This window comes from Lampetra fluviatilis, chromosome 45 (assembly GCF_964198595.1).
Source record: "Lampetra fluviatilis chromosome 45, kcLamFluv1.1, whole genome shotgun sequence".
Taxonomy (NCBI): Eukaryota; Metazoa; Chordata; class Hyperoartia; order Petromyzontiformes; family Petromyzontidae; genus Lampetra; species Lampetra fluviatilis.
This window is the reverse complement of record NC_136319.1, coordinates 1,802,383-1,874,471: the sequence shown is the minus strand read 5'-3', so window position 1 is coordinate 1,874,471 and position 72,089 is coordinate 1,802,383. Positions and strand designations below refer to the sequence as shown.

Sequence of the window (72,089 nt, the reverse complement as noted above, 5' to 3'; positions counted from 1 at the left end):
TTTTTTTAATTGTTCTTAATTAAAAAAAATAGACACAACAATCCGGCCGTTTGAAAATTATCAGGGGTCGATTTGGCCACTGGCGAATTTTCAAACCAAGTAAATGCCCCTTTTCTTGTGTTATGAATCTATAAGCCGCCCTCACTCTCGGCGGTTATTTCTTACGACGCGCGCATATGTATCACAATCGTAACATTTGAAATAAGCAAAAGAAATAAACTTTAACATCGATATCACCAGTTACATGGTTCTCATCCCTCATAACTCCGACGGATATTAATTTTTTTTGTTTTTGCTAAATCCTGGGAAACGCTAGGTAGCTGTTTCGAACGCATTTTTGCGTTAATTCCCTCCTGTTACATCCTTGCAATCTTTTTACCAAGTTCTGAGTGTCTGGTTTACCACTTATCACTTTGATCATTCGATCACGGTTTTCCGGTTCGTTTTTGTAATTCCCCCTCTCACTCTCTCGCGTCGTGGGAGTGTGTGGTGTAAAATTGTGCTGCACATAATCAGAATTCGCGCACACAACCAACTTATGTACTCCGTCATCACTGGCATTCGCTCTCTCTGCGATTACATGCACATTTGCCGAGTCAGTGTGTCGATTTAATTATGTCCCTCGTAATGTTGCCCTCTTTGTTTTTACGAGTGTGTTGGATTCCAACACCATTCCCGATACGTCATGGACATTCGTCTCCATTTTAGCACTCCGATCCACATAAATTTTGGTTTCCCTTGGATATTTTCCATTCAAAGGCTCATGCCTGCGCTCCTCAGGGCGTGTCCCTGCTGTCGGTTTTTGTACTGTCCGATCACGCTTCAATGCAACCCTGTCCTTGTATTCGATCCGCGCGTCATTTACGGGAGTACTGTCCACGTTTTTGCCCGCCCTGTCACTTGCAGCCTGCCTGTATTCCTCATTGAGCTTCGGGTTTAATACCTCGGCGGGTGGGGCGCGTGTTGGCCGCTCGCTCGCGCTCACTGTGGGTTGTTTATCATGTCTTTGGACCGCATTCTGTGTTATTCCTCTATTCCCTCCTGGTATAGCCGGTGGAGGAATTGGTCGGAATTGGATCGATTGTGTTTGACCTCCCATCCTGCGATTCCTCTGAATGTTCGCATCCATACCTCCGCGGTCTGTGTAACACCTTCCCGCTAGGTGGTTATCTCGCCATCTCTTTGCGTAATTTAAACCTGGCGTGTGTCGTGGGATGGGGTGTTGATATGGTTTTGGTCTGAACCTCTCCTGCATGTTCGGCTTTATGCCGCTCTCATTCTCGTGCCAACCTCTCTCTGGGTTATTTTGCCATGTGTGCGTGCGTGTTTGCTCCGTCCTGCATTGTGGGACTGCTCGGTGATTTTTATTCCTCTCTGAGAGGCTGGGTTCCTTATCCCTCTCCATGTGTTCTGGATCCGAATTATGATTCTTAGCTCTGTCTAACCATGCCATGTACGCCTTGCTCTCTATGCGGCGTAAGGATGCGGTTTCTGGATTCACAACCATTCTCACCCTTTCGGTAATCTCTGGGCTCAAGGATTCAAAAAACATAATTTTGAACATTTTATCTCCTTCGTGGTATTGATTCACATCGCCTGCGTAATACGCTCTTTTAAATTGTACGAGGTAGTCACGTGGATCTTGGTCCATGCCCTGGGTCATCGATTTTACAGCATAAAACCCCTCAGTGAGTGTCGAATATTCTCCAAACTTCCGAATCACTGCCAGGCTCAGTTGTTTAAAATCATTTCTAACCTTGTGTGGTAGTGACTTTACCCATGGGATAGAATCTTTATTTAAGCTACGTTTCAACAACCTCGCTTTTTCATCCCGTCTCATCAACCCTCTAATCATTGCCTCCTCTTCCACTGTCGCGATATGTGTGTGGATATCCATAGTCTTATTGTGGGGGTCAAAATCGGGAATTCTGACTAGAGCCTTGTCCATCAATTTAAGGGTTTTACTGTTGAATAAGTATTCCGAAAGTTGATCGCCATCAGCGTCATCATCAAACAAGTTATCATCAGGCAATCTGTCACTTTTATCTGTTCTGTGTGGGGCGTGATTAAGCGGTGTGCATTTTCTGTCTGCGCGCCCAATGCCGTGTCGCTCGTGTTGCCATTTCCCTTCAGTTTTTGCCTCTGCCCTTAATGGAGCACGTCCTGTCGACTTTACTTTAACATTTTGCTTCCCTCTATCTGTGAAGTTGTCAATCTCACATGTTTTTGTTTGCATATGTATCTCTCCATCCCTTCTCTCGAATGAGTGTGATTTAATGTTACTTCCACATTTATTCTGTGGATCCACGTCTGTGAGTTCCGCTGGTGTCGCGAGCCCTGATTTCTCCTCCCTTACGATGGTGTGAGGACATTTTTCCTCGTTTATTAGAGACGATTTCTCTCCTGTTTCCTTTCCGAATTTTCCTTCATTCCACCATCCCTGTCTGTATGCCTGTGTGAAAAGGAATGAGTCCTGTCCTGCCTTTCCTGTAGTTTTTGCATCGTGTTCGCCTTTGTTACATTTTATCCAGTCAATTAGTTTCCCCCGAGGTGTGTTCGTGTTATCGATACAGCTCCCTTCCCATATGTCTCTCTGACTGTACTGCTTTGTAACAGATTGGTCGGTACGTTTTAATACGAGTTCCCCGTACCCCGTCACCCATTCAAAAATTATTCTTAATCCTATCATCTCAAGTGGCAGGAGTTACTTTGACATTCCTTTTCAGAGTACTTATAAACAATTGTATCACAGGATGCGTCAGTTCAACTCGAGCAAATAATCTCAGCCCAGCTGTCTTTGTTATACTCTGCTACTCTGGTATTTCCCTTCAGAGCGCGTGTATACCTCCGTTTATAATCACAAAGCAACGTTAGTTCACAACTCTTTGATTAACACAACAGTGATTCGTTCCTGAATTCATGCACAAACTGTCTGCGAGAAATCCCGGACGAGCCCCCATTATGTTGTATATGTTGGGTATGAAAATTTTGATATGTTGTATGCGTGCGTGGGTGAAATTATTATGTTGTATATGTGGGTTATGAATATTCAGTGAAAATAATAATAATCAAATGAAATTTGGCCAAATGTGTAATTATCCGGAAATATGTTAATTTATGTAATTATGCACATTTAATTATGCCAATTCGAGAGGTAATCGTAGTAATTATGCGAGTGGGTGTAATTATGATAATGCAAGTCGTTATGATAACCAGACCCCGCCTCGGTGACGAGGGTGGGTTATCGATCGGAATAAGGCAATTAATCGTATGCAGTTATGCAGGTGTGGTGTAAGTATGCAAGATTAACTTAGATTAACTCGGCATCGTTGTCTAGGTTCGTCTCATTCTCGCTTATATTTTTAGGTCCCCGGTTCACCCCGTTATCGCTTTAACATTTATTGAGTATGTGTTAGTGTGTTTATTAAGGTCACCAAGTTCAGATCTCAACGCAGAAGCAGATCTTATGCATAGACTTCAGGAAAGAATCACACAACCACTTCTGTATTAATCAATTTATTACTAATTCAACCTCAACTATGATATAGTATGCGAACTCTCAATCCCGGAACGTCAACACGGCATCAATACAGTATAATCAATGATTGTCTGATTTCACTTGACAACGGCACATGGATCCCGCATAACGCGATGGTTGTTAGTAAGAGAGAGAGTCGTTAAAACATGCAAATACTATGCTGTTGTATGTGTCGGAGTTATGAAATTTTGATGAAAATAATAAAAATTAATAATTTTCCAAAAAATGCGCAAATCGCATTAATTATGTTAATGTGTGTATTAACATGCATAAATTATGATAATGCGTGTAATGATATGCATAAATTATGATGGTGTGAGTAATTGTATGCATAAATTATGATAATCGCGGAGATAATCGTAGTAATTTATGCGGATGCTTGCGATGATGTTAATGTGAGCAGTTGTGGTAATTAGGCTCAGCTTCGTTTATCCAGAGTTATGTCAATCAGGATAACACGATGATCAATGATTAAACGTTTACCGATTATCCTAGTGTGTGTTATGATATTTAGGTCTCCATTTTCATATCTCATCACAGGATACAGTTATCAAGAATAAGATGGTTTTGCATGGACTTGGAAAGAAGCACTCGAACAGTTGGTGTTAAGCAATTTTATTCTAACAAGCATGTGACATTCTATCATGCAGGTCAAACATGCGTCAATAATTCATGAATAACCCAACACTTATGCATTTGCGATATCATGCATTCGATTAATATGAATAACTAAAATTCTTATGCAATTACGAGATTAAGCATTGACTAAAATGAATGAATAAACACTTATGCATTTACTAAATTGAATAACTCAAAACTCTTATGCATTTTCGATATTGTGCATTCGACTAATATGGATAACTAAAATTCTTATGCAATTACGAGATTAAGCATTGACTAAAATGAATGAATAAACACTTAAGCATTTACTAAATTGAATAACTCAAAACTCTTATGCATTTTCGATATTGTGCATTCGACTAATATGGATAACTAAAATTCTTATGCAATTACGAGATTAAGCATTGACTAAAATGAATGAATAAACCTTATGCATTTACTAAATTGAATAACTCAAAACTCTTATGCATTTTCGATATTGTGCATTCGACTAATATTGATAACTAAAATTCTTATGCAATTACGAGATTAAGCATTGACTAAAATGAATGAATAAACACTTATGCATTTACTAAATTGAATAACTCAAAACTCTTATGCATTTTCGATATTGTGCATTCGACTAATATGGATAACTAATATTCTTATGCAATTACGAGATTAAGCATTGACTAAAATGAATGAATAAACACTTATGCATTTACTAAATTGAATAACTCAAAACTCTTATGCATTTTCGATATTGTGCATTTAACGAACTGAATGACCAAAATTTATTATGCAATCGTAACCTCTACCTCTCCACCAGGCATCTCATTAGTTCGTTTTTGTATCGATCACAATCGGCGACTGGCCGAGTTTGAAAACAAACATGACACACTTCATTTGCGGTAATAAACAGCACTTATTGTATCCCAGAGGCGAAGGTCTATGTGAGGGCGGGTGTGGGGAGAGCGAGTCTGATTTTTTTTAATTAATTCTTCGGCGAGATTCTCTGACAAAGGGGAACTGGTTTGACAAGATTTTCTCTCTCTGTGCACGGTCGATTTGTAATGAGAATTTCGGGAGGTTGAGTTTGCCTCGACGAGTCTATGGATCGCCTATGTGATGAGCGGAACAAGGGAAAGGCACGGAAACCAACCTCACTCTTATAACCGACGGACTCTTAATCACTCGATGGGCCACGATTCCTCAAGGCCAGCTGATGGTTCATGTAGTTGATAATCAGTCTTCCAATAATTGTGTAGGGTTGATACGACAGTAAGGGTGAACTAGATAGGATAGTCTCACAGGTGAGTGGGGCGTCGATGCGTGCGTGTGTGTGGGTCTATTGGTGGGGGAAGTTGTGGGTACGAACGACTTTCGGAGGAGGGTCCTCTTTGTCGCGGCTGCGGTGATCGGCGGCTGCAGACTCCTTCCTCGGTAGAGCCCGTACGAAGATTGGCGGCGCGGTCGGGCGAGCACCTCGGCGTGGTGGCGGCAAGAGAGCTGGCTCGTTCACTCGTGTGCGGCAGGCGAGCACCTCAGCGATGCACGTCAAGGTGGTTGAGTCTCGTGTGCTCGTTTGCGGCAGGCGATGCACCTCGGCACCACGCGAACCTCGTCCTTCTGGATGACGAGAGCTTCTTCGCTGGCGGTGACGAGAAGAGATGGCTGTCGCCCTGGAGATCTCTGGTGGCCTTAGCCCGGAGACGAGATGAGATGTAGGCCGGAGCTCGTGAGGAACTGTGATGGGGCTCGGAGCCCTGGCGATCTGTGGTGGGGCCAGAGGCCCTGACGATCTCTGTTGAATGTATTTTTTGCTTATATCGAGAATATCCACTCAGTTTCCCGAGTTGTTCAAAGTCTGTCATAAAACCTTCTTGTGGGTGGGGCCATCTGCATCCGTGTGTGTGTGTGTCCGTCCGTGTGTTTATTAGCTTTGAAGACACAGTAGTGTGTCGTTCTGGAAGGGGGGGGGCTCGTGACGGCGCCAACGAAGTTATACATTAGTCAGACCGATGATTCGCGTCGAGTTATATATATATATATAAAAGAGATATTCGAATCCATGTTTTTGTTACTGAATAATATTTGTCGCGACAACCTACGCGTTAAGCGAGCTTAATTATTTCCGCCCTCGCTCGGGGATCATATCTTTTGTCTCACACAGCTTAAGTTGTTTTGGTTTGGAGGTTGAAATGCGACTTATTCCATTATGCCCCAGTTATGCCGAAACCGTGTTCCCGATGTTTCATCGTGACCCGATCTCTCATGGAGATGTTATTCCTTGCGTGTGCAATTTTTGCTATCCGTGTTGTGGGAAGACAAAGACGGTTGTTTCCACGGTGGAAGCACCTGGCACATGCGCTTATTTATTTATTTCCCAGAGCGTGTTAATTTCTTTTGAGCCCTAGCCCGGGAGTTTTATTGGTGTCATTTCCCGGCTTTGTGCCTGCGTGTGGAGATCCTCTCGGAAAGACAAAGACGGTCGTGTTGCTGCTGTTGTTTTCAGGGGGTTGTTGTGTTTGGTTAATTTTGAGAGCCTTATTCACCGTTAGCTCCTAGGATATTCACTTTAATTCCGTACTTATTATTTGACTTCTTGTGATTATTTAATCTGCTATCCCGGCTAAGAATTTTGTTTTGGAGCGAAATATATGCCATAATTGTTCTTCGATGCTTCGGCCCGGCCGTGTAGAAATTCTATAAAGGTAAATAATGTCAGTATTTAATTAACAATGATGGGTCGCGATTCTGGTGCAGACTGTAGTCTGATTTTCAATTGTAGTGAGGATGGATACTGTTTGCTTACTTCATGGCTAAGTTGTACTAGTTTGTCTAACATGGTTCAAAACCCGTTTGTGTTTTTTTGTTAATGTTGTTCCTTTGTTAAGAATATAATTATATTTTTCGTGGCCTGGTTTTGTACTTATAAAAGGGTTTTTTTTCTTTACGAACGGATGTTTCTTCCAGAACCCCCCGGCTACCATTCCCCCCTCCCTTGTTCCTCTTGTGTGAAATTCGGGGAGTTTTTATGATCTTGATTACCCTTCTTTCATGCCCTCTTTCCTTTGAAATGAGGTGTGCGCACATCTGTGTTAGTGTGTGGGGGGCCTCTGTGGGAGTGTGAGGGCGTGTCCGTTCTCACGTTGCCCCGTGTATATTAAAAAACGATATTATCTATGTTGGCAGAATAATTCTTAAAAAAAATTAATTTTTAAAATTAAAAAGGGGGGCATATATCCAACAGTCCGCCCTTTTGAAAATTATCAGGGGTCGATTTGGCCACTGGCGAATTTTCAAACAAAGTAATGCCCCCTTTTTATGTCATGCATCCCATCAGCCGCCCTTACTCTCGGCGGTTATTTCTTACAACGCGCGTGCACGTATTACAATCTTAATCTGGTTACATCTGAATTAGCAAAGGAAATAACAACCGTTAACATCGATATTGCGTTACATTGGTTCTCGTACATCATAATTCCGACGAATATTCATTTTTGTTTTTGCTTAACATGGTTACATTTGAATTAAGCAAGGAAAATAACAACACGTTAAATCATCGATATCATCAGTTACATGGTTCTCATACATCATAACTTCGACGAACTTCATCTTTGTTTTTGTTAAATCCTGGGAAACGCTAGGTAGCGGTTTCGAACGCATTTATGCGTTACCTTCCTCATGTTGCCTGGTTTACCACTTATCACTTTGATAATTCGATCACGGTTTTCGGGTTCGTTTTTGTAATTTCCTCTCTCACTCTCTCGCGTCGTGGGAGTGTGTGGTGAAAAATTGTGCTGTACATAATCAGAATTCGCGCACACAACCCACTTTGACACTTGGTTCGTGGCATTCGCTCTCTCTGCGATTACATGCACATTTGCCGAGTTTGTGTGTCGATTTAATTCTGTCCCTCGTAATGTTGCCCTCTTTGTTTTTACGAGTGTGTTAGATTTTAACACCATTCCCGATATGTCATGAACATTCGTCTCCATTTTAGCACTCCGATCCACATACATTTTGGTTTCCCTTGGATATTTTCCATTCAAAGGCTCACGCCTGCGCTCCTCAGGGCGTGTCTCTGTGTTCTCTCTTTGTACTGTCCGATCACGCTTCAATGCAACCCTGTCCTTGTATTCGATCCGCGCGTCATTTACGGGAGCACTGTCCGCGTTTTTGCCCGCCCTGTGACTTGCAGCCTGCCTGTATTTCTCATTGAGCTCCGGGTTTAATACCTCGGCGGGTGGGGCACGTGTTGGCCGCTCGCTCGCGCTCACTGTGGGTTGTTTATCATGTATTTGGACCGCATTCTGTGTTATTCCTCTATTCCCTCCTGGTATAGCCGGTGGAGGAATTGGTCGGAATTGGATCGATTGTGTTTGACCTCCCATCCTACGATTCTTCTGCATGTTCGCATCCATACCTCCGCGGTTTGTGTAACACCTTCCCGCTAGGTGGTTATCTTGCCATCTCTGTGCGTAATTTGAACCTTGCGTGTGTCGTGGGATGGGGTGTTGATATGGTTCTGTTCTGAACCTCTCCCTCCTACGATTCTCGTACATTTTTGGCCCAGTGTTTTTCCCATTTGGGTGCCAAATTTTTTTTGGATTGTTACTTCGCCATCTCTGTGGGTAATTTTGACCTTGTGTGTGTCGTGGCCTGGGGTGTTGGTATGGTTCTGTTCTGAACCTCCCCCTCCTGCGATTCCTCTGAATGTTCGGCTTTGTGCCGCTCTCATTCTCGTGCCAACCTCTCTCTGGTTTATTTTGCCACAGGTACGTGTGTGTTTGCTCTTCTAGGCATTGTGGGACTGTTCGGTGATTTTTATTCCTCTCTGAGAGGCTGGGTTCCTTATCCCTCTCCCTGTGTTCTGGATCCGAATTCTGATTCTTAGCTCTGTCTAACCATGCCATGTACGCCTTGCTCTCTATGCGGCGTAAGGATGCGGTTTCTGGATTCAAAACCATTCTCACCCTTTCTGTAATCTCTGGGCTCAAGGATTCAAAAAACATAATTTTGAACATTTTATCTCCTTCGTGGTATTGATTCACATCACCTGCGTAATACGCTCTTTTAAATTGTACGAGGTAGTCACGTGGATCTTGGTCCATGCCCTGGGTCATCGATTTTACAGCATAAAACCCCTCAGTGAGTGTCGAATATTCTCCAAACTTCCGAATCACTGCCAGGCTCAGTTGTTTAAAATCATTTCTAACCTTGTGTGGTAGTGACTTTACCCATGTGATAGAATCTTTATGTAAGGTCCGTTTCAACAAACTCGCTTTTTCATCCCGTCTCATCAGCCCTCTAATCATTGCCTCCTCTTCCACTGTCGCGATATGTGTATGTATATCCATGGACTTATTGTGGGGGTCAAAATCGGGAATTCTGACTAGAGCCTTGTCCATCAATTTAAGGGTTTTACTGTTGAATAAGTATTCCGAAAGTTGATCGCCGTCAGCGTCATCATCAAACAAGTTATCATCAGGCAATCTGTCACTTTTATCTGTTCTGTGTGGGGCGTGATTAAGCGGTGTGCATTTTCTGTGTGCGCGCCCAGTGCCGTGTCGCTCGTGTTGCCATTTCCCTTCAGTTTTTGCCTCTGCCCTTAGTGGAGCACGTCCTGTCGACTTTACTTTAACATTTTGCTTCCCTTTATCTGTGAAGTTGTCAATCTCACATGTTTTTGTTTGCATATGTATCTCTCCATCCCTTCTCTCGAATTGTGAGGGTTTCTGTTTGTCAAGGATTTTTTGTTCGATATCCATAATTTTTTTGCGATTAGTCCCTGGACTCTGTCCACGTACCCAAGAGTGTGATTTAATGTTACTTCCATATTTATTCTGTAGATCCACGTCTGTGAGTTTCGCTGGTGTCGCGAGCCCTGATTTCTCCTCCCTTACGATGGTGTGGGGACATTTTTCCTCGTTTATTAGAGACGATTTCTCTCCCGTTTCCTTTCCAAATTTTTCTTTATTCCACCATCCCTGTCTGTATGCCTGTGTGAGAAGACATGAGTCCTGTCCTGCCTTCTCTGCAGTTTTTGCATCGTGTTCGCCTTCGTTACATTTTATCCAGTCAATTAGTTTCCCCCGAGGTGTGTTCGTGTTATCGATACAGCTCCCTTCCCATATGTCTCTCTGACTGTACTGCTTTGTAACAGATTGGTCGGTACGTTTTAATACGAGTTCCCCGTACCCCGTAACCCATTAAAAAATTATTCTTAATCCTATCATCTCAAGTGGCAGGAGTTACTTTGACCTTTCCTTTCAGAGTGCCTATAAAACAATTATCTCACAGAGTGTAGTCAGTTTGACTCGAGCTATTGTTATTTTCCGATTCAGAGTGCGTACCTCTAACACCATTTATCACTGGATGCAATCGGTTTGATACGATATTATCTTAATTCCACTGTCTCTGTTTCAACCTGCTATTCTGGGTTTTAACCTTAGAGGGCGTTTTTTTTTGTTTTACGCCCGTTTACAATCACAATGCAATGTTTGGTCACGATATTCTGGTTAACACGAAGTGATTCCTTCCTTCATCCATGCAAAACACTGTCTGTTCAAATCCCGGACGACGCCACCCATTATGTTGTATGTGTCGGAGTTATGAAATTTTGATGAAAATAATAAAAATTAATTTTCCAAAAAATGCGCAAATCGCATTAATTATGTTAATGTGTGTATTAACATGCATAAATTATGATAATGCGTGTAATGATATGCATAAATTATGATGGTGTGAGTAATTGTATGCATAAATTATGATAATCGCGGAGATAATCGTAGTAATTTATGCGGATGCTTGCGATGATGTTAATGTGAGCAGTTGTGGTAATTAGGCTCAGCTTCGTTTATCCAGAGTTATGTCAATCAGGATAACACGATGATCAATGATTAAACGTTTACCGATTATCCTAGTGTGTGTTATGATATTTAGGTCTCCATTTTCATATCTCATCACAGGATACAGTTATCAAGAATAAGATGGTTTTGCATGGACTTGGAAAGAAGCACTCGAACAGTTGGTGTTAAGCAATTTTATTCTAACAAGCATGTGACATTCTATCATGCAGGTCAAACATGCGTCAATAATTCATGAATAACCAAACACTTATGCATTTGCGATATCATGCATTCGATTAATATGAATAACTAAAATTCTTATGCAATTACGAGATTAAGCATTGACTAAAATGAATGAATAAACACTTATGCATTTACTAAATTGAATAACTCAAAACTCTTATGCATTTTCGATATTGTGCATTCGACTAATATGGATAACTAAAATTCTTATGCAATTACGAGATTAAGCATTGACTAAAATGAATGAATAAACACTTAAGCATTTACTAAATTGAATAACTCAAAACTCTTATGCATTTTCGATATTGTGCATTCGACTAATATGGATAACTAAAATTCTTATGCAATTACGAGATTAAGCATTGACTAAAATGAATGAATAAACCTTATGCATTTACTAAATTGAATAACTCAAAACTCTTATGCATTTTCGATATTGTGCATTCGACTAATATTGATAACTAAAATTCTTATGCAATTACGAGATTAAGCATTGACTAAAATGAATGAATAAACACTTATGCATTTACTAAATTGAATAACTCAAAACTCTTATGCATTTTCGATATTGTGCATTCGACTAATATGGATAACTAAAATTCTTATGCAATTACGAGATTAAGCATTGACTAAAATGAATGAATAAACACTTAAGCATTTACTAAATTGAATAACTCAAAACTCTTATGCATTTTCGATATTGTGCATTCGACTAATATGGATAACTAAAATTCTTATGCAATTACGAGATTAAGCATTGACTAAAATGAATGAATAAACCTTATGCATTTACTAAATTGAATAACTCAAAACTCTTATGCATTTTCGATATTGTGCATTCGACTAATATTGATAACTAAAATTCTTATGCAATTACGAGATTAAGCATTGACTAAAATGAATGAATAAACACTTATGCATTTACTAAATTGAATAACTCAAAACTCTTATGCATTTTCGATATTGTGCATTCGACTAATATGGATAACTAATATTCTTATGCAATTACGAGATTAAGCATTGACTAAAATGAATGAATAAACACTTATGCATTTACTAAATTGAATAACTCAAAACTCTTATGCATTTTCGATATTGTGCATTTAACGAACTGAATGACCAAAATTTATTATGCAATCGTAACCTCTACCTCTCCACCAGGCATCTCATTAGTTCGTTTTTGTATCGATCACAATCGGCGACTGGCCGAGTTTGAAAACAAACATGACACACTTCATTTGCGGTAATAAACAGCACTTATTGTATCCCAGAGGCGAAGGTCTATGTGAGGGCGGGTGTGGGGAGAGCGAGTCTGATTTTTTTTAATTAATTCTTCGGCGAGATTCTCTGACAAAGGGGAACTGGTTTGACAAGATTTTCTCTCTCTGTGCACGGTCGATTTGTAATGAGAATTTCGGGAGGTTGAGTTTGCCTCGACGAGTCTATGGATCGCCTATGTGATGAGCGGAACAAGGGAAAGGCACGGAAACCAACCTCACTCTTATAACCGACGGACTCTTAATCACTCGATGGGCCACGATTCCTCAAGGCCAGCTGATGGTTCATGTAGTTGATAATCAGTCTTCCAATAATTGTGTAGGGTTGATACGACAGTAAGGGTGAACTAGATAGGATAGTCTCACAGGTGAGTGGGGCGTCGATGCGTGCGTGTGTGTGGGTCTATTGGTGGGGGAAGTTGTGGGTACGAACGACTTTCGGAGGAGGGTCCTCTTTGTCGCGGCTGCGGTGATCGGCGGCTGCAGACTCCTTCCTTGGTAGAGCCCGTACGAAGATTGGCGGCGCGGTCGGGCGAGCACCTCGGCGTGGTGGCGGCAAGAGAGCTGGCTCGTTCACTCGTGTGCGGCAGGCGAGCACCTCAGCGATGCACGTCAAGGTGGTTGAGTCTCGTGTGCTCGTTTGCGGCAGGCGATGCACCTCGGCACCACGCGAACCTCGTCCTTCTGGATGACGAGAGCTTCTTCGCTGGCGGTGACGAGAAGAGATGGCTGTCGCCCTGGAGATCTCTGGTGGCCTTAGCCCGGAGACGAGATGAGATGTAGGCCGGAGCTCGTGAGGAACTGTGATGGGGCTCGGAGCCCTGGCGATCTGTGGTGGGGCCAGAGGCCCTGACGATCTCTGTTGAATGTATTTTTTGCTTATATCGAGAATATCCACTCAGTTTCCCGAGTTGTTCAAAGTCTGTCATAAAACCTTCTTGTGGGTGGGGCCATCTGCATCCGTGTGTGTGTGTGTGTGTGTCCGTCCGTGTGTTTATTAGCTTTGAAGACACAGTGGTGTGTCGTTCTGGAAGGGGGGGGGCTCGTGACGGCGCCAACGAAGTTATACATTAGTCAGACCGATGATTCGCGTCGAGTTATATATATATAAGAGATATTCGAATCCATGTTTTTGTTACTGAATAATATTTGTCGCGACAACCTACGCGTTAAGCGAGCTTAATTATTTCCGCCCTCGCTCGGGGATCATATCTTTTGTCTCACACAGCTTAAGTTGTTTTGGTTTGGAAGTTGAAATGCGACTTATTCCATTATGCCCCAGTTATGCCGAAACCGTGTTCCCGATGTTTCATCGTGACCCGATCTCTCATGGAGATGTTATTCCTTGCGTGTGCAATTTTTGCTATCCGTGTTGTGGGAAGACAAAGACGGTTGTTTCCACGGTGGAAGCACCTGGCACATGCGCTTATTTATTTATTTCCCAGAGCGTGTTAATTTCCTTTGAGCCCTAGCCCGGGAGTTTTATTGGTGTCATTTCCCGGCTTTGTGCCTGCGTGTGGAGATCCTCTCGGAAAGACAAAGACGGTCGTGTTGCGGCTGTTGTTTTCAGGGGGTTGTTGTGTTTGGTTAATTTTGAGAGCCTTATTCACCGTTAGCTCCTAGGATATTCACTTTAATTCCGTACTTATTATTTGACTTCTTGTGATTATTTAATCTGCTATCCCGGCTAAGAATTTTGTTTTGGAGCGAAATATATGCCATAATTGTTCTTCGATGCTTCGGCCCGGCCGTGTAGAAATTCTATAAAGGTAAATAATGTCAGTATTTAATTAACAATGATGGGTCGCGATTCTGGTGCAGACTGTAGTCTGATTTTCAATTGTAGTGAGGATGGATACTGTTTGCTTACTTCATGGCTAAGTTGTACTAGTTTGTCTAACATGGTTCAAAACCCGTTTGTGTGTTTTTGTTAATGTTGTTCCTTTGTTAAGAATATAATTATATTTTTCGTGGCCTGGTTTTGTACTTATAAAAGGGTTTTTTTTCTTTACGAACGGATGTTTCTTCCAGAACCCCCCGGCTACCATTCCCCCCTCCCTTGTTCCTCTTGTGTGAAATTCGGGGAGTTTTTATGATCTTGATTACCCTTCTTTCATGCCCTCTTTCCTTTGAAATGAGGTGTGCGCACATCTGTGTTAGTGTGTGGGGGCCTCTGTGGGAGTGTGAGGGCGTGTCCGTTCTCACGTTGCCCCGTGTATATTAAAAAACGATATTATCTATGTTGGCAGAATAATTCTTAAAAAAAATTAATTTTTAAAATTAAAAAGGGGGGCATATATCCAACAATGCTAAGAAAAACCTTAACGTTAATGAATGATTACTCAATATTATTCACGCAGTACCGTACTCCTTATTGATAGGATGCGAGTACGTGCGGCGATTATGACTGAAAGATACTTGAAAGATTATACGGCGATAAAAAAAAACAATCAAAAACAGTTATTATTCTTAAAGGCACCAATCTCAACAGATACATCGGCAGGTTATCTGACAACAGAATGGCTCGGAGTAAGGGCCTGCGACGGTGCTCCTTTTCCGAAGATCGTTATCTTATCAAGTTTACCAATTGGGGACCAGATCACCTGATAAGGATCTGGTGGGCCACCACTCCCCACGTGAGCGTGGCTCGGCGGAAGGAGGTGCCAAGAATCAATTCGTATTGATGGATCTGTTGGGAATTTATGCGATTAAGAGTACAGCCCACTAAATATTAAAGATAAAATTACGAATACTCTTATAAACGACGGATGGCCATCACTCGGTCTCGAGTGTTTTCTTCACAGCCACGGATGGCTTATGGGTTCGAGTGTGTTTGAGTGGTAAGAGTGGTCTTGAATAGTCAATGTTCGGAGTCGGTTCTTTATGTCAAACAGACGCCTGGTGGTCGTGTGGTGAGGGGGCGGTGCGCGTCATACGTATTAGTCGCTCCTCTGTCACCGTGGTGAATTGGTTGGATGCCTGTTGATACGCTGTCGTAGTTCGGAACCCGGTCGGTAGGTGGCGCCCACAGCTCGCTCGCAGCGCGCAGTGCTGGGTCGTCGCCTCGTCGCCAAACCGCGACCTTCAGCTGCAGAGAGACCTCCGACTCGGCAGAGGTTGACCCACGCAGGCCGAGTTGAGCTGTCAAGCGGGTCTTGCCCGCCTGCAGAGGAGATGGGGAGCCGCTTGAGTCGAGCCCCGAGAGCCGGCTGAACTCGGCTGAGTCCCAGAAGCTGAAGAGTCGAGCCGACCCGTTGGTCGCAGCTCGCTCCTGAGTCGACCCACTCGGTCGAGCTGAAGATGAGTCGAGCCGACCCGCTGGTCGCAGCTCGCTCCTGAGTCGACCCGCTGGTCGAACTCCTGAGCCGACCCACTGGTCGAACTCGGCTGATGAGTTGACACTCCTGGTCGAACTGGTTTCCAATGCTCAGGGTCCTTTCTTTTATGCCGAAAAATCCCTTTGGGTCCTGCCCACAAGGCGGGGTTTCTTTCGATTTTTACTGTGTCAGGATCTGTCCGTAGGTAGGTGTGTCCATGTGTGTGTCCGTACGTCCGTGTCCTTGTGTGCATCACCCACGGTATATTCCGTTGTCATACTCCCTCCATAAAATCCATGAGCAAACAATCAGATGTTACAAATTGCCTCGAAATCGTCTCTCTGTCTGGGTGCAATATTATCTCTTGTCTGGCCTTCTTCATGAACCAAAACACAGACGTTACAAATCGTCTCACAGGCGCCTCTGTCCGTGTTGCACGACCTGGAGGTAGGGGCACACTCCCTCCGACCCTCACAGACGCACACAGACATGGTTAAAAAGTTTTAAATTAACATTTGTCCCTTACCATTTCCCAGTTATGATTCTGTATGTAACCTAAGGTGTGTCGTTTCCCATCGTGGTGCTTGACCCAAGTGGAGGTGCCTCCCCGAGCACATACACACTCCCATCCCGCGCTGCGGGGATACAAAGACGGCCGGGATCTCCCTTTCTCTCCGACCCTGGGTTTAACATCGCTCTTTTATTATGTATTTTATTTCGACCTGGTGGTGATTTATCCCGCTATCCTGGCTTTTCATAAGTTTTACTTTGTCTTTTCATGCATAGGCTTATTATTATTAATTTATTTCCGATATCTTAGGTTAAGGGGTAAGTTTCTTGATCCTAGGAATTCGTATTCCTTGGTGTCTGCATGGTTATATAAGCGGAATATAGTTGACGGTGAATAGCGTTAACATTGATGTTATGTACGATATTATGTATCGTGATGTCTTTAACTTAACTTGTTGGTCAGGGCTTTACTGACATGAAGTTGCATTTCATAGCCTCGCAGTCTTTGCCTCACTCTGTCTCTGCTCGCCGTTGTTGTTGCTGTCCAGCTGACGCCGTTAACTCAAGGCCTCATTAATTTCCGTCACTCCTTGTAGGTGAGGGCGGTTGAACCTTGGAGTCAGTTCTGGTTTTTGTCTGCTTGCTTCTTCTGATGTCCCCTGACCCCGGGAGTTATTATTTCTACTTTTATGGCCTGTCGAAGCCCGACTCGCTGTTGCTGGGCTGGTGGGTCGCTGGGTTGGTGTGTTCCCGGCTTTTTTGCTTACGTTTGCAGTTCGCCGTGCTCTTAATTTCCTTCCCTCTTCAACCTTATATCGACTATTCGCTCCTGTCTGGGTGCGATTCAATTTTGACTTAGGAAGGTTCTGATTGTCATATGCTTCGGGTCGAGTTGTTTATTAAAGTATGGAAATAACATTTCATATTGACTTAATGATGGTGATGGTTCAGTAGGCGTAACTTGTGGCCTGGTTTAATTGGAGTGGGTGTGAATATCGATAACTTTAGCCTATCCTGTTGTTAAATTCCGACTTTAACGTTACTTTAATAGCAATACAGAATAATTGAGCTTTTCGTCTTAACTAGGCGAACGCGAACTTCTGGTGACCCCTGCAGCCTTGCTATTCAGCTGAGTCTGCATCCTTGAGATATACAACGCTCTTATTCGTCTCACTGTGGCCATCCAACCTTCTGCTCTGGGAGTGTTATTCTTAATTTCAGGTCAAAGGCCCCCTCACGTTCAGACGCGCAGGGTTGTTAATCAGCTCCCCCCCCTGTGTACACAACCTTGAGCTGACCCACTTCGTTTGACCACTCACCCTGGATTTATCTTTCCTTGAGGCAAGGTTGCAAATTCTGTCATCCCAGCCCTCCTCCAGTTCATCACTTAACAACACCTGGTGTTTTGCAGTTTGCTGCGCTTTGGGGTGTTTTCATTCATTATATATCAAGTAAAAAGATAATATATAAAAATATCAAGTTTGGAAGAAGGCTTAGGATACAACACAGTGATTTGCTGGAAAGGTAATTGGGCATTAGCTGGCGTCGCTCTGGCGGCAAAAACAAGGCCACGTGACACGGGGGGCCAGGGGGCGAGCGATAAGCGGGGGGTAGAGATAATTAGGGAGATTAATTGGTGTGGAGATATAAGCCAGAGCGCAACGGAGAGAAGGGGGTCCTGTACGAGTTGGTGTCGTGGATGGAGCTGCAGCAACGGTGCCCAGGGAGTCACAGAGCAAGGGATAGTAGAGTAAAGCGTGGAGAGACAGTGTTAGTAGAGTAAAGCGAAGAGAGACAGTGTCAGTAGAGTAAAGCGTGGAGAGACAGTGGTAGCGAGAACGCAGTGAGCAGACAGGGTAGCCATGCATCGGAAGGATGCAGAGTAGGAGAAACCGTAGAGATGACAAGCGTAGCGATAGTGAGGTAGAGAGGCGCGGAGCGGAGCGAGGCCGCGCCGAGACGCGGAGCGGTGGCGCGGCGAAGGTGGACACTAAGAGGAAAATAAAGAGAGAGAAAGACAACCCTTGTACGAGTCCTACATATGTGTGTGTGAGAGTGAGTGTGTGATTCTGAGAGTGTGAGAGTGAGTGTATGTGTGTGTGAGTCTGAGAGTGTGAGAGTGTGTGTGTGTGTGTGAGTCTGAGAGTGTGAGTCTGAGAGTGTGAGAGTTAGTGTATGTGTGTGTGTGAGTCTGAGAGTGTGAGATGTGAGTGTCTGTGTGAGTCTGAGAGTGTGAGAGTGTGTGTGTGAGTCTGAGAGTGTGAGAGTGTGTGTGTGAGTCTGAGAGTGTGAGCGTGAGTGTGTGAGTCTGAGAGTGGGAGAGTGAGTGTGAGTCTTAGTCTGAGAGTGTGATAGTGAGTGTATGTGTGTGTGAGTCTGAGAGTGTGAGATGTGAGTGTGTGTGTGAGTCTGAGAGTGAGAGGTGAGTGTATGTGTGAGTCTGTGAGTGTGAGAGTGTGTGTGAGTGAGAGTGCGAGCGTGAGTGTGTGTGTGTGTCTGAGAGAGTGAGAGTGAGTGTGTGTGTGTGAGTCTCAGAGTGTGAGAGTGAGCGTGTGTGTGTGAGTCTGAGAGTGTGTGTGTGTGAGTCTGAGAGTGTGAGATGTGAGTGTGTGCGTTAGTCTGAGAGTGTGAGATATGAGTGTGTGTGTGAGTCTGAGAGTGAGTGTGTGTGTGAGTCTGAGAGTGTGAGCGTGAGTGTGTGTGTATGTCTGAGAGTGTAAGAGTGTATGTGTGTGTGAGTCTGAGAGTGTGTGTGTGTGAGTCTGAGAGTGTGAGAGTGAGTGTATGTGTGTGCGAGTCTGAGAGTGTGAGTGTGTGTGTGAGAGTGAGTGTGTGTGTGTGAGTTTGAGAGTGAGTGTGTGTGTGTGTGTGAGTCTGAGAGTGTGTGTGAGTCTGAGAGTGAGTGCATGTGTGTGTGAGTCTGATAGTGTGAGAGTGAGTGTGTGTGTGAGTCTGAGAGTGAGTGTGTGTGTGAGTCTGAGAGTGAGTGTGTGTGTGTGTGTCTGAGAGTGTGAGTGTATGTGTGTGTGAGTCTGAGAGTGTGTGATGTGAGTGTGTGTGTGTGAGTCTGAGAGTGAGTGTGTGTGTGTCTGAGAGTGAGAGTGTGAGAGTGTGTGTGTGAGTCTCAGAGTGTGAGAGTGAGTGTATGTGTGCGTGAGTCTTAGTTACCTAGAGTGTTATACAGGTAGGAACAACAGGTTCCACACTGCCCACCAGGGATTATGTGTCTGTCTGTCTGTCGTGCATATCCGGAAATCCGCCCACCCATGCACCTCCCCACCGAAAACCAAGCTACGCCGGGATTGGTTGACGATGTCGGGGAGGGTGGGGGGAAGGGTCAACATGCCCACTCATCCAACTGCCCCCCCCCCCCGAACGCCGCGCTGTCCAACCAAGTTCCTACCTATTGCCTCCGAAACGTCGTGATTTTAATTTTATTTTTATTTTATATTTATTTATTTTAATTTAAATTTTTTACCTACGTGATTTTACCGAAAAAACCTAAGAATATGAATCCTTGCAGTCACGAAAGCTTCAAATCTAGAATCAAGTTCCTACCTGCCCACTCCGAAGGAACGTGTTTTAGCCACTCAGCCACTCACTCATGTACTCACTCACCTACTCACTCACCTCCCTACTCACTCACCTCCCCATTTGCCAACTTACCTACCCACCTACCCACCCACTCACTCGCTCACCCACTGATATACTATATACTCCACTATACACTCCATTATAAAGTACACTATACACTCCACCATAGAGTAAACTATACACTACACAAAACACCCACTATACACCCCAATATACAGTACACTATACACTCCACTATACAATACACTATTCATTCCATTATACAATACATTATACACCCCACTATACACTTCACACTATATACTCCACTATACAGTACAATAAACACTCCACTGGACACTATGCCAGTGGTTCACAAATTAGACACGCGCACGTAAATACAACTAATTTGTCTCATCAAACCCTCTGTACTCATTGACATGATTTTTTTTACGATTGAGAACCAAACGGGTGCAGGACGCAGTAACTTCTCGCCGTTGAGATTTGTTTCCATGCAGCGCGTTGGAACGCGAAGCCGAACCGGTCTGAGGGGTTCTCATTTGGCGGTGCGTGACAAAACCACTGTCAGTGAAAAAATCAGAATAAGTTTTACCGTTTCTGGTAGTAATAAAACAGGGGTTGTGCTAAGATGTTAAAAAACCAAATGGAAACCTTTTTCAAGGAATCACGCTCGCATTAACCACACACGGTTCTTGTGGTGAACATGCAAACAAACATGCTCTGATAATATGATGCATTGTCTTTGATAGTGATTGTTACACGCCAGAAACGGATTTTTTCAAGACCGTGCCTTAACGCCAACAGGCGAACAGCACAAAGACGACGCACTGTGAGTGAATAAACCTTCACCTTCTGAAATTCTGAGGTTACTGGACTGCCGTGTGATATGCATATCACTTTTGATAATTACCGCACAAATTATTATTACATTTGTAATAAAAGACATGACCACGATGTCTGGCTCAGTGTCCTTTATTTGGTTCGTACTGTATTTCCCACACGGCTGTCTCTTATTTGTTCAGTCCCCACAGTGCTGGCTCCGATGTCGCTACAGTCACCATCAGCAGCCCCGCTGCTGTTCCTTGTCGCTCTCGTAGCACCACAGCAGCTCCGCCGCTGTTATTCTCACACAGCCCCCCTGGCTGTTCTTGCTGCAGCTCTTCTCTCTCTCTCCTACTCCGCAGCTCTGACAGCCTCGTGCTGTCTCTCTCTCCGTTGCCCCTGCAACTCCTGGCAGCCACACCGCTGCCTCTAACACACAGCCTTACTGGCTTTACTATCTGCAGCTTCACACCACCCAGTAGCTCCCTACTGTTCCCGGGGTTGGCTCCCGATCCAACGGTGCCCCCCTCCTCTTGTTCGCCCACGTGGCCTCCTCCTTTTCCATTCACAACCCGACTGACTTCTCCTTCCGGTTTACCCCCTTAAGGGCCCGAACCTTCCACCCACGTCACATGACTCCGCCCCCCCGTGACGTCACATCCGGAAGGTCGCTTACGCCCGCATTACACCACCCTCCCCCGTAGAGAAAATCCCAGCCGACCTCGGCTGAACAATACCAAACCGTAATGCGGCGAACCGACCTTCCCCCTTAAAGGACACTAAGCATGCAATATAACAACAAGAACAACAACACAAGTAACATTAACGAACATACGAAAGCATGCGATAAATACAGCGGTAAGAACAAGAACAATAACACAACATACAATCAACGAAACGTAAGCGATTTGGAACGAGTGCGGGTCGCCGGCCCGTCCCGGACGGTTGGCGGCCCACTTGCAGAACGGGGACGCGATGGAACTCGAGGAATGACAGGGGGTAATTCCCCTGCTGCGGTTGGAAGTCCACCGACGTCCCGTGTCCCTGACGAATTAGTCTTGGCCGTGTCCCGCGAATGTGCCTGCAGCGGGGTCGGAAGGGCTGCAGGGCTCGAAGGTCCCGCAGACCTGGCAGGCGCCCTCCGAGCAGGGCCCCTCGTCCCCCGCGGTGTCACGGTCGGCCTGTCTGGAACAGGTACGACAGGCGCTCTAGCAAGATCAATGGACGCAGGCGGGGGAGAGTCAGAGTCAGCAGCAACAGACCCCGGCAAGGCAACATTGGGAGATGACGCATCATGTAGGGAAGCAACATATGGTTTCAACCGCGACGTATGAACAAACCAGCGACGAGATCCAATCTGAACGCGTGCCGACTGTGGGTTGGGAACCTCAATGAGGCGTACGGGACCATGCCAAGGCTTGTGCAATTTAGGAGAGGTTCCCGGCCGTACCTGCGGACAATGAAGCCAGGCTAGGTCCCCAACCTTCCAGGGGCATTCTCCCTCGGACCGCCGAGCATACCGCTCGTTTCGGGCCTGGGCTTTGGCCGTAACCACGCGGGCATTCTCCCGCGCCTCCGTGACCCGTCGGACCGTATCCTTAATGTATTCAGGGAGTGGTTTACGAGGTCCCTTCAATCCAGTTCCCATTTGCACATCCACCGGCGGCACGTTTTCCCGACCATACATAAGGAAAACGGCGAATACCCTGTAGCAGCATGAGGCGTCATCCTGTACGCCGAAAGCACTCCGGGGATGTGCAGATCCCAATCTGATTGTCGTTCACTCACAGTATGGCAAAGCATGGCGGACAACGTCCTGTTCAGCCGTTCAACCATACCATCCGTCTGCGGATGGTATGGGGATGTCCGTACTTTCTTAGTCCCAAGGCCCGCGCACACTTCCGCCAATAATTTAGAAGAGAAATTTCGGCCCTGGTCCGTGAGGAGTCTCTCAGGCGCCCCCTTGTCCATAATGTACCCAAACAAAAAGGCGTCGGTAATGGCCGCGGCCGATTGATCGGGCAACGGCCAGGCCATCGGCCAATGGGAGAGGTACTCAACCCCTACCAGCAAATATTTATTACCCCTTGCCGATGGTGGGAAGGGTCCCAATATGTCCAGTGCCACCAATTCATTGACGCGAGACACCTGAATCGACTGGATTGGCGGCACGTAAGGGCGTTTAGGCGGCTTACGTCGGGCGCACTCAGGGCACGCGCGCACATGCCCTACGACATCTGTCGCCATGCCGTGCCAAAAATAATGACGTTGCAACGTCAACAAGGTCTTCTGCACCCCTAAATGTAAGAGTGTATCACAATGGAGAGTTCTAATCAACTCGAATCGCAAGGACGTTGGTACCACCAGACGCCAGGGTTCCTGGAACCCCTCCCGCCACATAAGTAACCCATCTCGGAGAGCGGTTTGCGGCCCCACAGCGTACTCGGACTCCCATTGTCCCTCGTAGACTGCTTCCGCAAGGATAACAACGACTCATCCATCATCTGTTCCCGAATCCAGACAGACCGCGGCAGATTCAAAACCCCGTCAGTCGGTCCCGGTTCCATCGGAGTATCCGACTTCTCGACGGCCAACGTAAGCGGCTGAGGGGGGTTTAGAATCGGCGAACACCTATGCGTCCCCGAAGCACATTTACAAGGGGCGCGCTGCGGTAATCTGGAAAGTGCGTCAGCGTTCGCATGGCGCACTCCCTTCCGATGTTGAATTTGGAATGAAAATTCCTGTAGCGTGTCCAACCAACGTGCCAACTGTCCGGATGGCTGGTCCATTTTAAGTGCATATTGCAAGGCCGCATGATCCGTACGCACAATAAAAGAGCGACCGTAGAGATACGGTCGAAATTGCCGTAGGAAAAAAACAACCGCCAAAAGTTCTCTGCGAGTGACACAGTAGCGGGTTTCCGCAGGAGACAAGACTCGGCTACCATACGCCACGACGCGCTCTACACCCCCTTTAGACTGTGATAATACCGCCCCAATACCTGTGTCACTCGCGTCCGTATCAAGAATGAACGGGTGATCAAAATCGGCATAGTCCAATGTTGGGGCCGTAGCCAATAGATCACGCAGACTCTGAAAGGCCGCCTCTTCCGGCTGTCCCCAAACAAACTTCCGTCCTTTACCCGTAAGCAGATGCAAGGGCCTCGCAATCGTCGCAAAACCCGGCACAAATCTTCGGTAATACGAGGCAAATCCCAAAAACCGCCAAACATCCCCCACGGTGGCCGGAGTCGGCCAATCCCGGACGCACGCCGTCTTTTCCGGATCCGTGGACACCCCCTCAGCACTCACAATGTGCCCCAAATAACGGACGGACCGTTGCAGTAGGTGGCATTTCTTTGGTTTGAATTTTAAATTGGCAGAGCGCATCCTCGTGAACACTGTCTCCAGCCGCGTTAAATGTTCCTCAAATGTGCGGCTGAAGACAATGATATCGTCCAAATATATAAGACACGTCTCCCACTGCAACCCCGTCAAAACGAGCTCCATCAATCTTTGAAATGTAGCAGGGGCCGCATTCAATCCCATCGGAAGGCAGTTGAATTGAAATAACCCCTGCGGCGTACGGAATGCGGTTTTCTCCCGTGAGGACTCGTCAAGGGGAAGCTGCCAAAATCCCGAAGAGAGGTCCAGTGTGGAAAAGAACTTAGCCCCCGACAATGCGTCAAGGGAGTCGTCCATACGCGGCAGGGGGTACGCATCTGCCACCGATATCTTATTCAATTTTCGGAAATCAACACAAAATCGCAATTTGCCATCCTTTTTCTTAACCAAGACCACAGGAGCGCCCCATGGGCTGTTAGATGGCGATATAATGTCTGCAGCCAACATATCTTCCACTGCCCCCCGAACGTGTTCCCGCTCCGCAGGGCTCATCCGATGCGAATTTAATCGAATAGGGGCAGCGTCGCCCGTATCAATGTGATGGTAAAGCAACGATGTGCGGCCCAGATCCAAATCATCGGAGCTGAACACATCCGAATACGTCAACAACAATTTACGCAGCGCCCCACGTTGCTCCATGGACAGGGAAGAATTTCCGTCACATAAGTCAGCAATCCAACGATTATCCGAACCCCTCGGCTCGGAAACACTAGCAACCACTCCCCGGCTATGCGGACAATCGTGAGTCGCAAACGCCGTAGTGGCATGTGCCACAACCGTACCGGCCGGAACACGGACGTTTTCCACCCCCGCATTGAGTACCTCTAAAAACGGTAATTGATCCGGCCGGACGATGGTCTGTGCCCTAACTAACGCCAACCCGGTTGTTATCGTGGCGGACGGTGACAACAAGACCCCCACTGCTCCTAGCCGATCAGGCAGGGGCTTCCGATACCGCAAGGGTATAAGCATCTGTGAACCAGGCGGGATATCCACAGATGCAACGGACAGCGCCTGCACTTGTACGGTCGAAGCAGGTCGCCCCCAGGGCGACGGCAGAAACGAGATTTGACGGCCCCCCGGCAATTCAATACAATTCTCATTGATTTTGATCAAAATGGGCATCTTAGCCAAAAAATCGGTGCCTAATAAGCAAGGAACCGCCAAAGATCTTGATATTAACACAACGCCCGAAGCCGACACATCCCCAATAGATATCTTAGCATCCACCTGGCCCACGATACCCATGCTACCCCCGTTCGCAGCGACGCACGACCCATAGACCGGACGCACAGCCCCCGGCGGGATGTTCAACAGATGGAAAATGACATCCGATATAATAGTCGCAGATGCTCCCGAGTCGACCAAAATGCACACGTCCACCCCTTGTATAGACCCCGGTACAGTGGACGAACCCGTAGCGGCCGCGACAACTCTCCGTGCCAATTTGCGCCACTGAGTCACCGAGCGACAAGGCCCCGTCGATGGCCCTTCTTTAACAATAACATTAGGATCACGCAACAAAGGTGGTGGGTGAGGTGTAAAGCCTTGCCGGGTGTCTGGTGCGTGCCGACATGCCTGTTTCGGAGGTTCTTTGGTCGGCTTGTCCGGTACTGAGGCCTCCTGCTGCGGCAGACCCGGGAAGCGGGCCCAGCAGTCCTTGGCGTAGTGGCCCCTACGCCCGCAGCGGAAGCAGTCGACATCGTTGCGCCGAAGCGCAGGCCTTGCATCCCGACGGCTCCGTCCCGGTAGCGTAGCGCGCGGCCCCGGCCCGCCGCGTCCCGACCATGGAGCGGAGGCGGCCGTCAGCTCCTGAGGGCCCCGCTCATCCGGCACGTAGACCGCCTTCGTAGGGTCCCACCCCAGCGCGCCCCCCTCTTTGACGGGCCCCCCCGTCCACGCCACCACTTGCTTCCAGCGACGGAGATTAAACTGCGCATCCAGACACTTTGCTGCCGCCCGGGAAGTGAGCTTCTCATGCCCACACACAGGCATGGGGATCCCCAGATCCCGAGACAGCTCCAGCATTTTTCCTAATATGAGAGGCTCGAGCAGGTCCTGTGGCGTCTCAGGATATGCTGCCATGGCCAGCTCCAGCACCGCACCCCTGAACGCCACGGGCGATTCCTCGGGTGCTCGTTGTCGTTGAGCGAATCGCCGATGCGCGTCGTCAGGTGGCTCATAAGCGTCGGCCATTTCTTCAAAAACTCCACATAAAGTCTTCTTCTTATCGGCCGTTATGGAACGGAAAAATCGAACAGATTCATCGTCCAGTAGAGTCGGCAACACTTCCAAGGCCTTAGCATCGGTCCATCTTGCTGAACGAACCGCCGCCAAAAATCGGCAGGCGAAAGCGCTCCAATCGCCCCCGATGGAGAATTCCTTAACTGTGGTAAGGTGGCGACTCTGACTCCTCTTTACGCCGTCTTCCAATGATGGTTGTTCTGGAGGCAAATTCAAAATGGCGTCGGCCCGCGGCGTGGCCAAGATGGCGGTTTGGCGCCGCGGAGCGCGCAAGATGGCGTCTTCTTGCCGCGTGGCCAATGGCGGCGGCAGGGCAGGCAACGTGGCGGCCCGTGGAGCACCTTCTCCTTCCGCCGTCGTCCTTGGCGTGACGAGATGACATAGTTGCGCCAGGACGTCCTTGAGTGCCTCCAGTTGTTCTGCCACCTGTTGCCATCTTTGATCAGCGTCCGATGATGTTGACGGACCCGCCATCGCGCCGACATCTTCCACGCCCGTCCCCGTGCTCGCTTCAGCAGGGCTCTCCTCCACCACCCCAGCAGAATCCGTGGTTGGAGGGAAATCGTCGTCGTCGGACGAAGAAGCCGATGCTGGCGCCGGAAGAATTTTCTTCCTTACTTGCTTCGACATGCCGTTTCACTTCTGACACCAGTGTAATAAAAGACTTGACCACGATGTCTGGCTCAGTGTCCTTTATTTGGTTCGTACTGTATTTCCCACACGGCTGTCTCTTATTTGTTCAGTCCCCACAGTGCTGGCTCCGATGTCGCTCCAGTCACCATCAGCAGCCCCGCTGCTGTTCCTTGTCGCTCTCGTAGCACCACAGCAGCTCCGCCGCTGTTATTCTCACACAGCCCCCCTGGCTGTTCTTGCTGCAGCTCTTCTCTCTCTCTCCTACTCCGCAGCTCTGACAGCCTCGTGCTGTCTCTCTCTCCGTTGCCCCTGCAACTCCTGGCAGCCACACTGCTGCCTCTAACACACAGCCTTACTGGCTTTACTATCTGCAGCTTCACACCACCCAGTAGCTCCCTACTGTTCCCGGGGTTGGCTCCCGATCCGACGGTGCCCCCCTCCTCTTGTTCGCCCACGTGGCCTCCTCCTTTTCCATTCACAACCCGACTGACTTCTCCTTCCGGTTTACCCCCTTAAGGGCCCGAACCTTCCACCCACGTCACATGACTCCGCCCCCCCGTGACGTCACATCCGGAAGGTCGCTTACGCCCGCATTACACATTTTGTGAATGTGCTATCCAGAAGACCGTGTTTAATGACAAATTGTGCTCGGTGTATTTATATACAATAGACAAAGCTGAGGCACGTGTACTCGTCCTCAACACCTTTAAGTGAACTTGACTTATTTGTTCACTGCGATCGAGTGCATGTATCTCGTGTAACTCGATGTTGTATTGCATACAACTTAAACAACATTACCCCAATACTTGAAACCTTAATGCCGACGTATTTACAATCGTAAAATTACACAATTCCCAATCCGGATTATTGGATGTAAATTTTCAAACTGCGGGGTACAGCGGTGGTGCAGTGGTTCGCGCATTGCACTGCCAATCGGGCCACCTGAGATCAACGTCTGGCCAAGTCTAACATCGTTTACCGCTCGCACAACTTCAACGCCTGCATTGTTAATTTATGCTCTTGTTATTTTTTAGTTATATAATTATCATAGACGAATGTGTGCGTGTTTAACGCGCCCATTGTTCGTCTCCTCACAGCGCGGCTTCACCGGTCGAACTGCGAGTGGCGCGCCCCTGAAGATGCCTGCGGCAGCACCTTGTGAACGCTCGAGAGGGGAACAATTCTCAGCATGCAGCCCGACCCAGAAAACCGCACTTAAAGTATTGACAGGTGATGGGGCTATAAATAACTATTATTGCATCTCTCGCAGTCACACAGCACAGAGAGTAAAAACACAGCAAAGAAGCACAATCCAGCATACCAAAAAGAGTCTGCTAATTCATGAGAATCTCAAAAAAGGTCACAAAGCACGCCATCTGCATGGATGTCTGCGTTTGTAGTGTCTCGATTACATTTGACGCGATATTTATTAATTTTGCGTTGTCCTCAAACAGCCCCTGAAGCTTGTAGTGTGATTTGTCTGATAGTTTTAGAGTGCAACACATATCTCAGCTTGAAACATGGTGCACTGCAGATGTTCAATGAATTCCTGTAAACTAAACTATGTTTAAATTTACCAGGTAAGGCCCACTGAGCTATACAGCTCTTTTTCAGAAGCGACCTGGCCATCACAAATTATTGCTCAACAAAGTGGCTCATCGCGTGGACAATTTTTTTATCAGCAGCCAAATACTCTAAATGCGTTGACGTTGATTCTAAATGTGGCGCTTTAGTTAACATCTCCTAGCCATCGTGATGATTATGATGAGAGAGAGATGCAAACTCCAAATATACTGCAGGTGTCAAGGTTGGGATCGAAGCCAAGACCTCCTGTATAACGAGTGAGGTAGTTAACATCGCATAGCCACCACGGCGTCCAAGATAAACTCGACAATTGCCTCCAAAGAAAAAATCCAGTCAGTCGAATGAAAAATTAAATTGCTAGAGAATAAGCGCCGGTGGTGGAGCACCCGTCGCACGTAAAAAAAACACGCGGCAACGTCGCCTTCACTCGCAACTGCACAGCGCTTTCGAGGCAGCGCTTTGAAGGTGAGGTTCTTTTGTCTTTTTTACTTTACACCACCACTTCCACCAACAATCACCACCACCAGCCACCACCACCGACAACCACCACTACCAACAACCACCACCACCAGCCACCACCACCGACAACCACCACTACCAACAACCACCACCACCAGGATCGAGTCCTTGCGGGAGGAGGGCCAGGTCGAGATGGCGGCGTCCGTGAATCCGCCCGCAACGCCTCCTCTCCATCTGCACGATGTAGCTCTGTGACCGCTATGCTGGGCCACGTCATTGGGCAGCGGAGACTGCTCACACAACCGCCTGTTGTTGTACTGTACTGTACTGCAAAATGCTCCTACGTTGATCATCATGCCGCCTTTCACCAAACCCGCAGTAGCCAGCATTTTGAAGTATGGTCAAGTTACCTCCACGACCTGGGGGGATGGCCGTCACGCAGCAGCAGATTGACATCGGCATCCGTCCCTGACCCGACTTTACCCAACCAACAGAGTTGATTTATGCTCTTGTTATGTTTAGTCTTATCACAGACGAATGTGTGCGTATTTAACGTGTACATTGTTTGTCTCCTCACAGCCGCGTGTCGTCCAAGCGCGGCTGTACTGGTCGAACTGCGAGTGGCGTGCCCCTGAAGATGCCTGCGGCAGAGCCTTGTGAACTCTCGAGAGGGGAACATTGCTCAGCATGCAGCCCGACCCAGAAATCTGCACTTGGAGTATTGACCGGTGATGGGGCTATAAATAAATATGACTGCATCTCTCTCGAACGCAGTCAGACAGCGCAGATAGTAAAAACACAGCAAAGAGGCACAATCCAGTATACTAAAAAGGAGTCTACCAATTTATGAGTATCTCAAAATATGTCAGAGACACTTCTTGAAATGTCACGCCATTTGAATGAATTATGTCTGCGTTTTTAGAGTGTCTCGAATAACATTGACGCTATATTTATGAATTTTGTGCTGTCTTCGAACAGCCCCTGAAGCTTGTCGTATGATTTGTCTCATAGTTTTAAAGTGCAACATATGGCTCAAATTGAAACAATGGTGCACTACAAATGTTCAAGAAATTCATCTAAACTAAACTATAATTTAACAGGTAAAGCCTATTGAGCTATACAGCTCTTTTTCAGAAGCGACCTGGCTATCACAAATGATAGCTCAACCACAAATGATAGCTCAACTAAGTGGGTCATCACGTGGAATTTTTTTTAGCAACAGCCAAATACTCTAAACGAGTGTTGTTTATTCTAAATGTGGAGGGAAAATCCCGAGCACCCGGAGAAAAATCGACGCGACCACGAGGAGAGAGAGAGAGACACGCAAACTCCAAATATCCAGCAGGCGTCAGGGTTGGGATTGAACCCACGACGTCCTCTATACCGAGTGAGGTAGTTAGCATCTACCTAGCCACCGTGGAGTCCAACATAAAAATCGACATTCGCCTCTAAAGAATAAAAAATCTAATCAGTCGAATAAAAAATAAATTACAAGAGAATAAACGCTGGCGGTGGAGCAACCGGTGCAGATTAAACACTCGGCAGCGTCGCCTTCACTCGCACTGCACAACCAGTCTCGAGGCATTGCGGTAGGAGGGCCAGGTTGAGATGGCACTGTTCGTGAAGCCGCCTGCAACGCTTCCTCCGTCTGCACGAGGTGGCTCTGCGACCGCTAAGCTGGGCCACGTCGTTGGACAGCAGAGACTGCTCACACAACCGCCTGTTGTTGTACTGTATTGCAATATGTTCCTATGTCGATCATCATACCGCCTTTCACCAAACCAGCAATGGCCAGCGTGGTTAGGTATGGTCAAATTACCTCCACGACCCACGGCCTGGTGGGAGGCCGTCACCCATCAGCGGAATGACATCGCCATCCATCCATGACCCGACTTCACCCAACCAACAGTTTGAATTCATGATCTTGTTATTTTTACAGTAGAATCACAGACGAATGTTTGTGCATGTTAACGCATACATTGTTTTTCTCACAGCCACACTGCATTGCAAACGCTCGAGAGGGGAACATTCCTTAGCACGCAGCCCGACCTATAAAACTGCACTTTAAATATTTGCATTTGATGGGGCTATAATATATATATATATCTCTATCGAATGCAATCAAACAGCACAGAAAGTAAAAACACAGCAAAACCCACGATCATTAACACCAAATAAAGTCTGCCAATTCAAGGGCATCTCAAAAAATTTAGAAAGACTTTGTTAAATGTCAGGCGATGTGAATGGATGTCTCAGTTTTTTTGACAGTGTCAATTAAATGTGACATCATCTATCTACATTTGGCATTGTCGGCGAACAGCCTGAAGCATGTCATGTGATTTGTCTGATATTTTTAGAGTGCAACGTGGCTCTGCTTTAACACAGTTGCTATGTAGGCGTTGTGTCTGTGTCATGTGAACCACAACAGTTCGCAACGTATTTTGAGCATCAAGCCTGGAAAAAATAATAATTGTCACTGGTTAAGCTTCATAAGATCATAAAAAGTATAAACTCCGCAAGCGTAGCGTTTGCTGTACAGTGCAAGCACTGAGCACACTTCACGATCATCTTGATTAACACTGCATGATGGAACCCGGCTTGTGAGGAAGCCTTTAGAAGTCGTGGGTCACGCTAAGGCAGTGGTTCTTAACCTTTACTGCATCCTTGCACCCCTTTGGTTCTCAATTGGAAACTTTTTCCTTGCTACTCCACCCAGATGATCCCAAAGAGATTAGTGAAGGTGGTGTCTTCCAAAATGGCATTATTAAAATGCAAGTGTGGTGATCCCCTTAGGACTCCTCGTATCTTCATTTGGAAAAATATAAGTTGATGATCTGTCAGTGGTGCAGCCAAAATACTGGATGACACTGCACTATTTTCAAGGACTTCTGAGATGTAGAATCTGTCAATCTTTGACTGCGACAGTGTTCTATCAGCTCGGGTTCTTGTAAAGGTGAAATCCTGCTGCTTTTGATGTTGCGTCCGCCGCACGTCGACCAGACTGTATGTGCATAGCACATCCCACAATATGTTCAGGACACCGCATTTGCACTGCTCAGTGCCAGTGCGGTCGAGTACATCGAGCGTGCATTTGAAGTCTCCTCCCAAAATCAGACACTCGTCATTTGGGATGCTTTGGAGATAGCTCTGTAACACTTCATTGATGGGTGTTTCAATGTTAATGAGGTGGACAGAAATGTAATTGTTAGATTTTTACGTTGAGGGCTCTTCCCGATACTACCTCATATTGGTTAATTATGGTGGGTGTAAACCCTGGTGAAGAAAATAAAGTTTGTAGAGGTAAGGCCGGGAGCTCTCCCTCCCTCCTACACGTGAATTGCTCCCAGAATTTTCAACCTTCCATTACAAATTTCCCAACGCCATTGTTCTATGTAAAGGAGGAGCGCAGAGCTCGGGGCAATCGTTGATGGCGCCGGCTCCTCGCTGCCTGGCTGCTTCCTATCCCGCTCCTTGTCTATGGATCCTCCCTCCTGGCGCCTCTGAGGTCGTCCTCTCTGTAAGAGAGCGAGCGACTTACCGTGCGGCGTGCTACAAGTTGAAATCATCGTTGTTGTTGTTATTATTGTCAACCCACCCCTGGACTCCTGCACCTCCGATTAGCACGGTTGGCTACGTACGGTGCGAAAGAAGTTCAACACACATACGTACGTACGGAGATACATACACGGACAGAGGCCACCCTATGCCGTGCTGGTTATGGGAGTTCTTTGATCGTACTTCGCCACGCTGGCAAGCGTGGTTTGTGCAGACGGGACGTGTAGACAGACGTAGGGAGCCTATCACAGCGCAGGGACAGCCACGGATGTTGCTGCACTGCCCCCTGCTGCCCACGACGTCGTCTCAGTGTCGCGACCGCAGGGAGCGTCACGGAGACGAAGGCGAGGCGCGTCAAGGAGGGTGTCACGAACCTGCTCCATGTGGCGCCATCTGGCCACATCTCAGCCCCTAGCGTGACCCTTGCCTTTAAAAGGCTTCGTGACAAGCCGGGTTCCATCACGCGGTGTTCATCAAGATGGTCGTGAAGCGTGCTCAGAGCTTGCATCCCACTGCCATCGCTACGCTAACGGAGTGTCTCCCCCCCTCCTCTCCTCCTCCCCCCCCCTCTCCACCTCTCCGCCTCCTTCATATTTAATGATCTTCATAAGTTTAACAACCAATTATTATTTCTTTCTGTTCAGGATACCGACAGCAAACCAAAGGGTGACAATAGGATGAGAAGTATCGTGGTTCACAAGACACGAGGCTCAGAGAATCATTCCACATCAAAGCGCCACAGCGGCTAGGAGATGTTAACTACCTCGCCTGGTACAGAAGGTCGTGTATTCGATTCCGGCCCTGACGCCTCCTGTATATTTGGAATTTCCGTGTCTCTCTCTCCCTGTGGTCACGTGTATTTTTCTCCAGGTCCTCCGGTCTTACATCCACAATTAGAATTATGAGTATTTGGCTGCTATATATTTCTTCGCAATAATCCACTGATTTACCTGTCATGTGTGGCGAGGTCACTTCTTGGTAAATCGCCCGATGAAGCTGCGTGTTGTTGTAGTCACCAGCGAAACGTCACGGTACTCAAATTGTGAACGTTGTAGTCACGTAGTGGGTTTACTCTCCAACACACAGCCGGTTAGTTTTATGTGTGGTGACGTCGCCACGCATGTTCCCATGCAGAGTAACTGTGGTGCGCGTCTCTATTGCAACCAGCCTCTGTATTAATCAGATGTTTAAATTTAAGTTGATCAAAAACACTTACATCAATCTTTTGTATCACTATATGGCAGCACAGCCCTGACTAATAGAGATAGTGACAAAGATCCCCTGTAAAGCTTTAGCAGACTGTTGAAGGCCGGAAATGTGGCAACAGATGGGGTGGCCAGCACAATGCCCGGCTACCTTTATCTCCGTAGTGGTGATGTTTACTACACACCACACCAGGTACACATTTGAGGCTGATTCGACCAAGGGGAGACCCACGACCGGTTAAGATCATTCGTCACCGGCGTTGGCAGCCGTGAGCGGGAATTGAACTCGTTTGGCCAGGGTTGGTAGTGCAGCGCTCTGCTAACCACTGCACCACCACTCCCCACGCCTGGTGGCAGCGCAGGTCTGAGCAGCAGAGACACAGACACCGTGGCACTCCCATCACGTGGAGACCCCACGTGGAGACGTCTCAACGTGAATTCGCGCCGCTGACGTCGCTCCTTCACACCGTTGCCGTAGTCTAGGATGTATCACACTAAACAACTACAATCACACCTCCGATTACACTATGTAACGCAATTTTTGTTCCTGGGTAGTAAGTGTTATTTCGTAATCGCTTATGCCTACAAAGTATAGAATATGGCTATTATTCCCCACAAACTTCGCTTTGTGACCAGGACAGTGATTTTTAGAAATTTACCTATTTTCAATGAGAAAACGAGCAAATCTGTATCTTTTCGTTCACATAAAGTCAGAAAAAAAACAAATTAATAAAAATTAACATGTATTTATACTAAAATAACGCAAAAATGACTGCAACAGCTTTAGAAGTGAGTAGTTTTTCGAGATTTACGATTATACCGTATATTACTTTCACGAATCAGCCCCCAAATGTATTCTCCCATCATGTTCTCGTTATACTGTCCTTGGTAGCAGCGTTCAAAGTCCAGTATATCCTGGTGGAAGCGCTCGCCTTGCTCCTCCGAATATGCTCCCATGTTCTCCTTGAATTTATCAAGATGAGCATCAACGAAATGGACTTTGTGGGACATCCTACAGCCCATTGTGCTGTACTTCTTCACCAGAGTCTCAATCAGCTCCACATAGTTTTCGACCTTCGGATTGCCTAGGGAGCCACGAATCACTACGACAAAGCTGTTCCAAGCCACTTTCTCCTTACTAGTGAGCTTCTTGGGGAATTCATTGCACTCCAGGATCCTCTTTATCTGTGGTCTGATGAAGACACCGGCTTTTATCTTCGCCTCAAACAGCTTAGGGAAGAAGTCTTGAAGGTACTTAAAGGCTGCTGACTCCTTATCTACAGCTCTGACAAATTGTTTCATAAGGCACAATTTGATGTGCAGTGGTGGCATCAGCACCTTCTGGGGGTCCACCAGTGGCTCCCTCTTGACGTTGTTCGTCCGCAAAGAGAACTTGGTCCGCTGTGGCCAGTCCTGACAGTGGTAGTGCGCCTTGGTGTCCCTGCTGTCCCAAAGGCAAAGATAGCAGGGACACTTATTAAATCGCCTTGGAGACCCATCAGGAATGCCACCATTTTGGAGTCTCCGATGACCTCCCAGCCATACTCATCATACTTTAAGGCATCCAGCAAGGTCTTGATGCTGTTGTAATCCTCTTTGAGGTGCACGGAGACGGGTACTTTCACCATTATGGAGCAGCACGGTTTTGAGTCTCCTGGATGAGCAGTCGATGAAGAGGTGCCACTCATTCTGGTTATAGGCGATTCCGATTGCCTCGAACAGACTGGTGACATTGTTGCAGAAGCAGAGCCCATCTTGACGAGTGAAGAAGCTGCAAAAAGGTTTGTGATGCTTCCTCTGATTTGGGACTTGCACACTTTCATCCAACAAGTTCCACTGCTTGAGGCTAGACGTCAAAAGCTCGGCATTGGACTTGGTGAGACCAAGATCTCTGATCAAGTCGTTGAGGTCTTTTCGGTTGGGGTAGTATGGGTTTCAGCTCCACCTCTGAAATTATCATCTAGATCTACGTCTTCCTCACTCTCTGAGTTGCTGCTTTCTTCTAAAGGCGGCTGCTCTCTCTCACCGGAGGAGTGGGTACAGGGAGCTCATGGCAGTGTGGCACCGGGGCGATGGATGAAGAAATGTCCGGATACGTGATAGCAGGTGCATTCTTGCCAGTCCGACATATGAAAGGGTCCATCATGCAGAAGTAGCAGTTGCTTGAGTGGTCAGTGGGTTCCCTCCAAAATCTTGGGATAGCGAACTGCATGGCTCTCTTTTCCCCTCCATACCATCCTACAAAACATGATCCCTTGTATAAAGGGGTCAGTTTTTGTACTGGATGAAAGGGTAAAAACCTATTACTATATTTTGCCACTGGTGAAGGTCTCATAGTGTAAATGCTTACCCCGAGCTCTCAATACTCTGATAGTGCGCTGTTTTTGAGTTGTACGCCTTTTGGCGTCATCTGGTCCAACACCAATGGAGACTAGGCACTAAGAAAAGCCGTCTCAGGTGTGGACCAATCAACTTCAAGGACAGTGCATTTCATTATCATTATCAGAGTTGTTTCTTTTTGTTTGCATTTGGACTGCTTGTGTTGTGGTTATTGTAAACATGATCCCTTGTACCAGATGAAAGGGTAAAAACCTATTACTATATTTTGCCACTGGTAAAGGAGGTCTCATAGTGTAAATTCTCTACAGACTTTCCAACCACCCTCTTCTTGCCCTCCAACAACCTACTGTACTGTACCTGCATAGCACTGGCTGTGGTGATGCGTGCCTGAAATCCAATTTTGGATTCCATTGGGGAGGGATCCTTTGTCATCCAGGTGGATCAGTCCCTTCCCCTGGTCACTGAGGTCACCATACCCTGGCTTGCCAGCAGATGGCAGTACAGCAAGTGGATTGATCTCCACCTGCTACATCGCGTTTGATGTGTGCCTCTCCACTGCTAGTCTGCTCTCTCTCAGCCTCTCGACTGCTGGTTTGCTCTCTCTCTCTCCCACTCTCAGCCTCTCTACTGCTGGTTTGCTTGCCGCGCTCTGCTCGCTTCGCTCTCTCCGCTGCTACCCTATCGCTACACACCCTGGTAGCTTTTCCACTGCTGGCCTATCACTATATACTCTGCTAGCTTCTCCACTGCTAGCCTCTCACTATATGCTTTGCTCGCTTCTCCACTGCTAGCCTCTCACTATATACTTGCTAACTTCTCCACTGCTAGCCTTCTGCCGTATACTCTGTTAGCTTCTCCACTGCTAGCCTTCCGCTATATGGTCTGCTAGCTTCTCCACTGCTTGCCTTCTGCCGTATCCTCTGCTAGCTTCTCCACTGCTAGCCTGTGCGCACTCACACTTAGGATTCCGCTAGCCTCTCCACTGCTAGCCTGTCTGCCCTCACTTCACCAACCTCGCCTATGCCACCAGTGGGGGTTCAGCCATCACCACTGGAGAGGGCGAGGTGTGGAGAGTGTTGCCCGGACTTCTCTTGTGTTCACTCTTGTCTTCACTCCCACCAACTCAACTCCTGCATCACACGCTCCCGTATTTATCCTGCCTCTCATTAACTCCTTATTAATTAAGCTGACGACCTCCCATCCCTTACGCCCGTGGCTTCCACCGTTGTTAGTTCTCAATAAAGCAAATTGGTTAAGGCGCTATGTAAATCTCGTTAAGATAAGATAGAAGGATGTAAAAGCAACGTCAATGACAGAGCAGGCAGTTATAAACTAAGTGCTGCATGGCGCCACGCTATCAATAACAATTAAATATGCAAACTATACTATGAACCACATTCACTTCCAAATCAACAGAACCAACCCAACTAAGATATGTGTATATATATATTTAACCTGATAAGTAACAATACAATAACAATATAGTCCGATAATCACACGAAGCAAAACCAAAAAGAAAGCAACAAACTGACTCATTTGAAGTGTGCGTCCATTTCAGTGATTTTTAAAAACGTATAAAAAGTAGTCAGGGCCAGAATTGCGAATCAATGGAAATGAGCCATAAAAACCAAAATGCCCATTCTTTGGCAGTTCATGATGTTGCAGCTGGGTAATTAAAGTGCAGTCACCTGAAGCAGCCCACTCGATTTCCAAGCGAATTGTAGCTGCAGAAGCTCTTCGCAGTCTGAGAGAAGCACGTTGTATATTAGTGTTAAACTCGGTCGTGAAAATTATCATGCCCCCGGTGAGTTAGTTTATTAGATATTTTAGCCAGCTAGCCAGGATTAGTAAAACTTCTCTATGAGTCTCTATGTATCGCTATGAGTTTCTATGTATCTCTATGAATCTCTGTGTTTCTATCTTTATGTATCCCTATGAGTCTCTATATACCTCAATGAGTCTCTATGTATCTATATGAGTCTCTATGTTTCTCTCTATATGTACCTCTATGCGTCTATGAGTCTCTATGTTCGTTAGCTTTTTAAGTTTTAGCCAGCTGACCAGGATTTGGCATTACTTAGCCCACTTTTCACCTTGCCAATTGGAGATCAGCAAATACCAAATGTTTATTACGGAACATTAATCCAACAATTAAAAAAAATCACAGTTACTGAGACAAACGACATTACATATACACTATTGAAATTTATAATGAAAACAACATGTTTGGTCAAATGTTTGATAAATTAATTGACCACGTACCTATGTATTTTTTTGGAAACGTGGCAATCTTTCCAGCCAGGTAGTGGAGATGAGGCCTGGGCGTTATGAGATCCTCTTGGCTCGCATTGGTGAACTTTTCGAGGAAGGTTTTATTTCGATTTCATGCACCATGGCCACACTTATGCCAGTTAATAAGCTGACCAAATACATCCAGGCCACGTGTTTAGTGCTGTGCAGGTCAGGTTCAGAGTGCAACTCTGGTGTAACGTCCACAGCATCCTTTATCTACCGCTAAAAACTTGTAGGGGTTCAAACTTCTGGAACAACTTACCTATACATATATAGTACACCAACGAATAATAAATTGAAGACTGAATTGAAGACGTTATTTTCAGATTGCATATGAATAACTCAAGTGATGTGGCCAAAAACACAGTCGTCTCAAATAGTTGTTGTTTGTTAATTTATTTTGTTGTTGCAAACTTTATACACGATTGTGTTGAACATCGTATACCTTAACTTATCACTTCCTTACTCGGCAAACATATCAACTCCCTGTTTGTTGTGCTACCTCGAGATGTATTTCATGGGAGGCGCAGTATTAGAGACATGGAGAAGCATACAAAGTACTACACACAGAGACACAGCCTGGAGACACACAGCAGCATGTACAGTACTATATCCAAATACACACACTGGAGTCACACATAGATGCATGTACAGTATATACGTGATAATGGGGAGAGCGTGAGAGACACGCAAACTCCAAATATACAGCAGATGTCAGGGTCTGGATCGAACCCACGACCTCCTGCATACCAAACGAGGTAGTTAACATCTCCCAGCCACTGCGGCACTCTTCTCAAGTGATCAGCTTCTCGTGGGGATAATCCGGAAACACCCGGTGGAAGAGCCAGCGTGCCACCCCACGGCCACGTGACACTCAGAGTCAAGGGTCAACTCACGCTGGTGCCACCTCCTGGACACCTCAGCGGAGGGGAAGCCCACAGCACTGACGTTCCCCTGCAGTTTCCCATCCGAGAATGAAGCAGGCCCGAGCCTGATTGGCTTTCGAGCTCCGGTGAGACTGGGTGCTTGCGGAGCGATGTGGTGGAAGTGGTCCATGTGGTGGTGCATGTGATGGTGGTCCATGTGGACCACCACCCTGCCGCTGGGCTGACACTCTCCCACTCCCCCTTGTGGGAGCCCGCACTACACCCAGAGCTCACCAAGCCCCGCTAGGGCTGGTACTATACCCGTCTATGGGGTGTATGCGATGACAATGCATTTGTAGGGGTGTTACGGGAGGGAAACGGACAAATACACAGGGGTGTCCACATCCACGTCCGCAAATGGTTAACACCCTGGGGGGCTGTGGAGGGATGCTGGGATCTCACACAGCCCCACCCCTCGGTGGCAAATTGGTATAAAAGACGGGGAGCGAGAGGGCTCGTGGTTAAGTGTTGGGAAGTTAACGAGTGAAGAACCAGTGGAGACTGAAGACCGGCAGATGCAGTGAGGGAAAAAAGTATTTGATCCCCTGCTGGTTTGCCCACTGACAAAGAAATTATCAGTCTATAATTTTAATGGTAGGGTTATTTGAACAGTGAGAGATAGAATAACAACAACAAAATCCAGAAAAACGCATGTCAAAAATATTGACTTCTCCAAGACAGGTTCTCTGCAAGCCATCTGGCTACCATGAGAGATTCGTTCATGAGGCTATCTATATATATAAAATCGTGAATCTGTCTGTGTGTCGCCGGACCATACGCACTTTCATTGGACGGCGGTTGCCCCTGGCAACGGGTAGCGACGCCTTCGCGGCTTTTATTGGACGGCGGTTGCCCCTGGCAACGGGTAGCGACGGGCCGCGGGGTGGACGCCATTTTTTATTCCCGTTAAAAATAGGCGCACGCATTAACACGCGACTCTGAGGTAAATTCATCTAAGTTTCACGTCCTCTTCACTCCCCCCCCACCACAATGTGTACAATTACTATTATAGGGTCGGTCGATTATAAAATTATAGCGATTAAACAGTATTATTGTAGCGCGGGGGGGGGGGGGTGGACCGGCACCCGTACCCAGCGTCAGCCGGGTGGGAAAATCAGGCGAGGCCGGAGGCTCTGCACGCTGCTAGGCCTCGACACCCACCACGCGACTGAGGTAAATTCATCAAAGTTTCACGTCCTCTACAGAGTAGTGAGGGAGGGAGAGTGGAGAGGGAGGGAGAGTGGCGAGGGAGGGAGAGTGGCGAGGGAGGGACTCCGCCTCAAAACGAGTAACTGGTGTGGCGTATTAACATCGCCACTGGGGAGACAAAGGCGGCCGGGCGTGGTGGATCCAAGTCCCGGCCGAAGCCGGGTCATGTGTATGTGTGTATGTGTTTATGTGTATGTCTGTGTGTCTGTATGTATGTGTGTATGTATGTGTGTGTATGTGTTTGTGTGTATGTGTGTGTGTATGTATGTGTGTTTGTGTGTATGTGTTTATGTGTATGTCTGTGTGTCTGTATGTATGTGTGTATGTACGTGTGTGTGTTTGTGTGTATGTATGTGTGTGTTTGTGTGTATGTGTATGTCTGTGTGTATGTATGTGTGTGTATGTGTGTGTTTGTGTGTATGTGTGTGTATGTATGTGTGTATGTGTTTGTATGTGTTTGTGTGTTTACGCTCGCATTACACAAATGTGTTGCAGGTCTAAGGCGTTCCTCGCGCAGCATTGTCGCTTTATTATTTCAGTCGTTTACTGCCGTACGCACCCTCAAAGTCGTGTGTGTCTGCAGCAAACGCGTGTATGTGTACCTATGGACGCGCGCGCGTGTGTTGTGTAGGGGGAACGGTAGTGTAGTGGTTAGCGTGCTGTCTGTGTGTGTGTCTGTCTGTGTGTGTCTGCGTGTGTCTGTGTGTGTGTCTGTGCGTGTGTGGTGTGTGAGGAGCGGTGGGTGTAGTGGTTAACGCTACGCTGCGCTACGAACCCGGCGAACCGAGTTCGATTCCCGCTCACGGCCACCACCGGTGACGATTATTTGAACCTCCCCTAGGTCGACTCAGCCTCAAACGAGTAACTGCTGTGGTGTGTGAACATCGCCACTGGGGAGACAAAGGCGGCCGGGCGGTGTGAATCCAAGTCCCGGGCGAAGCCGGGTAGCCAAGCTAGTCCACATATACAAACACAGAGACAATTTCAACCGAGAAGATGGATTCTGGCTTAGCAATCATTGGAAGGATTTGATAAACCATTTTGGGTCTTAATTGATTGTGTTCACGCTTACAGTGACTTTCAGACCGCATTCCATTCTCTTCCTCTCCCCCCACCTCTTTTCCGAACATAGATGGACTCGTCTATCTGAACAACTGCCAAATCGCTGTCCGTGGTGCTGACGTTAAGACAAAAAAACGCCACATTTTTCACATTTTATTGCTGTGGATTTCACACCTGATGATGATTGCTTGTGTTGCAGTCAAAACGTCGTGAGAATTTTATTGTTTTATATTTTTATTATTTTCTTGTTTCCCTTCTACGTGATTTTACCGAAAGAACCAAGAATGTGAATCCCTGCAGTCACGAAAGCTTTAAATAAAAATGTACATTAATAATGTATGGATAATACATTTTACAAAAAACTAATTTAAAGAATAATAAATGCACCGGTCCCCCCTTGTGAAATGGTGGATGTTAGGGGCAGGCGAGTGTGACTAGCTGCGTCTTGTACAGAGCACGGAGTTGAGAGACACTTGGCGCATTGTGGACGTCCTGTGGGCAGGGCGTGCACGAGACAGCTCGTCACCCCAGCGTTGGGTGAACAATCCTGGTGCGGTTTGGATGAACTTATTCACTCGCACGAACGCCACCCACCCATTCTACATCACATAAAGTACGGGTGAAATCACTGCTGTTGAGAATATATAAAAAAAATTAATCAAAGAATCCACGCGTGACAGAAACCTCCGCATGTAGGCACAGGAGCGACAATATCAAAGTGAAGGAGTGTGCGTACATCAATGATAATGGACGTGAGGGGTCGTGAGTGGCAACGCTGCCGAGCTGCTCACAGCGCAGTTGCTCGAGTGGAGGAGAGTCGAGTTTGATGATGAACCCGAGTACCCAAACACATCTAACGCGATGGAGCAGGTGGAAATTAGTCCACTTGCTGTACTGCCATCTGCTGGCAAACCAGGGTATGGTGACCTCAGTGCCCAGGGAGAAGGGAGTGATTCACCTGGATTACAGGGGATTCCTCCCTCCTCAATGGAATCCAGTGCTGGATTTCAGGCACGCATCACCATAGCTCGTGTTATGCAGGTACAGTAAAGTAGGTTGTTGGAGGGTAAGAAGAGGGTGGTTAGAAAGTCTGGAGAAGTTTATGACTGACAACAAAACAACTGAAGGCTTTAGCTGGTGGAGTAATAAGGGGTAAAGATGTCGAGAGAGATCGGTAAAGTTGGGTATTTCTGCCATGGGTGGAGCTATTCATCTACGAGCCACCCATTTCAATGCACGCAGTTTTTTTAATTAAAAATATATAATATTCACAGGCCCTGCGGATCGTGGGGGTTGTTTGGCCATACTTCACCACGCCAGCCATTACGAGTTGGTGGATTGTTCTGCTCTACCCTGTTCTACCCATATCAATGTCCAGCCTCGCAACTGGAAAATAACTGACTGACAGCGGAAAAGCAGCCTCAGATATTTTTGAGCTTCACAAATATTCGTGATCCACTATCCCGCCCCCCCCCCCCCTCAAAAGGCTTCCACTCAGGTGGGCTCCACCGAGTGATGCTGATCAAGATGGTGGTGAAGCCTTTTCAGTCTGTGCGCGTGTTCTACTGACGATGCGCTGCACTTTACGAATTGTAATCTTCATCGTTTTTCAAAACAACACAATACATCAATAACACTGCCATTAAAAAGATATGCGTCTATATACACAATACGCGACGTTTATAGCAATTGCAATTCTTCTTAAACCCATTATGTATATGCTCTCAAGAAGAGCCATTGGCTGAAACGTCACCAGTTACGCGTTTTCTTTTAACTGGCTATTGTTGACGAATGTGTTGAGAGTTTGTTATCTTTGCTTGTGCAGAACTACCAACGCAGTGTCATCAAATAATACTAATTCTAAATCTACAAGTTAAATACGAGGTTTGTTTTACCTTGAGGACTGACAGGCCGCTTACAGTTTAAAATACCTGCGACCTTTGGTGACAAACACTGGCACAACGCTCAGCAGCATTCCAAAGGTGAGCGCCTGATCTCTTGAACAGCTACAATGCGAATAGTTTAAGCATGAGTTGTCATTCCATTGTGCACTTTAAACAAAAGCAAACAAATCACGTGACATGTTTCAGGCTATTTGGGGACAAACTGAGGGTATAGTCAATCGTCTCAAAAGTAATCGAAACTGCCTAAAAATGCAGATATAGTAAGTTCATCATACATATTATCCATACTTCTTTTCTAATATTTCTTGAAGTCTGCCTGACATTTTCAGATGTCCCTACATTTCCAGATTTGTTTTGTTATCGTCTACGGGATGAATGAGGTGCACTAAGCACCATCAAATGCAAATACTCCACGAGCGGTTGTCTGGGTTGGGCTGCGTGTTGACCGTCACGTCTCTCAAACATTCTCCAGGTGTTAAAGTGGCCATTTACAGGCGTTCAATACGAAATACAAAATGTACTTCTACTGTGACTCCTTAAGATGTCAGCAGCGCGTTCTTCAATGCCCAGCCTAATCGAAGACAATGCACTTGGATTACGAGCGGATGTGAACCCTTGCACGTTAAAATGAAGGAAAATTGCTTTCTCGTGATAAAAACAATGGGAGCATAAAAATACGATCTGGATTGGTGTGGTAGGGTGGAGGCCCATTCAATGATCAACTCGTCAATGATGTTAGACATGGCCATATATTTAACTCACATCACCAGATGAGCTGTGGTATCTCTTCACAATGGACACTTAGCCACTCTCCTCCCTCCATTGGCCTCCCGGAATGTCACTTCATTATCAGCGGTCCAGCCATACAGTAGATGACGTCTGACTGCTCAGGCTGCCGGGGTTTCTCGGTCAAAGCGGGGAGTCTTTGTCTGCGGGAACCGAGCTCCCATGGAGAGTATCTCACGATTCTGACCTCGGCCTCGTGATGTTCACGGCCTACGCATCTCCTATTGGCCGCCTCATTAGGAGCTTTGGCGTCCAACACCATCGCTACGCAGACGGCACCAGACTCCTCGCCTCAGTTGATTACACGGACGATTAAAAGTAACAATATAGATAAGAAGTCACAACGACCCCTTAATACTGTTATTGTTTTTAACCTGGGGTGCATGCATCCCCTGGGGATGTGAGATGCTCTTTATGGGGGTGCGAGACATGCCAGGTTTTTTAGAAGGTAAATCATTGAAACACAAATTAAGAACGGACACGTAAGTAACGTAACTACTTTGTTTCATCAAACTCTATGTATTTATTAATATTGTACTTTTTTACGATTGATAACCAAATAGGTGCAAAGCTGCAGTAAAGGTTAAGAACCATCAAAGCCAATGCAGATTCTGCATTGGCTTTGCCATACAGTGTGTCATCAGTAGTCAAGTATACGTGAATGAATATTGGTGAACTATGCAGTTATCAGTATTTCTTGCATGAGTAAATACATTTTGCTCATATTAACTATCTAAATACTATAATAAATCCAAACAAAACGACAATTTATGTTTTACAGTATTATTTAAAATATATGGATCCTATTTTAACGCAGTATATAACACGCAGTACGTGAGAACAAACTGACATTAGTTACATATTATATAATTTAACACGAAATATTATTTATAAATATATACTATTTGGTTATTTCGGTAAACTCACGTAGGTATAAAATAAAATAAATTAAATCATGACGTTTCGGGCGCAACACAAGTGTCCGTCATCAGGTGGGACAACCACAGCAAGTACAGGTACATAAATACAACTACTGTACTTTGTTTCATCAAGCATTTATTTATTTATTTATTAGCTTTGTAATTGTGTTAACGAGTGAGAACCAAAGGGGTGCAAGGCTACAGTGAATGTTAAGAACCACTGAGGTAGAGAGATAGAGATCTACAGATGAGAGGGAGGGGTTCACAGTGGGGGGGGGCACAGAAGTCGCGTGATGCGTGGGAGGCTTCAGCTGGTTTAGAGACAGCAGAGATACCGGCAAAACAGGCTTAGCGCGACCCCCGTAGAAATCCGATTTCGTTGTCGCGTTCTTTGTACAGGGGAACATTTTAACAACAAAAATAAATGAAATCAACAAATCTGCAAAGCCTCTTAGAGTGAGAATGCACAGCAGAGCTGGAGTGAGTAAAATTACCCGCCCCCATCATTCGCTCAACCAATCAGGTGCCACCCTCACCGCACACGATTCGATTATCACGATTCGTTGTAACGATTTATATTTAAAAAAACGATAACTTAGACGTTTTCTCCGCAATGTTATCACGATGCGTGTAGCCAGCCAGGTGAGTAGTCAGGAGACCAGGGCAGAGTCTCGGGCTCCACCTAAAAGAATCCTCGCCACAGAAATGTCGAGTGAGGGCCTCGCTAGGACCCGGGGCTGGGAGCGCAGTGGTCAGTGCCTGCAGCCGCGTCTCCCGCTGTCGCCTTGTAGGAGCAGTACAATAGAATCCGCTCGTGAGTACAGTACATAATACTTATTGGATGTTATTAAACTAAATTAGTTTTTTTATTCGTGAAATATTTACCATCTGTATGCTTTTAGTGTTTGCGATGCCATTTCATACCCTAAGATACCATTGGTTTGTAAATCTAAAGCTGAATCTAGACAGCTATGTACAGTCATCAATGATTGCACAAAAATACCCATCACATTGAATTTCGGCACGTAATTGACTAAGGGTGACATCACCAAGCGGCGTCGTGACATCACCAAGTGGCGTGGTGAGGCGTGGTGACTTCACGAAGCGGCGTGGTGACGTCACCAAGCGGAGTGGTGATGTCACCATGCGGCGTGGTGATATCGCTGCCGCTTAATGGTGAATGCCGATTACCATTCGTGTTGAAAGCAGTGGGTGGGGCTGTGAATGATGGATGGTCGGCACGGGAATCTCCAGTCTCGGTGAAGGTGAAAGATGGTGACAACGCCAACAATGGGTGATGGAGGAAATAAGTGGAGGTACATAGAGTGGGTGATAGATTCACACTGCGAGGAAAAGGCTCAAGATTCCAGCATGGGTTACCAGAGTCTGTCTCAGATTCCACCGTGACATTCAAGCAACTCGTCACGGTGTGGTAATTACCAGGAAATGGAATTACAGGACATGATGAGGTTTCCATTGCTGTCTTACCAAAAACACGGAATTGTGCCCTAAGCTGTGGAAGAATGAGTTTCCACATTATGATGAGCTATCATATGTGATATGTGATAGCTAGGTGGCTTCCGAAAAAGAGCTTTATCGTATAGTTCAGGGGACGTTAACTGTAACAATTCAAATAGGAAATAACTTGCGGTGTCATTTTTGGAATTTGTAATATGACACTCGCGCTCAATGGGTCTTCCCTTGTGAATGATGTCTGAGGAGCAGTAATGGTGACAGGACCTGCAGTCGTGTAACCTTTGAAACAAAATGGCAAGCACTGCCGCAAGGCCACCTCGCTGTCCCAAAACGTGGGTCAATCGATCTTTATTCTACGTGCCAATATCACCCTCACTAAAGTAGACATCGGTGCATGCTACAGCAGGACGGAGATGTTACTGAGGGCATAGAACAATAATTGAAAAAACCCATCACGACCTCAGCAGCTAACACCGAATGGGCAAAATAAAGTGAAACAATACACCATTAATATATGAGATGAAAAATGTACATATCTTAAATGAATGAATAAAGAGTAGAGAAACCGTTTAAATAAATAATATTTGGTGCGAGTGGTGGGCGAGTTGTTTTTGTTGGAACGACATTTGCTCCCATCACGTAACTTTGTGCTCCTTAACGGATTAATTGTATTATTCACAAGCTAAGCTGACTTGTTTTTAGCCCCCATGCAAGTTAACCGCGTGCTAGACGACCACCATTTCTAAAGCAACGAGGGTGGCTTGTGGTAAAAATATTCAAATATTTCACCTGGGAAATGTCCCCCCAGATGGAACCTATCATTAGCTAAAGGGTGTCCAGGGCACCGATTGACGCATGGCAAAAAAAAAAATGAGCTTCATGCGTAATTAAAAAAATGCCTTCAAAATGTAACCCATCAACCTGATTGCAAAACACCCCCATACAGAAATGCCACTCGTACAAGCCATGCACAACGCATCCCACCAGCTGTTGTCTGAGTGCAAGACTGATCCAGTTTGGTTAGGAAGCCACTAGAATTATATACTGTTAAATAATCGAGATTAACAAACTATTTTCTTTAGAACTGATGATTATTGTATTTAGTTTTATTTCCTTCTCCCGCACCTATGATTTAAACGGTTGGCTAAGTACGGTGCCAAATAAGTGCAATACACATACACACGTCTTTTAATGACCTGCATTGTAGTGGCTCTTGAAATATAGATTTAAAAAAATTGCGATTTCTCAAAAAATGGCTCTTCCTGTTATTTTGGTTGCTGGGTCTCATGGCAGGCAAAGAGTTTGGGAGGGCCAACGACAAAAACTTGCCCACAACTGCCAGCGGGATCGTCCTTGAAAAATAGTTTCTTAGCTCAGTTGGCACTAGTCAGGGAAGTGATTCTGAAGTGTGTGAGAGAGTGGGCGAATGGGAGGATGGGTGAATGAGTGGGCGAGTGGGAGGGTGGGTGAATGAGTGAGTGGATGTATAAGTGGGTGAGTGAGTGGTTGAGCGGGTGGACGAGTGAGTGTGTGATTGGGTCAGTCAGTTGGTATCTGATTATGGAACGCTTTTATGTTGTTTTCTGGCAAAGTCGCCCTTGAAAACAAACACCTTCTTAGGACAATGGGATCTACTCGGGGAAATACACTTTTGGTTGTTCTGAAAAGCCTTGAGGAGCGGTCGTCAGGCTTTTTCAGCTGCCATGATGCCTGTGCATTGCACCACGCTGTGCCTCAACATGTTAGAGGAGCAGCGTGGTGTGATGAGCTAAGACCAGACCACTTGGGGAGGGGGATGTAGAAAGATGGATGGAAGACACGTGTACAATAGCCGTGCATGTGAATGTGAAACAACAACAACAACAACGCAGGTGAAATAAGCGATGGGTGAGGCTGTGAATGATTGGGACAGAGATCTCCAGTCTCGGCCAAGGGGAGGGTGAGAGATGGTTACATCACCAACAGTGGGTGATGGAGGCAGGTAGAGTTGGTGATAGATTAATTCTGCAAGCAAAAGGCTCAAAGACACAAACTCTAAATATAAAACAGGCATCAGGCGAGCGAGATAACATTTCTCAGCCACCGTAGCACCCAATGCATTGCTGTTTCTTGCCATGAACACCAACTTGTGCTCTAAATTGTAGAAACACATTCCTGCGGAGGGAGCTGGTAGGAACGTTGGGTTGCTCGGTCAATGGCCAGGGTCAACGGCGGCGTGGTGTATTCCGCAAATATGCCCGACTGTGAGGACGGGCACAAGCCGGCGTGAGTAGGTTAAACGTTGAGTTTTATAAGGGCACCACGGGGTGAGCAGCTCCTTCCCACCCAGCCCCACCCCTCCCACCCCCCACCCAGCCCCTCCCCACCCTCCCCACCCAGCCCCTCACCACCCTCCACTCCCCACCCTCCACTCCCCACCCAGCCCCTCACCACCCTCCCCTCCCCACCCAGCCCCTCCCTCCCCACCCAGCCCATCCCCACCCTCCCCTCTCCACCCAGCCCCACCCCTCCCATTTTTGAATCCACGACAGACAGACGGACACAATAATCCCCTGTGGGATGGTGGAACCAGGAGGTTCCTACCAGTATGAGTTTATCTCTCGATACTCATCTCATGAATTAGCCACCACAGCTGAGTCTCACCGATTTATATTAACAATAACACTATTTCTTCAAATGAATATATTTGTTCATGTCAAGGTGTGTACTGTACCCATGTTAACCTTGAAGCTGCTGTTTGCGCACCAAGGACATGGGTTCACATTCTCGGCAGTGTCTCGTGATGTCAGTGACGACAACGAAAATATTTTAAGTATTTTACTTCCTTCTTCACCGTCACTATAAGAGAGGTCCTGGTCGAGCGTCTCTCTCAGCCACACAGCGAGCGATCCCAGCAAAGCCCATGAGTCATGGCTAGCGCGACTCCCAGTGAGAGTGTGGATAGTGAGCTGCGCTGCTCCATCTGCCTGGGCACGTTCGTCTGCCCCTCCACGCTCAGCTGCGGACACTCGTTCTGCCTGCGGTGCCTGGAGGCCGCCTGGAAGACGGCGAGCAGCTTCAGCTGCCCGCAGTGCCGAGCGACCTTCCCTGTGCGACCCCAGCTGAAGAGGAATGTGGCCTTCGCCAACCTGGCAGAGCAGCTTAGAGTTGGAGACGGGATGGCCACGGCCGTCGTGTGTGACCATTGCAGTGGTGGCCAGACTCCTGCAGTGAAGACCTGCCTGAGATGTGAGATGTCCTTCTGTTTTTCTCACTTTAGGCCTCATCTGGAGAATCCCAGGTTGAGAGACCACGCTGTGGTGGATCCCACTGCGAGATTGGATGAGAGAAGATGCCCGAATCACAAAAGGGAGCTGAAATTCTACTGCACAATAGACAGCAGCCTGGTCTGCTCTACCTGCACTAACGCAGGAGAACACACAGGACACAGGGTCCTGATGCTGAAGGACGAGCACGAGACACGGAGGGTGAGGCCCTCAGAGTGAGACACCGTAACATGATCTGAGCAATTCTGTCACTCGGCTACAAAATATCTGATGAGAAAAACTATCGTGTGTTCATCCTCTCCCTTTTGAATCTCTCTCTCTGCCTGTATAGTTAATCTTGTGGTTAGCATTTCAGGAAAAAGCCTCAGGATGTATTGAATCATAGGCTATCAATACATTTAATTGCGCTGTAAAGTAATTAAGTGGACAGAGACTTGAAACTGATATCACAGCCACCTGAGAAATAACTTTATTAGATTTATCTTCTAGACTAGACAGCTGTGGTCACATGGGCCCAAGGATCCGAGTTGGTATGGACACCAAGCCAGCACGGCTCCCACCGGCTGCTTCTACAATGAGGCATCAGCTTGCCCACTCCCCATTCCCCCCTTCTCAGTCGACGTATAGAGGCAGCGTGGAGATGAGGGCCTTTGCTGTGGAGGGGTGTGGAGGAAAGGGCGGTGTGAGGGGTGGCTCAGGGGGTTTGGGTCTCCCCAGGTGACGTCTCGTCTCTCACTACAGACACACGTAGGGGAGGAGACGCGAGTGGTGGAGGAGAAGAGGAAGAAGGCGGAGGAGTCCGTGAAGCGGATGGAGGCCGCTCACAAGAAGGCCCAGGTACCATGTCCGGGTCTGGTTCTTTGACCCCGTGACCTCCACCCAGTGTGGAAGTCGTGGAGGTCAAAATTAATTCAAGCCAACTTCGTGCAGCTTCATAACTGTGATGCCTTCTAACTATATTATTCACTTTCGAACTCAACATTAACTACAAGGGGGCTGCATATTTACCGCATTCGATAACCACTTTAGCGAGTCAGCTGTGAGGTTGGGTTACTTAGCATCGTGTCTTTCAACTCCTGTGAAAAAAAACAATGTAGAGAGTGCCACGGATTGTCGGGGTGGAGCTGTGGTGCAGCTTTTGCGCTGCACGGGAGGTCGAGTTTATTTAAACTACAACTATTTTTATTTTACCAGGTAAGGCCCACTGAGCTGTGTAGATTTTGCATAAGCAACCCTGGCTGTCACAAACAATAGCAGCTCAGCAAAGTGTCTGGCATCATCATCATCATCACGTGAAAATATAGCAACAGACCCATAGAGATACATAGGGACAAAGAGAGGTACAAAGAGACCCAAATAATTACCTAGAGGCCCATAGAGATATATAGGGATACATAGAGATATATGGAGAACCATAGAGATATAGGGAAAAATAGTGATACATAGGGACACATAGATATACATAGAGACTGATAGAGATAAATAGGGACATAAAGAGATACATAGAGACCCATAGACTGAGCTATTTTTATTTTTGACCAGGAACGACTACACTGAGCTATTTAGATCTTTGTCAGAAGCGACCTGGTTATTACAAATGATAGATAAACAAAATGACTGATTGTAAGAAATGTATTGCAGCCAAATACCCTGAACGTGCAACGTTGATTCTAAATTTGGAGGCAAAAACCGGAGGACCTAGAGAAAAATCTACACAGCCACACAGCGAACACACAAACTCCAAATATACAGGCGTCAGGGTCAGGATCGAGCCCAAACCTGCTGTATACCAGCCAAGGGAGTCAACATCTCCTAGCCACCGTGGTGCCCACACGCACACACGGAGTGGCTCATGGCTCAGGGAGCCAACCTTGGTCCCCGTGTCTCCGCAGGAATCAGTGGCCGGGATCAGGGGACGCATCACAGGCAAGTTCGCCTGCCTAAGGAAGGCTCTGGACGAGGACGAGAGGGAGGCTCTACATCGCATGGCCATGAAGGAGCGTGAGCTGCTGTCTCGGATCGAGGAGGACATTGCTCGTCATAAGTGGGAGATCGGCGAGCTAAAGGCGGCGGCCGCTCGCCTGCACGCCCTGCAGTACGAGAGGGACTCGCTCGCCTTCCTGCAGGTGGGGAGCGCCTCTGTGGAGACGCCGTTTGGGTGTCCAGAACAACAGAGTGGGCAGTGGTATGGGGACTCGTGGTCCAAGGGTTGAGACGTCACTCATGATCGCTCTCTCTCTTCCACAGGGGCACCTGGAGGAGATGCGCAGGTACAGATCCTTAACGTCTCACGGTTAAAAACTCACAACACAGGATGTGTGTGTTAACAAATGTACTGTGTGTGTTAGACACAGGGTGTGTTTGTGTGTGTGTTAGACATACAGGCTGTGAGACACGGGATGTGTGTGAGTAACGGGCTGTGTGTGAGACACTGACTGTGTTTGAGACAGGCTGTGTGTAAGATGCGTGTGTAAGATGCGCCTGCCAATCTTCCACTCCGGTAGTGTGTGTGCGCCCAGGACGCCATTCAAACCTAAGGTGGCCTGGTCTCAGCTAGCTGATGGAAGTTGCGACAATTTCATCATCGCTTGCGGCTGGGGTTGGCATCGTCCCCCACTCCTTCTGATGTCGAGGGTAAATGGGCGAGGTTTAAGATTGTGGCTCATGCAGCTGCAATGGCTGCTTTGGGTACACGGTCCAGACCTCCCCAGAAATCCCTGGCTGACAGAGGAAGTGTTCAAGCTTGCTGAGAAAAAGCGACAGGCCCATTCTCATCGGCTACAGTATCCCATGTCGGAGAATGAGGAGGCGCTGCAAGGATGGATGGTGGTGGCGGGTTACTGAGGAGATGGAGTCTGCCTCAATGGCCCGCGATCAAAAATCACTATTCAACTCCATCAAAAAAGTAACCTGCAGCGCACCACCTATTACCATCATTAGGGGAAATAATGGTGATCCAATCTCCGACCCCCAGGAACAGGTTTGCAGATTTGCTGAGCATTTCTGTGAAGTCCTGGGGGAGGGGAAATCTCTCGACATGGAAAACATAATGGGACAAAGTGGGGATGACCCTGTTGAGGCTGTGGTGCTTCAAATATTAGAAGAAGTCACCCCCTGTGAGTGGCTGGCTGAGGTGCCATCTGTTGAGGAAGTCCTGAAGGCGATCCGGAGTCTGAGACCAGGAAAGGCACTGGGCAGAGATGATCTCCCAAGCGAAATGCTGAGGGAGGGTGGCGTTTGTGCACAGACTGCCCTATATGACATCATAACAACAGTCTGGACTACTGGACTACTGGGCGGGTTCCGCAGGATTGGAAGGATGCCCTGATGGTCCCCCATCAGACCGCACAGACTGTAACAACTACAGGGGCATCTCACATCTCAGTGTGCCGGGAAAGGTCCTGGCAAGGATTATTCAACATCGCATTGCCAGGCACGCAGAGGAGAGGCTTGCGGAGCCCCAATGTGGTTTCAGGAAAGGGCGGTCCTTGCACAGATGCCATATTTTCTGTCCATCTGCTACAGCAGAGGTGTAGGGAATTCCAACAAGGCCTACATCTTTGCTTTATTGACACGGTCAAGGCCTATGATACCATCAGTAGGCCTGGGCTCTGGGTTGTTCTTCATGCTTTCGGAGTCCCTGACCCTCTGCTCATGATTATTAAGGACCTTCATGATGGTGAGCGGGCCCGGGTAAAACCACGTGGCTGGGAGTCAGAGCCATTCCCTTTACACCTTGGGATGCGACAGAGATGTCCTCTGGCTCCCACATTTAACATATTTTTTCACCACGTGGTTCGTATAACCTTTGATGGCTGTACCAGAGGAATTTCCATCTGGTACAGATACAATGGAAGGCTGATCGATTCCCTGGTGCGGTCAAGGGACGGCTCCCTTTTGGTCAACTACGTTATGTATGCTGATGATCTGGTAATTGCCGCTCACTCAGAGGAGGAGTTGGAGGTGCTGCTGCTGAATCTGGAGCTTGCCACTAAGAGGTGGGGCCTTACCATCAGCCCCACCAAAACTAAGCACTTGCCTAGGTATTTTGTTCCATGGGACATTCCACCCCACAACTCCCAATTGGTGATGGGGCAGTTGTGGAGAGAGTGGAGAGTTTCCCATACCTGGGCAGTGTGCTCATGACCGGCTCTGGTTTAACAGCAGAAACCTCACTCCGAAACAGTCCAGTGGCATTATCTTTTCATCGGTTGCATAACGCTGTATGAAAGTTACCTGGTCTGTCGCTCCGCACAAAGCTTCAGGTCTTCTCGGCCACAGTCATTACCTCCCTTCTCTACACTTGCAAAACGTGGACCCCCCTAATGGAACATCTTCGCCGGTTAGAAACATTTAGGCTGGCCTGCCTATGATCTATCCTGGGTTTAACCAGGCTGGATTGTGTGAGGAGCCCACAGAAAAGGCTGCGTTGGTTGGGTCATGTAGCCCGCATGCCCAGCCACCGCATGCCTAAACAGATTTTGTTTGGCCGGACCGAGGGGGCTAAACGGGCGTGGCACGGGCTAGAGAAGAGATGGAGTGATGTTATAGAGGAGGATGTGGAGCTGAGTGGGCTTGCCGATGACTAGTACCAGTGGCTTCAAGATCGGCCTCTGTGGAGGAGGCTCATGAAGGACGTTACCGGGCAGTTGGAAGCAACGTAGGGAGGAGGAGTGATGGTCACAACAACGAGCGGAGCGCCGGGTGACTAAAGCACAGCAAGTTGGCACAGTATGGGGCACAGGTGGTGCATCAACCAGTCATCTCAGTCGGTCGACCCGTGGCACCTGGGTCTGCCCCGGACCTCCTGCCAGCGGGCGTTCGACACTTCACGTGGTCTCAAGGTGCACATGGCCTGGCACAAGCATCGTGGTGACGTCACCGCCACTTAGTGGCGAATGGCGGTTGTTGTTGTTTGTAAGAAACGGGCGGTGTGTGAGACACTGGCTGTGTGTGAGACACTGGCTGTATGTGAGACACGGGCTTTGTATGAGATACGGGCTGTGTGTGATTCACGAGCTGTGTTTGAGACACTGACTGTGTGTGAGACACAGGGTGTGTGTGAGACACGGGCTGTGTGTAAGACACTGGCTGTGTGTGAGACACGGGATGTGTGTGAGACACAGGCTGTGTGTGAGACACTGGCTGTGAGACACCGGCTGTGTGTGAGACACGGGCTGTGTGTGAGACACGGGCTGTGTGTGAGACACGGGCTGTGTGTGAGACACGGGCTGTGTGTGAGACACGGGCTGTGTGTGAGACACGGGCTGTGTGTGAGATGCCGGCTGTGTGAGACAGACTGTGTGTGAGACACGGGCTGTGTGTGAGACACGGGCTGCGTGAGACAGTCTGTTCGTGAGACACTGGCTGTGTGTGAGACACGGAATGTGTGTGAGACACGGGCTGTGTGTACTATAGATGCTGAGTATTCCAATGATGTGGGTAAACGAGGCTGTGTGTAATGCTGTTGGTGGTTGTCCCTGGAGAGAGATCCCAAAGGAATCTGCACCCCCACTTCCCGCTTCACTGGACGCAACCACGATCCGCTCCCTTGAAAGGGTCGTGAACAGATTCCTGCCTGTCCTCTGTGAGTTCCTCAGTCTTGCACCCACGTGTCCCGCTCTGTTGCACTGCACTTATGTGCTCCCCGCCTTCATCAACATTTCATTTATTTTACTAGGTAGGGAACCCACTGAACCATGTCGCTCTTTTTTCGCAAGCGATCTGACTATCACAAATGACAGCTCTACGAAGTGGCTAATCACGTGGATATTTATAGCTGCAGCCAAATCCTCTGAATGATAATGTATTCTAAACCTGAAGGAAAAAATCGAGGAACCAGGGAAAAATCCACCCCACCACTGGGAGAGAGATGCAGACTCTGGAAGAGAGCGACATGGATCAGTGGGCTCTACCTGGTGAAATAAAATTAGTTTAACAGCTTCAATATTCTACTGAACCCTACTGCTGGGTACTGGGGCAAGTGCTGTCAGCGAGTAGCAGCAGCACCTATGAAGGCCGTCAGTGCACACCAGGGGGTTGTTGGCCAGTACCACGCCCGGCCGCCTTTGTCTCCCTCGTGCCGAATGTTTACACATCACACCAGCAGAGGGCAGTGCAGCGTGAACCTTTGTTGTACTGCACATCTACGCTTCTACGTTCACTATCCCCACCATCGTCAACGAACACTGACGAGAGCGATGAAGTATGGTCAAATAACCCCCTCCAGGACGCGTACGGCGTGGGGAGGCGCTCATCCAGCAGCGGAGTGACACACAATGTCTGTGTGTGGGTGTGAGAGTGTACCAGGCTGTAACACACAATGTGTGTGCGTGGATGTCAGAGTGTGCGAGGCTGTGACACACAATGTGTGTGCGTGGGTGTGAGAGTGTGCCAGGTTGTGACACACAATGTCTGTGCGTGGATGGGAGAGTGTGCGAGGCTGTGACACACAATGTGTGTGTGTGGGTGTGAGAGTGTGCGAGGCTGTGACACAATGTCTGCGTGTGGATGTGAGAGTGTGCGTGGCTACGGTGGCTATGGTACAGGCGTCGTGTTTGTAGAGAGACGCTGTGAGAGTGACATTAACATCGTGGTGCTGGCATCATCAGCACTGTTCACTACCACTGCACACACCCATGGTCATATTAGTGTAGTACTTTTGTTATTATTTATTATTATTCACTAGTTGTTATTATTGACAAGTGATTAGCATTATGTGTACACAGATACTAAAGAATATTAGTATATGTGTACACAGACACTACCGGCGACGGGAGAGCTGGGGGGAGAGAGAGGTGGGGGGTTGGGGGCGAGGCAATGGCGTTCCGGTATTGCCGCTATTGTCTGCGCAGTGCGCAATCTACCAGTGCTAAAACTGTACTTACTTATCCACCAGTTATGTGTTACTTAATTTTTGGATATTTACTTTTGTTACTTATTTACTGTTTTAAGTTCACTCGTTTCCGATTAGTTTGTTTTCTTTGTGCACGTTATGATTGTAATGTTAACTATTTGATAGTGGGATGTATTACAAATGTACACTTCGTATTAATATGATGGAATTAAGCTGCGGTAACGACGTTAAAGATATTAATGCATGCGGGGTATATGGAGGTGCGGGATATATTGAGGTGCGGGCTATCTGAAATTTGTTTTACACAAAACGCTATTTTTGCGGGGTATATGCGTCTGCGGGTTATATGCGTATGCGGGCTATATGCGGGGAAATACGGTAATGAAAATTAGTATGTGTATACCAATACTAACGAATACTAGGAAAAGTACATTAATAACGAATATTAGTCCTGTATGCATTTGTCATACGCGTGATAATCACAGTGTTACGTATGAACGTAGCATGTAGTGCGGTATGACCACAACAACACAACAGCCAACACAACACTAGTGTGTGTGTGGGTACACGCCACGTGTGTGTGTGTGTACACGCCGTGTGTGTGTGTGTACACGCCACGTGTACTGCTCGTGCTGCTACTGCGCACGCGTCGCCGTGACCGCTGTGTGAGCATCGTCGCTGTCCTCACCACAGATGGGCGCTCACCGACTCTGGACAAAAACTCAGCCCACGACCACTTCCAGATTTCCTCGGATCTCAGGATGGTGACGCTGAGTGTTGTCCCCCAGGGTCGCCTCCATCACCCATACCGCTTTGAGTGCCATCCACAAGCCCTGTGCTCTGAGAGCTTCTCGTCGGGTCAGCACTACTGGGAGGTGGACGTGGGGAGAGCGTGGGGGTGTCGGGTTGGAGTCGCGTACGGGACGATTCCACGGAAAGGGAGTGGTGCTGAGTGCAGCCTAGGAGGGAGTGACGTCTCCTGGTGCCTACAGAAACGTGGCGACAGCTTCTCAGTGCGGCATGGCGGGGTAGTGACGTCACTGTCGGTGCCGGAGCCTCCGCGGAGAGTCGGGGTCCATCTGGACTGGGACGCGGGGCTGCTGTCGTTTTACAGCGCCGACTCCATGGCGCCGTTGTACTCGTGTCACCAAACCTTCACTCAGCCCCTCCTCCCTGTTCTGTGGGTGGGGGGCGGAGACTCAGTGAGGATTGTGGATCTGAGTGGTGCGTCCTGAGAGAGGTGAACGTGAACAGCGCAGAGGGCAGACGCCACGACGCACGGCGCTCGCCACCCTCGTCACCGTCACGCGCAGTGCCACGCCCGTGGCTGGCTGGTGGCTGTCGGTGGCTAGGGGCTGCGTGGCTCTCCATCACAACGGGGGGGCTGAGCGTGAACAATCCTCACAACCTTCATTAGCTGGGGGTGATAAAAGAAGTACCGCTGTGTGTGTGTGTGAAGCCAGCGTGGATGTGTTGAGGAGTGGAGTGATGACGTTAGGTCACACTCGCCTCGGAGGGGAATGACGTCAGGGGAAAGTGACGTCATGCCGCCCGGGGTATTTGAGGGGCGACCCGTGACGTTAACGATGTCTTCACCGGGAGCCAGAGAGCGAGTGGTAGGGGAGTAGGGGCGACGGGGTAGAGGGGTTTAGAGACAGGCTAGAGGGCTACTTTACCCGGCTGGCCGAGTTGGATAAACCCTCGGTCAGTGCTGTGGGAAGAGCCTGATAGCCTGGTAGGGTGTAGGGACTCCCAGTACCCTTCCCCTGGGGAGATTAGGATATACCAGTGTTAACCCTTTCCCCTGAGCTAGGTGTAAACCCTTAAATAAACAGTTTGGCGTCAGCCCCCATATAACTTGCGTCAGCGTCGTCTTTCACGCCACAACATATGTTTTCACCCTGCCAACGCGGTGACGTCACCACGTACGCTCCCCCAACGCGGTGACGTCACCACACACGCTGCCCCAACGCGGTGACGTGACCACGCACGCTCCCCCAATGCGGTGACATCATCACACACGCTGCCCCAAAGCGGTGACGTCACCACACACGCTGCCCCAACGCGGTGACGTGACCACGCACGCTCCCCCAATGCGGTGACATCATCACACACGCTGCCCCAAAGCGGTGACGTCACCACGTCACCCCTCTCCCCCCACCCCCCCCAACGCGCTCCCCACACGCCTGCCCTGTACCACTGCACCATCTGTGAACACAAAGAGCTTCACAGCTCATCGGATTCCTCCTGCACTACAAACACAGATTCTGACGTTCTGGATTCCCGCCACTGGGGGAGTCCCGCGCTGTGACGTCACCACGTCACAGCGCCAACTCCGTTCTCTTGCGACGCCACTTGAATTTGTAGAGGAGCTCAGAGCTCGGGGCAATCGTTGATGGCGCACAGCCTGACTGCTGCCTATCCCGCTCCTTGTCTGTGGATCCTCCCTCTTGGCGCCTTTGGGGTCGTCCTCTCTGCACGAGAGCGAGCAACTTATCGTGCGGCGTGCTACAAGTTGAAATCATTGTTGTTGTTATTATTGTCAACCCATGCCTAGACTGCCGCACCTTCGATTAGAAAGGTTGGCTACGTACGGTGTGAAATAATTTCAACACACGTACGTACATAGATACCTACACGGACAGAGGCCACCCCATGCCGTGCGGGTTATGGGAGTTCTTTGACCGTACTTCGCCACGCTGCCAAGCGCGGGTCGTGAAGACGAGACGCGTAGACAGACGTTGGGAGCCGATCACAGCGCAGGGACAGCCACTGATGTCGCTGCACTGCCCCCTGCTGACCAGGACGTCGTCTCAGCGTGGCAACTGCAGGGAGCGTCACGGAGACGAAGTCGAGGCGCGTCAAGGAGGGCGTCACGAACCTGCTCCACGTGGGGCCATCTGGCCACCTCAAAGTACCTAGCGTGACCCTCGCCTTCAAAAGGCTTCGTCACAAGCCGGGTTCCATCGCGCGGTGTTCATCAAGATGGTCGTGAAGCATGCTCAGTGCTTCCATTGAACTGCCAACGCTACGCTTACAGAGTGTCTCCCCGCTCTTCCCAGCATCCCCCCCACTCCCTCCTCCCCCGCCCCCCCTCCCCGTCCTCCTCCCCACTCCTCCTTCATAGTTTTGATCTTCAGAAGTTGCCAAGCGATTATTTTTTTTCTGTTCAGGATACCAACAGCCAACAAAAGGGTGATAATAGGATGAGAAGTATCATGGTTCACAAGACACTGACACGAGGCTCAGGGCATCATTCCACATCAAAGCGCCACGGTGGCTAAGAGATGTTAACTACCTCGCCTGGTGTACAGGAGGTCGTGGGCTCGATTCCGGCCCTGACACCTGCTGTATATTTGTAGTTTCCGTGTCTCTCTATCCCCGTGGTCGCGTGGATTTTTCCGATTTGATCTGCACATTTAGTATTGTGAGTATTTGGCTTCTATAAATGTCTACACAATAGGCCACTTCATTGAGCTGTCGTCACGTGTGGCGAGGTCGCTTCTGTGAGTAGAACTATAAAAGAGCTGCATAGCTCAGTGGGCCTTGCCTCGCAAATCGCCCGATGCAGCTGCTTTTTGTTGTAGTCACCAGCGAAACGTCACGAAACTCAAATTGTCAACGTTGTAATGGGTTCACTCTCCACCACACAACCGGTTAGTGCTGAAGTCGTCACTGATTGTCACGTTTTGTGCGTGGTGATGTCACCACGCACGTCCCCATGCATAGTGACTGAGGCGTGCGTCTCCATAGCAACCGGCATCTGTATTAATCAGCTGCTGGCATTTAAGGTGGTAAAAAACAACATACATTGATCGTTTAGTATCACTCGATGGCAGTACAGCGCTGACTAGCGGAGACAACAAAGATCCCCCGTGTAGCCTTAACAGAATTGGGACAAGTGCTGTTAGTGAGTAGCAGCACCTATGAAGGCCGGCACTGTGGCACACGGGGGGGTATGTGGCCAGCACCACGCCCGGCCGCCTTTGTCTCCCTAGTGGCGATGTTTACTACACACCGCGCCAGGTACACATTTGAGGCCAAGTCGACCTAGGGGAAGTCCAGGACCGGTTGTTCAGATCATTCGTCACCGGCGTTGGCGGTCGTGAGCAGGAATCCAACTCGGTCGGCCCGGGTTCGTAGCGCAGCGCGCCGCTAACCGCTGCGCCACCGCTCCCCACGCCGGGTGGCAGCGCAGCCCCGAGCGGCAGAGACGCGGACACCGTGGCGCTCCAATCACGAGGAGACCCCCACGTGGAGACGTCTCAACGTGAACTCGCGCCGTAGTCCAGGATGCATCTAACACGACGCGTTGCGTTGAGAGAGCGAGCGGCCTGGCTGAGCGGCAGCGATGGACCTCATGGAGGGATCTGCTGAGAGAGCAGCTGACTGTCACCTACCACGTGACGAGCACGAGGTCTGGCCCAGCCCTCACCAATTAGAGACCAGCACATGAAGTGGGGTGCGAGGAGGGGGGGGGGGGGCACAGTGTGGTGTTGGGGTGCGGAGGGCGCCCTGGGTTTGGGGGCGGGGTTGTGGGAGGTGTGGGGGAGGGATAGGGATAGGGGGAGGGGTAGGGGGGGGGCTAGGGAGAGGGGGAGGGGTAAGGGGAGGGGTAGGGGGAGGAGTAGGGGAAGGGGTAGGGGAGGAGTAGGGGGAGGGTTAGGGGTTGAGGTAGGGGTAGGGGGAGTGGTAGGAAAAGAGGTAGGGGGCGGGGTAGGGGGAGGGGTGGGGGTTGGGGGGAGGGTTAGGGGTTGAGGTAGGGGTAGGGCGAGGGGTAGGAAGAGGGGTATATAGGGGGTGGGGTAGGGGGAGTGGTAGGGGGCGGGGTTGGGGGAGTGGTTGGGGTAGGGGGTGGGGTAGGATTCGGGGGAGGGGTAGAGGGAGGGTAAGGGGGAGGGGTAGGTGGAGGCGTCGAGGGAGGGGTCGGGGGAGGGTTTGTGGTGTGCTCGGGAAGGATGCGTGAGGTGGGGGGGTTGTCTGGGTGGGGTGGGCTTGGGGGTTGTCACGTGAGAGTAGGGACCCCTAGGGAGTGGGGAAGATGGGGATATTGGGGGTCACGTGGGGTTCAGTTGTTTTACTGCCGGCACTGGTCCAGAGTTTCTGACCGAGTCACGAATCGCGACCGATTCCCAGACGCCGTTTGGGTCCCAGTGCTGCCTGGAGCTGTGTTGGTGCGCGTCACGCGAGGGCGCTGTCACTCCATCGCAGGCATTCGCGGGGCGAGCTGAACAATGTAAGTGCACGGGAGATTTCAAAAGAGACTGTGGTCAAATCAACCCGAAATTTCGCCGATTTTATTTTTCCAGATCTCGGAAGCTACGCAAGGTTGAGCCTGGACTGGAGCGCTTGGATTGGTGAGCGGCGTGCACGTCGGAGTGCTGTGTGCAGATTACGCGTTGTGCCTCTCTCCGATGCGCTTTCAGGTTCTGCCCCTTGCTGATCAGCGCGATCTCTGTGACGTTCCCTCCACGTGCTGGGAGCATCGTCAAGATTTGAAGTTTCTTCAGTTGAAATTTTAAATATGAGGAGCATTGACAGCTTTTATTCTTCGTTACGGTGGAGCTGAGATTCCAATCGTAATTGTTAAGTTATTTAATGAGCTTCAGGATACTCCTCGAGCCATGGGTAAAGTTTTACAAATTTGTTCGAGTAACGAGACATTGACTGGACACGAAGAGACTTGCATTTGTCCTCTTCAATCGATCTTCCGTCTGCGTGCCAACATCGCCCTCACTAAATTGGGCATCGGTGCACATCACAGCAGCACGGGAACGGTACCGGGGCCACACAGGGCAACAGGAATGGAACAAAAGAAACCCGTCACGACCTCAGTGGGTCAATTTGCAACAGCGCACAACGAACAGCAGAAGAACATTAATTCGCAAATAAAGTGAATAATAAGTCAAGGAAATTTTAAATTAAAGAAAATTACTAATAAAATGTATATGAATAAAATGTATTGTAAAGTGTATTTTATATGAGTTTAAATAAAATAATCTAAAACATTTTACATATTTTATTATTGAAATAAAGTGCATTATTTATTAATAAGTTATTAATAAAGTAAATATTTGTTATTTACGTCATAATTTAAATAAAAAATATTTGAAAAGTTTCTTTATAAAATATGTAATTATTTCAATAAAATTAATAATGTATAATAAATTTAACAAAAAACGAATTTAAAATCCTGATTTGATCAATTAAAATGTGGATGTTAGGGGCAGGCGAGTGTGAGTAGCTGCGTCTTGTACAGAGCACGGAGTTGAGAGACACTCGGCGCGTTGTGGACGTCCTGTGGGTAGGACGTGCTCGAGACGGCTCCTCCCCCCAGCGTCGGCTTGAGATGGCTGCCACCTATGGGTCAGATGATTGCCTGCCACCATTAAGCAATTGCTAATTAAATAAAAAAAAATTGTCCTAAAAAGTGTACAATTTTGGAGAAAAAAAATTCACGAAAATTAATTGTCACGCACAACGAGTCTGTGTGGAAAATGTCAGCTCGATTGGATCACGGGAAGTGGGTTAAATTACCGAAAGATGTGCACGGTCGTAAGCGCGCAAGCAAGCAAGCGCACAAGCAAGCAAGCAAGTGAACTTAATATAAAGGATTTAAAAATGGGTAAAGATGTCGAGAGAGATCGGTAAAGTTGGGTATTTCTGCTATAGACTAAGCTATTCATCAATGAGCCACCCATATCAACAAATGCAGTTATTCAGAATAAATAATTTATAGTGTCCACAGGCCGTGTGTATTTTGAGGGTTGTTTGGCCATACTTCACTACGCCAGCCAGTACGGGTTGGTGGTAGACGTGGCATCTATAGACTGAAGTACATGTTGCAGTACAACATTAGAATGTTCTGCTCTACTCTGTTCTACCCATATCAATGTCCAGCCTAGCAACCAAAAAATAAGTGACAGGCGGAGGCAATGCATAGTATCCATGCATCTTGTCTGATATTTCTTGAAGTCTGCCTGACATTTTCAGATGTCCCTGAATTTACATATGTCCCTGAATTTACAGATGTATTTTGTTATCGTCTACTAGATGAATGAGGTGCACTAAGTCCCATCAAATGCAAATTCTCCACGTGTGGTTGTCTGGGTTGGGCTGCGTGTTGACCGTCACGTCTCTCAAGCATTCTCCAGGTGCTAAAGTGGCCATTTACAGGCGTTCAATACGAAATACAAAAGTTACTTCTACTGTGACTCCTTAAGATGTCAGCAGCGCATTCTTCAACGCGCATCCAAACCGAAGACAATGCACTTGGAATACGAGGGGATGTGATCACTTAAACGTCAAAATAAACGAAAATTACTTTCTCGCGATAAATACAACAAGAGCATAAAATACAATCCGGGTTAGTGAAGTGGGGTCGAGGCCCATTTAATGATCAACTCGTCAATGATGTTAGACTTGACCAGATATTTAACTCACATCACCAGATGAGCCTTGACATCTCTTCACCATGGTTACTGTTAGTCACGCTCCTCCCTTCATTGGCCTCATGGAATGTCACTTCAATATCGGCAGTCGAGCCCTACGGTAGATGACGTCTGACTGCTCAGGCTGCCGGGTTTTCTCTGTCAAAGCGGGGAGTTTTTGCGGAAACCGAGCTCCCATGGAGAGTTTCTCACGATTCTGACCTCGGCCACGTGCTGTCCACGGCCTACGAATCTCCTATTGGACGCCTCATTAAGAGCTTTAGCGTCAAATACCATCGCTTGCAGACGGCACCAGACTCTTCGCCTTATTTGATTACACGGAAGAATAAAGTAACAATATTGATAAGCAGTCACTATGACCCCTTAATACAGTTATTGTTTTTAACCTGAGGTGCATGCATCCCCTGGAGATGCGAGATGCCCTTTCTGGGGGTGCGAGGCATACCAGGTTTTGTAGAAGGTAAATCATTGAAACAAAAATTAAGAACAGACACGTAAGTAACGTAACTACTTTGTTTCATCAAACTCTATGTATTTATTAATATTGCACATATTTTTTACAATTGATAACCAAATCGGTGCAAAGATGCAGTTTAAGTTAAGAAACACTGCCTTCATATATCAGTCCCTGCAAACAAAAACGACTGTATTTATTACAGAACTCATCAGGCCAATTTCCTTCTGGGAAAGTCACATGTCAGTAGCATTGATATTTATACAAGCAGATTCTGCATTGGCTTTGATATACAGTGTGTATACATCATTAGACCTCTTTTGCCAGTACCAAAATATAAAAATCGGGTATTTCCTTTTTTATGGCAACAAAACTGAAACCTTTTACGAGGAATTATGTCTGCATTAACCACAATACTTGTGGTCAAATGCAAACAAAAAACACGCACGCGAGATGCCCTATCTGGGGGTGCGAAACATGGCCAGGTTTTTGTTTTTAAAAGTAAATTTAAAAAAAAGTAAATTTAGTACAGGTACATAAGTACAACTATCTTCTTGGTTCTTTCGGTAAAGTCACGTAGAAGGGAAGTAATAAAATAATAAAAATTAAACATAATAAAATAATTCTCACGACGTTTCGGCCACAACAAGGTCTGTCGAGGCGACAGCGTCATTCAGACGCTGTCACCTCGACAGACCTGGTTTTCAACTGAGGACGGCTGCTTGCGTTGTGGCCGAAACGTCGTGAGAATTATTTTATTATGTTTTATTTTTATTATTTTATTACTTCCCTTCTACGTGACTTTACCGAAAGAAACCAAAGAAGATGAATCCCTGCAGTCACGAAAGCTTTAAATCGAAATATAAGTACAACTACTTTGTTAAAAAAAAAACCTATGTTATTAACATTGTAATTTTGTTAACGATTGAGAACCAAAGTTGTGCAAGGCTGCAGTTAATTGTAAGAACCACTGAGGTAGAGAGATAGAGATCTACAGATGAGAGGGCGAGAGGTTCAGAGTCTGGGTGGCCACACACAAAAGTCACGTGATGAGTAGGAGGCTTCAGCTGGTTTAGATACAGAAGAGATACCGGCAGAACCGGCTGAGCGCGACCCCCGTAGAACGCCGATTCGTTGTCGCGCTCTTTGAACCGGAGAACATTTTAACATCAACAAAATGAATGAAATCAACAAATCTACAAAGTCTCTAAGAGTGAGAATACACAGCAGACGGACGAGTAAATGTACCCGCCCCCATCATTCGCTCGACCAATGAGAGCGTCGTACGCTCTGAACCAATCAGATTCCACCCACACGATTCGATTATCACGATTTGTGGTAACGATTGATTTTAAAAAATCTATTATTTAGGCGTTATCTCCCGAATGTTATCACGGTGCGTGTCGTCTGGTGTGAGTAGTCACGAGACCAGAGCAGAGTCTCGGGCTCCAGCTAAAAGAGTCCTCGCCACAGAAATGTCGACTGAGGGCCTCGCTCGGACCCGGGGCTGAGAGCCCAGCAGCGGTCAGCGCCTCCAGCCGCGTCTCCCGCTGTCGCCTTGTAGGAGCAGTACAGGAGAATGCACTCGTGGGTACAGTACATAATACTTATTGGATGTTATTAAACTAGATTCGTTTTTTTGTGTGAATATTTACCATCTCTATGATGTTAGTGTTTTCGATGCCATTTCATACTCTAATATACCAATAGTTTGTAAATATAAAGCTGAATATAGACAGCTATCTACAGTCACGAATGACTGCACACAAAAAACCCATCACATTGAATTTCGGCACTTAACTTGACTAAATTCTATCTGTCCGAAGCAGTGGGTGGGAAAACTGCTGCCGTCTACTGTGCCCGTGGAGCAGAGGTCTCCACTTTCAAGGTTTCTCAGAGGTGCCTCTGCGATGTCCACTTTCGTGGGCCGGTATCTAACAGAGCGCCCGCACTGCTATACGAAGAGATCAAGACTCGATTCACTCATTTCATGACATGACAATGATAGCACAAATGAGTTAATGTGTGTGGGGGAAACAGATAGCTATGGTGACATCACCAAGCGGCGTGGTGACATCGCTGCCACTTAACAGCGAACGCCGATTGCCGTTTGTGTTGCTGCATGTGCATGCGTGTTCAATAACCGTGCGTGCGTGTTAATGTGAAACAACGCAAGTGAAATAAGCAGTGGGTGCGGCTGTGAATGATTGGGACGGGGATCTGCAGTCTCGGTCAAGGTGAGAGTGAGAGACGGTGACATCGCCAGGTGATGGAGGCAGGTAGAGTTGGTGATAGATTCACACTGCGAGCAAAAGGCTCAAGATTCCAGGATGGGTCACGGGAGGCTACAGACAAATTCCATCTCAGATGCCACAATGACATTCAAGCAATTTGTCACGTTGGGGTAATTACACAAAGACGGAATAACAGGACATCATGAGGTATCTACAACTACACAAACTCTTTTTAATTTTACCATGTAAGGCTCATTGAGCTATGTGGCTCTTTGTCAGAAGCGACCTGGATATTACAAATGAGAGCGCAATGAAGCGGCTTATGTGGAAATAGATTACAGCCAAATACTCTAAATGTTTGATTCTAAATGTAGAGGGGAAAATCGGAGGACCCAGATACAAATTCACGCTATCAAGGGAGACAGAAAGAAAGAGACAACTCTAAATATTAAGCAGCTATAATGCGAGGGAGATAACATCTCCTAGAGACTGGCATGCAATCCATTGCTCTGTCTTACCATATACATCAACTTGTGCGCTAAGCTTTGGAAGCATTACTTTATCTCTCGATGCTCATTTCATGAATCAGCCATCGCAGCGGAACCTCTACGACTTATATTAACAACTCATTTCTTTATTTTTTAATGAGTAAGTTCCTTTGATACATTTTGCTCATGTCGCGGTGTGTACAGTAGCCGTGTTCACCTTGAGGCTGATGTTTGCGCACCTCAGGGCGCGGGTTCACATTCCAGGCAGTGACTCGTGATGTCAATGACGACAATCAAAATATTTTAAGTATTTTACTTCCTTCTTCACTGTCACTATGAGAGAGAGGGCCTGGTCCAGCGTCTCTCTGAGCCACACAGCGAGCGATCCCAGCGAAGCCCATGAGTCATGGCGAGTGCGACTCCCAGTGAGAGTGTGGATAGTGAGCTGCGCTGCTCCATCTGCATGGATACGTTCGACTGCCCCTCCACGCTGAGCTGCGGACACTCGTTCTGCCTGCGGTGCCTGGAGTCCGCCTGGGAGACGGCGAGCAGCTTCAGCTGCCCGCAGTGCCGAGCGACCTTCCCTGTTCGACCCCAGCTAAGGAGGAACGTGGCCCTCGCCAACCTGGCGGAGCAGCTTAGTGTTGGAGATGGGATGGCCACGGCGGTCGTGTGTGACAACTGCAGTGGCAGCCAAACTCCTGCGGTGAAGACCTGCCTGAGATGTGAGATGTCCTACTGTGCGAGACACTTGATGCATCATGGAATGAATCCCACGCTGAGAGACCACGTCTTGGTGTCTCCCACCGCGAACCTGGAGGAGCGACGATGCCGGGAGCACAGACGGGAGCTCGTTCTTTACTGTGAACAGGACAAGATCCCGGTCTGCCCAGTCTGCCACGTCGCAGGAGACCACTCAGGGCACAGAGTCATCACAGCGGAAAGAGCACAACAGACAAGACAGGTGAAGTCTCATGTTCCGATGTTATCCACATTGTTACATGAGGCTGAGTGATTCACATCAGTAGGTCTTGGCCCTTCACTTCGACCAGGTGAGCTCCTGTTAAGACCAAACGCCCGTTAACAGGGAGACCCAGGTAGAGGTGGTAGGGTGGCTCAGACGTCAGAACACTGCGATGCTTACTCTGTAATGCTCAGTTGGAATCTCGTCGGTCGCCCATGGTTTGAACCGGATTCTCACGTTTAGTGAGTTGATGATCAAAGCACAGTCAATGTTTGACTGCATGGCAAGTCATATTTTGTATGAGAATTCAAAATATGAGTTTCATCAAGTCAGAAACGTTATGATGTATCGTATGGCATCTAAAAAGCCACTACCAACATAACTGGAATAGGTTTACAAAGGTTTTAGAATGTACATATTTGTTAATGATTTATCTAACAGGATATTGTATGGCTCTGCGGTAGTTCCTAATTGATTATTTGTCTCAATAGATGACACGGACAGTGCAGTCGGGATACAATAGTGGGAACAGTATGAATGGAGACATATGCAGAAATATGACGACAGATTTGTGTATGTGTGTTGAACTTCTATTGTAGCCAACCGTGCTAATCAGAGAAACGGGATGATCTATCAGTGATCCACCAATGGCAATGGTGAGCACCGCGTATTTATTTATTTATCTACCACAATGCAGGAGGAGCTCAGAGTCAAGAAGGAGAGGAGAGAGGAGAATAGGAACACAGCAGCTTCACAGACACGGACGCTCAGGAACGACTACCGGCGCGTGAAGGTAGAGAGAGAGACGGCAGCCGCACAAATCCCTCTTCTGGGTTTGCCTACGAATCGTATTTCATTAAACCTCGCTCTTATCATTGACGAGCACTGCCCCACACGTTGGCACAGGATATAACTTCAGTGAATTTCAAGCGGTGTGGATTTCAAGTGAATCGTATCCCATTGACAACTCGCTTGCTGCCTACTTTCAATCTACAAAATTAACGACATCAAACTATAACAGAGCAAAGTGTGAGTTCATAACTGTGAGTTGTCGGTCAGCACTTTTTTGTGTATGTTTACATATCAGGAAAAAAATGTGGGTAACATTACAACCAGTTTAGGACGGCCAGATTTGCAACACACGTAACGACGTGAATAGAAGGCCACCACGATATGACACAGATACTTAATTTACGACACAACCACCAACATGACAGCAGTTTTGGTTTGGGGGGGGGGGAGTGCTGAATCGATCTGCGCTGGACGATGCATTGGCGACTTGTACTGTCGATTCCTTTACTGATCACAACCACGATGCTTGCTATGGAAGATTGAAATTAATCTTTTCTGGCTCCCTCAAATCTGAATCAGACCAATTTAGCCTGAGGGCAAGGGTAAGTAGAAGTGCTTTTTGCCATCGAAATCAGCATCGTTTGTCTATTTCAGCACATTTTCATTTAAAACCATAGAGCAATGCCACGTGTATTTGTTCTTTATATTCGCAGACCTTTGACACAATTTCCTGGTAATGTCTTCGGCAAGAGAATTTGTTTCGGTTTAATTCGCATTTCCCTCCGACGCATCATTTTGTAGATCCAGATTTTGATGGACAGAAAGAAGGATGCGAATGATACCCATAGAGATGTATTTAATTTTCTCCAGATAGACACTCAGCAACGTGTAGCTACAGACAGAAGAAAACCCTATACTACCCTTGCCTATGATATGTTCTGCTTATATCCCATTCTCATTCTGAATGTGCTTAATATGTTCACGTGCTCCCAGTGCACACGACACTCACCTCCGTATAGTAACAATCATTACCTGTACGATACCACATTACGTCGTTACCGAACAAGTGACTCAACAACTCGGCACTGTCTGTGTAGGAGTCTGTGCGTGGGCTCAAGGCGCGGATCAGCCGAGAGTTTGAGCGCCGGAGGGAGCAGCTGAAGGAGGAGGAGAGGGAGGCGCTGAAGCGCGTGGACGAGGAGGGTCGCTCCGTGCTGTCCCGCATCCAGGCGGACATCGCTCGCTACGAGAGCAGAGCACGTGACCTGGAGCAGGAGATCAACCAGCTGCTTGCCGCCCTCGCGGTGCAGGATCCGCTCTCCTTCCTGCAGGTGGCACCACCTCCATTCACTCGCTGCGGTGGCTAGGAGATGTTAACTACCTCGTCTGATATGCAGGAGGTCGTGGGTTCGATACCAACCCTGACGTCTGCTCTCTTTCCTTGTGGATGTGTGGTCCTCCGGTTTCTTCCTCCACATTTAGAATCAACATCAGGTGTTTAGGGTAATTTGCTGCTATAAATTTCAACACGATAAGCCACTTATTTAATTTTAATTTCTGGCAAGGTTACTTCTGAAGCATAGCTATATAGCTGAGTCGGCCTTGCCTGGTAAGGTATTAAAAAGTCGTTTATAATAGTTTATACTCACAGACTTGGTTCATCAGAGGGTTTATCTACAACCAGCAGAGGCAGACCACCCTGTGAGACGTTGACATTGTTTGCAATCTTATTTAATTGTTTTTCGATCTGGGAGCAAGCGGTGGTGTCCAAAAATAGATGCGCGTTTGCTTCCATGTGACATTCAGACTTGGACTTGTCCAGTACAACATCGCCATTTACCTCGCCTGCTATGCAGGAAGTCGTGGGTTTGACCCTGACCCCGACGATGCCTGCTGTAAATTTGGAGTCTCTCTCTCTCTGTGATCGCATAAAAAGAATTCCGGGTCCTCTGGGTTTTCCCACCACATTTAGAATCAACATCATCCATTCAAAGTAGTTGGCTGCTATTATAAATGTCCACATAAGCCAGTTCGTTTAGCTATCATCTGTGATAGCCAGCTCGCTCCTGAAAAATAGTAAAAAAAACACGAGTTGTTGAACATCACTTAACCATTTGTTTAGCTGTTGGACATGTAAAGAGTGGTTTTGTCATTTGTTGGAGTTCGTGTCCAATTAAACGAATCCTCTTAATAATAGGCTTAACAGAACAAAGGCAACGCAACTGTCAAAGTATTAAAAGCTCTGGTTGAGCAGTGATACCTTGCAATAGCTATCTGTTAGGTGTTAAGAACATCTTAACACCTATTTTATTTGCAATAAATTATAAAGCCTCTTCTTATTTTTTTCATCATATCGATATTGGCAAATATGTCCCATAGATCACGGGTCCCCAATCCCCGGGCCGCGGACTGTTAGGAACCGGGTCGCACAGCAGGAGGTGAGAGCGGTGAGTCCGCGCGTGGCCCGCCCCCATTATTTTATTATTTACCACTTCCATACGCGCCTCTTTCCCGCACTGCGCACTTGTCTCAGTCACAGTTTTGGTAAGCCCACAAGCTGCTAACCCCTAGCCAAGATGAGTAAAAAAACAAACGTCGCAGGAGAGCTTCTTTGAAAAGGGGGAAAGACCCAAAATGATGAACCCCCCCGTCCGTGAAAAAATGGTCTTCCTCGAAACCGGTCCCTGGTGCCAAAAAGGTTAGGGACTGCTGCCATAGATAACCCTGTTTTTAAATCCTTTATATTAAGTTCACTTGCTTGCTTGCTTGCGTGCTTGCTTGCTTGCGTGCTTGCTTGCTTACGACTGTGCAAATCTTTCGGTCGTTTTTT

General features: G+C 47.5%; 1 protein-coding gene across 1 annotated transcript; it reads left to right on the top strand.

Moving 5' to 3' along the window:
- Nucleotides 1–49,663: 49,663 nt before the first annotated feature.
- Nucleotides 49,664–58,173, top strand: LOC144947467 (E3 ubiquitin-protein ligase TRIM11-like). Its single transcript, XM_078876698.1, has 6 exons — nt 49,664–50,221; nt 50,762–50,857; nt 51,913–52,146; nt 52,268–52,290; nt 55,507–55,607; nt 57,570–58,173. The coding sequence occupies exons 1-6, from the start codon at nt 49,664–49,666 to the stop codon at nt 58,109–58,111; spliced, it is 1,554 nt and encodes a 517-aa protein (XP_078732824.1). The 3' UTR covers nt 58,112–58,173.
- The last annotated feature ends 13,916 nt before the right edge of the window (nt 58,174–72,089 follow it).

Excerpts from the sequence above, each read along its gene's own strand:
- LOC144947467 (XM_078876698.1), top strand. The coding sequence starts at position 49,664 with ATGGCTAGCGCGACTCCCAGTGAGAGTGTGGATAGTGAGCTGCGCTGC. Across the intron at positions 50,858-51,912 it reads CCGCTCACAAGAAGGCCCAG|GAATCAGTGGCCGGGATCAG; the intron begins GTACCATGTCCG and ends GTGTCTCCGCAG. Across the intron at positions 52,147-52,267 it reads ACTCGCTCGCCTTCCTGCAG|GGGCACCTGGAGGAGATGCG; the intron begins GTGGGGAGCGCC and ends TCTCTTCCACAG.